The 72,089-nt window shown below is 41.0% G+C and overlaps 1 protein-coding gene across 1 annotated transcript; it reads left to right on the top strand.

The window, feature by feature from the left end:
* The first annotated feature begins 33,397 nt into the window (after positions 1–33,397).
* PLEK (pleckstrin) lies at positions 33,398–60,327 on the top strand. Its single transcript, XM_036874033.1, has 9 exons — positions 33,398–33,541; positions 43,210–43,365; positions 43,614–43,795; positions 45,635–45,726; positions 49,586–49,770; positions 51,197–51,301; positions 56,262–56,345; positions 57,191–57,260; positions 58,602–60,327. Exons 1-9 carry the CDS (start codon positions 33,500–33,502, stop codon positions 58,736–58,738), a joined length of 1,053 nt encoding a protein of 350 aa, XP_036729928.1. The 5' UTR covers positions 33,398–33,499; the 3' UTR covers positions 58,739–60,327.
* Positions 60,328–72,089: the final 11,762 nt, after the last annotated feature.

Below are 72,089 nucleotides of genomic sequence, written 5' to 3'. Positions count from 1 at the left end.
AAAGTTGGGATGGGTGTGGGGATGGTATAACCAGGAAATGTACACCAATGTTTCAAAAGTAACAGTTGCTATTTTTCTTCATTTTTTGTGTCTATATTTCCTACAATGAATAATGAACATGTATTGCTTTTATGATACAATATGAAAGGATACTCAAACTACTTTTACAATTAGGATCAGAGACAGAGATGGGGCTGGGTACCTGGGATGCACTGGTTACTACAAGTGATTTTAGTTTAGATCTGACTTTTTTGGGAGTTAAGGAAAAAAGTTGAGACAGGAAACACATGGGTTATTTAGTCTGATAAAAAGAAGCACACATATTTTTCTAAGAAGACAAGGTTTTCCCTGGCACTGAACTTGAGGATGAATTTTGTATGTGTGGGTTCTTATTTAAGGTACACTGAGTAATATAATAGATATCTTAAGATGTGTTTTTGCAAAAGACAGAATGTTCTTCAAATGAATTTTTTATATTAGCATGCTGTAAAAACTATGAGACTTATATTACATCTTAATATGGTGGAAACATTTCTGCCAGAGACCAAAATAATAAGATCGAAGTAAGTTTCATTCTCCAGATATTACCCAATACAAGTAATAGGCCTTGGCTCCCACTCTCACCTACCTCAGAGCCAAATTCAGAATTTCTTCGCTTCTTCCAAAGTAGATCCAAATTCACATTGTTATAAAAAGTGGACATATTTGTGGTTGGTTTGTGATTCACATCCCTCACCAAACAGCAAGAACTTAATCAAACTCATCCAGTGGAGTTTGTTCCTCTTTCCAGATACTCCTTTGTCTCCTTTCTCTTCCCCAAATTACTACAAATACTGTGTTCCAGGTTTAGCTTTTGTCCTCAGCTAAGGACAATCCAGCTCTTGTCTGTCTCGTTCAATAAAACAAAAGCCTAGTTTGGTTAGTGGAATAATTTCCATTTATTGTTCTCAAGCAAGACCCTAATGCCTTACCAACCTACCAAGAAATGAGATCTGAAAGTCTTCTGCTTTTGACATGATGGTGGACCAGATATCTCCTCTTACAAAAAAACCAGAACTTACATAAAGCACAATTTTTATTATATTGCTTGTATCACAGCAAACAGAGAACTTTCCAAAGGAAAAAACAAAACCTCAGTGAATCTCGTGCCTCTGAGAAGACAGAGTTGAACAGGAGGGAAATGAAATTACAATATCAGCCCTGCAATCCAGAAACTAAGCTGTTAGGTCAGTGGCAAGATGGAGGAGGGAGAGGAAGGGAGGGATGAGCCCAGGACTCCTAGCGCTCCAAATATGGGTTAAAAGTGGTTGCAGGTTCACAGCAATCCCAAGCTCCTGGAAGACGTGAATAAAAATCGTATCTGGAGGAAGCACCCTCAACTTGGGCCACAGATTTTAAACAGATGAATATCAACCAAATGTCAGCTTACAATCAAAGATCACCAAAGCCATATAGATAAAAGAAAAGAATGAGATTCCATACAAACAATAAACAACAAATTTATACTACCAAGAACTCCAGATATTAGAATATCAGACAGCAGCTATAAAATAGCTATGGATGAAATGTCTAAAGAAACAAAAGATGAAATCACGATGATGTGGTAGGTCAAAAGAGACTCTAAAATAGACTCAGGTGGCCATGAAAAAGAGGTTTAAAGTCAATGAGACCAAGTAGCAGCAATCCCTTTCCAAAAAATATTTGGGGATAGAATCAAATATTCACCAGCAGTAGAATGGATAGATTTTGGACAATAGAATACCATACTTCAATAAAAACTAGAGCTATATGCAATAATATAAATGCATCTCTCAATGCCAAACAAAAGAAACAAGATCCTCAAGAATACAAATAATAGGATTCCATATAGTTCTAAAACAAGCAAAATTAAGCTACAGTAATCAAAATCGTGTGGTACTGGCATAAAGACAGACATACAGAGGATGGAATAGAATAGAGAGCCCAGAAATAAACCCTTGCATATATGCTCAAATGATTTTCAGTGGGGCAAAGTATAGTCTTTTCAACAAACGGTGTTGGGAAAACTGAATATCCACATGCAGTAGAATGAAGTTGAACTCTTAACTAACGCCATAACAAATTAACTAAAAATGAATCAAAGCCTTAAATGTAAGACCTAAAACTGTAGAACTCTTAGGACAAAACATAGGGGAAAATCTCTGTGACATTGGATTTGGCAAGGATTTCTTGAATATAATACCAACAGCTCAGGAAATAAAAGTAAAAATAGATTAATTTGACTACATCAAAATTAAAAACTTCTCTGTGTCAAAGGACACAATCAACAAAGTGAAAAGGCAACCCATAGAATTGGAGTAAATATTTGTAAATCATATATCTGATAAAGGTTAATATTTCAGAATATATAAAGAATTTCTACAACTCAACAACAAAAACTCAAATAACTATTTAAAAATGGGCAAATGACGTGAATAGACATTTCTTTAAAGAAGATATAAAAATGGCCAATAAGGTGCAGCCACTGTGGAAAACAGTATGGAAGTTCCTCAGAAAACTGAAAATAGAACTACCGTATGATCCAGCAATCCCACTCTTGGGCATAAACACAGACAAAACTATAATTCAAAAAGATACATGCACTCCTATGTTCATAGCAGCACTATTCACAATAGCCAAGCCATGGAAACAACCTGAATGTCCATCAACAGATGAATGGATAAAGATGTGGTACATATATACAATGGAATACTACTCAGCCATAAAAAAGAATGAAATAATGCCATTCGCAGCAACATGGATGCAACTAGAGATTATCATACTAAGTGAAGGAAGTCAGAAGAGAAAGACAAATACCATATGATATCACTTATATGTGAAATCTAAAATATGACACAAATAAACCTATCTAGGAAACAGAAACAGAATCACAGACATAGAGAACAGACTGGTGGTTATCAAGGGGGAGGGGGTTGGGGGAGGGATGGAGTGGGAGGTTGAGGTTAGCAGATGCAAGCTTTTATATATAGAATGAATAAACAACAAGGTTCTACTGTATAGCCCAGAGAACTATATTAAATATCCTAAGATAAACCATAATGGAAAAGAATATGTATATAAAAAATGACTATATATATATATATATATATATATATGTATGTATAACTGAATCACTTTGCTGTACAGCAGTACAACATTGTAAATCAACTATTGTAAAACAGTACAACATTGTAAATCAACTATACTTCAAAAAAAAATAAAAAAGCTTCTCAATAAGATTAAATTGAATCATATCCCGAGACTGCAAGGCAAAGTAACTTTTTAAGTCTATTGCCACATGTACTGACTTTTTAATGTGAATGTTAGTGCTATCAGTCCTTGTATAAGCAAAATAAAGAATTCAACTCATACTGAAATTGAAAAATAAAATGACCAACAAGCATATGAAAAGATGCTCAACATCACTAATCATTAGGGAAATGCAAATCAAAAACACAACATCGGGGCTTCCCTGGTGGCGCAGTGGTTAAGAATCCGCCTGCCAATGCAGGGGGCACGGGTTCGAGCCGTGGGCTTGGAAGATCCCACATGCCGCGGAGCAACTAAAGCCCGTGTGCCACAACTACTGAGCCTGCGCTCTAGAGCCTGTGAGCCACAACTACTGAAGCCCACGTGCCTAGAGCCCGTGCTCTGCAACAAGAGAAGCCACCACAATGAGAAGCCTGCGGACCACAGCAAAGAGAAAGCCCGCACGCAGCAACGAAGACCCAATGCAGCAAAAAATAAATAAAATAAATATATTAAAAACAAACAAAAAAACACAACATCACCTCACACCCAATATGAGGGCTGCTATAAAAAAAAAAAAAAGAAAAAGAAAAAAACAAAAAAATAACAAGTTTTGACAAGGATGTGGAGAAATTGGAACCCTGTGCACTGTTTGTGGGAATGTACAATGGTGCAGCTGCTATGGAAAACAGTATGGTGTTTCCTCAAAAACTTAAAATAGAATTACCATATAGCCCTGTAATACCACTTATGGATATATATCCAAAGGAATTGAAAGCAGGGTATTGAAGAGATGATTGTACAGCTATGTTCACTGTAGCATTATTCACGATAACCAAAGGCAAAAGCAATCCAAATACCCTGTTGACAGATAATTAGATAAACAAAATGTGATATATATGTACAATGGAATGGGGGGGAATGGGAGTTGTCATTTAACAGGTACAAAGTTTCAGTTTTGCAAGATGAAAAATTCAGGAGCTCTGTTGCACAACAGTATACACTTAGAAATGGTTAAGATGGAAAATTTTATGTTCCATGTATTTTACCACAATTAAAAATTTTAGAAGACAAGCAAAATTACTATACTGGTTAGAGATACACTTCTATGTGTGCACTTACATGTGCATATAAATTACAAAGGAAAACACAATTATTATCAAACAGTCAAGATAATGGTGATCTCCAGGAAGAGGGAGAAGTATATGCTACGGAAGGGCATATGTGGTTTCTAGGCTGCTGAGAATATCCTATTTCTTGACTTGGGTGATGGTTACACACACATTCACTTCGTAATTTTTCTTTACACTGTTTCTATGTTTTATTCACTACTGTGTATATATACACATATATATGTATATAAGTATACACACTTTTTAAAGAAAAACATTAAAACTTTTATATATATGAATAAAACATAGAAACAGTGTAAAGAAAAATTACAAAGTGAATGTCTGTGTATATATGTATATGCAGGTATATGTGTATATGCATGTACATATGTATATGCATATGTATATATACATATCTATGTATACATATGAGTTTATTTCTTTTTCCTTCTGTAACAAATTACAACAAAGTTAGTGGCTTAAAACAACATAAATTTATCTTACAGTTTGGAGCTCAAAATGTTTCTTCTGATGGCTCTGGGTGATCCCTTTCCCTGCCTTTTCTAGCTTCCAGAGACCTCTTGCACTCTTGGCTCGTGGCTCCATCATCTATCTTCCAAACCAGCAGCCTAGCATCTTCCAACGTCTCTCTCTGCTTCTATCATCACATCGCCTTTTCCTGATTCTGACCCTCATGCCTCCCTTTTACAAGGACCCTTGTGATTACACTGGGCCCAACTGAATAATCAGGATAATCTCCCATTTCAAGATCCTTAATTTCATCACACTTGCAGGGTTTCTCTTGCCGTGTAAGGTAATAGTATCATATTCACACATTCCAGGGATTAGGATGTGGACATCTTTGGGAAGCCATTGTTCAGCTTACGGCAAAGTGTTTAATTTTTTTTGGTCAATTTTTGTATTTTTTATTAAGCTTTGAGATTTCTTCATCTGTTTTAGTCTTAATACAGAAGTGATCTGCAAATGTTTTCTCCCGATATATGCCTTGTCTTGTCATTTTCTTAGTGGTGCCTTTTGAGGACCACAGTTGTTAATTTTGAAGAATTCCAATTTGTTTTTCTTATGGATCATGATTTGCTGTCATATCTAAGAAATCTTTGCCTAATCTAAGATCTCAACAAATTTTTTTCCTATTTTTCTTCTGCAAGTTTTTTAGTTTTTTAAAAAAATTAATTTATTTAATTTATTTTTGGCTGCGTTGGGTCTTTGTTGCGGTGCGCGGGCTTCTCATTGCGGTGGCTTTTTCTGTTGCAGAGCACGGGCTCTAGGTGCATGGGCTTCAGTAGTTGTGGCTCGCGGGCTCTAGAGCACAGGCTCAGTAGTTGTGGCGCACTGGCTTAGTTGCTCCGTGGCATGTGGGATCTTCCTGGACCAGGGCTCGAACCCGTGTCCCTGCATTGGCAGGCGGATTCTTAACCACTGTGCCACCAGGGAAGCCCAGCAAGTTTTTTTAGTTTTAAGCTTTACATTTAGAGATACTATCTATTTTGAGTTAATTTTTATATAAGGTGTGAGGCATAGGTCTTAAAAATTTTAAGGTTTCACCACATGATATCATTTATATGTGGAATCTAAAATATGACACAAATCACCTTATCTACGAAACAGGAACAGACTCACAGACATAGAGAACAGACTTGTGGTTGCCAAGGGGTAAGGTAAGGGTGGGGGAGGGATGGATTGGGAGTTTGGGGTTAGCAGATGCAAACTATTATATATATAGAATGGATAAACGACAAGGTCCTACTGTATAGCACAGGGAACCATATTCAATATTCTGTGCTAAGTCATAATGGAAAAGAATACTAAAAAGAATATATATGTATAACTGAATCACTTTGCTATAAGCAGTAATTAACGCAACATTGTAAATCAACTATACTTCAATAAAATAAATTTTAAAAATAAAAATTTTCAAGATTTAAATCTTGAATGAATGACGCAAAGACTAAAATATACTCGGCAACGAGAGGCCGCGATAGTGAGAGGCCCGCGCACCGCGATGAAGAGTGGCCCCCGCACCGCGATGAAGAGTGGTCCCCGCTTGCCACAACTAGAGAAAGTCCTGGCACAGAAACGAAGACCCAACAAAGCCATACATACATACATAAAAAGAATGTAAGCAGAGAAGAATAGCATTAAAAAAATAAATAAATAAATAAATAAATAAAATTTAAAAAAAAAAAAAAAAAAAAAAAAAAGACTAAAATATAGTGAGAATGTATCAGCTGCAGGGGTGGTTAGTATTGGATGTTCTATACTAGCAGCCTCTTGGCCATAGTAGTCCTTCCAGAACACCTAGGTTTCTGTCTTCAAGTATGACAAGACAAGTATACTGAAGATAAAAATTATATTTGTGTTCAACAAAACATAAAAAATCCCTAAACGATGTCCCAAAATAACAACAACAAACAAAAACACCTTCCTTAGAAACCAGTTTGTGATGATAAATATTCTTTTCTTTACCATATTTTAAAATGTTTAAATAAAGGATATATTACAGACACTGAACAAGAATAAGACTAACTTACATTGTACTCTTCGTTTGAGGAGTTATCTAAGGAGACCTGAACTGAACAGTATAATTTTTTTTTTATCCCAGTGATAGTTAAATCGATGTCTTAGAATATTGCTTGTTTGGCTGATCCCTTAACGCATCTCTTTGTTTATGTGTCTCTTCTCAGGTTTCCATGATGGAAAGAGATTTCCCCCTTATTATTATATTCTAATATTTTGTTCTTATTTGGTTGAAATTTGGGAAAGGAGGGAAATGAAATATGAGTTCTCAAAACACTCTGGACCTTTAAATGCTTAAAAATTATTTTTATGTCTACGTCTGCCTTTTTGATGTTGTCCACTGTGTTTGCTTTATACAAATAATATAAAGCAAATACAGATAATTTCTAAATGAGCGCTCTCAAATGCTAAATGCTACAGGATCAGGGATGGGAGAACATGCGTCCTGGCACTAGGTAGGTCTGGGCTTCAATCCCAGCTTTGGTGCTTATCAGACTTTAGAGAGTTTCTTAGTCTTGCTGAGCCTCAGGTTTCCCTTCTGCAAAATGGAGATAATTATACCTTCCTTGGATGCACACACTAGGTGCTTTATAAACCTAGTTATTTGGAGGAGGCCATGGGGCTTGAGAGGAGGCAGAATTCGGGGCTGGATCTTGAGGGATGGATGGGATGCTTTCTCTGACTTTTGCTTTTCACCAGCTTCTTTGTCTCTGTGACAAAGTAGCATCCCTCCTCCACTGCCTGCCTTTGCTGTTACCATGGTGATCCAGGTTCTAATTAGCCAGAGTTTGTGACAGGACAGATTGGTTTTGCGATTTGTGAAATCTCACTCTCTAAAATAAGGACCAGGCAGTCACGGCAGCAGTAACAACATGGTGTTGGGTAGAGCTTCTGCAACCTCCCAGTCACACAGTAAGTGGAGAAGTTATTGTCAGCCTGGGTTGGTGCTGTCTTCCTCTTTTTTTTTTAATATATATTTTTTAATTTTTTTGGCTGCGTTGGGTCTTCGTTGCTGCGCGTGGGCTTTTCTCTAGCTGCGGCGAGCGGGGGCTACTTTTTGTTGTGGTGCACGGGCTTCTCACTGCGGTGGCTTCCCTTGTTGCAGAGCACAGGCTCTAGGCGCACAGGCTTCAGTAGTTGTGGTGCGTGGGCTCAGTAGTTGTGGTGCTCGGGCTTAGTTGCTCTGCAGCATGTGGGACCTTCCCGGACCAGGGATTGAACCCGTGTCCCCTGCATTGGCAGGCGGATTCTTATCCACTGCACCACCAGGGAAGTCCCGGTCCTGTCTTCTAATTTTTTTTTTTTAATTTTTATTGGAGTACAGTTGATGTACAATGTTGTGTTAGTGTCAGGTATACAGCAAAGTGAATCAGTTATACATTTACATATATCCACTCTTTTTTAGATTCTTTTCCCATATAGGCCATTACAGAGTATTGAGTAGAGTTCCCTGTGCTATACAGTAGGTCTTTATTAGTTATCTATTTTATATGTAGCAGTGTGTATACGTCAATCCCAATCTCCCAATTTATCCCTCCCCCACCCTTATCCCCTGGTAACCATAAGTTTGTTCTCTACATCTATAACTCTATTTCTGTTTTGTAGATAAGTTCATTTGTACCCTTTTTAGGAGGGGCTGTCTTCTGAACTGATAAGATATAGCAGTTGAAGATTGCCATTATCTTTTGTTTCGCTTTCCTTCAGTTTCTTTTTTACATCACATGGCTTCGTGTTCCGCCCTTTGTACCATCAAAGGCATGCTCTTAGCTCATTGGTTCTTACTCAGCTGACATAGTAGAAGTCACGTAGGGGGCCTTAAACTTAGAGGTTTCTTAGAATTGGTTTCAGAAAACTTTTTATTATGGAAAATTTCAAACATTAAAAAGTAGACACTACTCATCACCCAACCTCAGTAATTATCAATTCTTGGCCAATGTTTACCTCTTTGCAATTTCACCCTCACCCATATTTTTGAAGCAAATCCCAGAAACTATATCACTTAGTCCATAAATAATTCAATAGAATCCCTAAAAGATAAGAATCAGTGTGTGCGTGTGTGTGTGTGTGTGTGTGTGTAAAACAGGACCACAATACCATTTACAATGACCTTGGAGATACCCTTCATCACTCTTGGAGAAATTATGAAGAATAAAATGATTGACTTGTGCTTCTTCTCATGAAGGTTTAACTGCAACAAGAATTTCTTTACTGTAATAAAAAACTAGAAAATTAAACAAAATATATGTGACAACTATTGCTAGACAGTGGGTGGCAGGCAGCATAGGACTGTGAAATACACAAGGGGAGCCCTATGGTAGTCCCAGCTTGCTGTCTGCGACCACTTCCAGGCTGTGGTGCAGGAAGGAGAATGGAAACAGAGCCTAGTGGACACACTGGATTGAGGAGCAGAGATCAGAATTACTGGCTAGAATTTGCAGGGCAGAATATCAGTGAGGGGGGGATTGGCAGGGGGACGGGGGGTGGGGAGAGAGGGAGAGAATGAGGATACTCTAGATGTCTGCAGGGCCGTCGTTGAGAATCTTTGACTAACTGATCGTGCAGGGCGAAATTCCATGAGATGAGGAAAGAACCACCAGAAAGCACTAGGTTGAATAATTCCTGGAACTCACACAAGGCTGGGAATGGTTTGCGTTGCTAGCGACCAGAGTGGAAAAGACCTTGTAATATTTGCAGCTCCTTTGTTGTACATTACCTTTGACTTGGTGAAAATAAGCAGTTAATGGGCCAAAGTCTATTAAAAAAAAAACTTGTGTAGATAAGTATTGTCTGAATTAGAGCCCTGATACAGAGCCCACCCTATGATAAGCGGTTAGCAGGAACTGTCTTCTATTAAATCACATGGTCATTCTGAGTGATATAAAGATAGGCAATGCTGTAACCCTATCTTTTAAGTTTATTTCTCAATGATTTTTAACAATTTTTGGATCAGCTGTAAGCTTCTCCTCATCTGTCCCATTTGTTATGTAGGAAATAGAAAAAAAATGTGTCTTTCTCTGCTTCAATACATATACTTTTAGCTGTTATCTAACTATAATCAGAAAGCTTAATACAAGCACCTTAAAAGCTGTTATTTTTTATCAGCATCCCTCCCCTCAAAATTATTGATTGGTATTCAACAACTTCATAGGGAAGACCAATATGATTAATTATTTTCGGTATATTACTTTTCAATCTTCTGTCTTAGTGGGATCACTATGATTCTGTGTTGTTTAATATCCGCCTATCTGCCTATCTACTGCATCCCACTCCCAGCTTTGTTCAGGGCCTTTTTTTTTCTTAGTGTGGCATGTTCATGTCCCTAAGAACATCTAGAACACTATACTTCGGGAAGCAGATAATAGAGCTATCCTAGTAATGTCTGTTTTTATACTCTTCTAGTTCAAAATCACTATTGCCTATGATATACAACCTTGATTAATCATTCACATATTTATATATATGGTAGAGTGGACCACCAACTGTTTTCCAAGAAGAATCTCTGTCCTGGCGTAAAAAAAACCCTGCAACCACCAAATGCAGAAGGGGTATATTCATCTGTAAGGTGTGAATTATTTGTGCATTTGACTGGAGTTAGCCTGTGAAGATGGAAGCAATATTAATCCTTTTACACAAAGGATAATATGCAGTGTCATAGTTGTGTACCCTGCTCTTTTCCACTTAGCAATATACTCATTCATCCATTCATTTATCATTTAAATAGTATTTATAGAGTTCTTAATATGTGCCAGGTCCTGTTCTAGATGCTGGGCATGCAGCCTGCCTTTTGGTGCTTTGTCTTGCCACCAAGAGTAGCTCCAGGTTCAGACTGGCAATCCAATTGGCAGGACTCAATGGGACCGAGTCTAGCAGTAAGGTTACTCTGTCGATGGAAAGAGGTCATGGAAAGCAGCACACAAACTTGTTTGGGCTCATCAGTGATCCAGCAGGGAGTGCAAACATAGTTTCCATGAACAAGGTCAGGATGTGTGAGTCATCTTGAAAAAGAGACTTTTCTGCCCTAGTTCCCCTCCTGTCTCTCTATATGATTCCAGTTATGTCAGCCCAAGGCTTGAGTGCCCATTTGCTGCTCTCTCAGTAAACAAGACAGATGACAAAAATGTAGTATGTAGTGGTCCACATTTATGCAAGGAAGCAGAGCTGTGAGAAAGCAAACCCAGGATCAGCTCCCCAAGCAAGTCTGCTGCTCACCCTTTACTTACACACATGCACTCGAGGGGGAGACAGACAGAACAAATTAGTATATCGGTAGGTGCTATGACGACCAAGAAGGAGAAAGAAATAGAAGATGATGCAAGGTGCTGCTTTATACTTTGAGGAGGGGAGTCCTTGTATACTTGTTATTTGCACACAGGTAAGTATATCCATAGGATTTTTGCTCAAAAGCAGATTTGATTCTGGGTCAAAGAATATGTGCTTTTTGGAATTTTGATATAACCAAATTTCCTTCTGTAGAGTTTGCTCTGCTTTATACTCCTACCAGCCATGTGCCTATTTCCCTACATCTTCATCAACACAGGATACCATCTAACTTTTGACTCTGAGCCATCTGATATGTAAAGAATTGCATCTCATCTTTTTTTGGGTTCACACATTTTTCATAAGTTTAAGAATCATTTGAACTTCCTTTCCCATGACCTGTTCATGTTCTCTAACCATTTTCATTGTCTTTACCTTATTTCTTTGTGTGAATTTTTAGTACATCAAGGAAATAAGTCTTTTGCCTGGGATATGTAATAAAATATTTTTTTCGATTTGACACATTTTTTTGCTTTGTCTGTGATGCTTTTTTTTTTTTTTAAAGGTAAATCTTTATTTATTTATTTATTTATTTATTTTTGGCTGTGCTGGGTCTTCGGTTCGTGCGAGGGCTTTCTCTAGTTGCGGCAAGCGGGGGCCACTCTTTCATCGCGGTGCGGGGACCGCTCTTCATCGCGGTGCGCGGGCCTTTCACTATCGCGGCCCCTCCCGTTGCGGGGCACAGGCTCCAGACGCGCAGGCTCAGCAGTTGTGGCTCACGGGCCCAGCCGCTCCGCAGCATGTGGGATCTTCCCAGACCAGGGCTCGAACCCGTGTCCCCTGCATTAGCAGGCAGATTCTCAACCACTGCGCCACCAGGGAAGCCCTGTGATGCTTTTTTTATACATAGTTTTTTTTTTTAACTTTTATGTAATTTAATCTATCAACCTCTTATGGCATCACCACTCTGGGATTATAAAAATAATTTTATCTCATGTTTTCTGATAGGAATTTCCAGATATCATTTTTAATATTTACATTTTTGATCCATCTGGAATGTATTTTGACATAAGGTGTGAAATGTAGAATATATATATATCTGTAGAACATATATATCTGCTTTTTCTATGTGTCTATCATCACTTTGATTTATTGAATAACAACTTGATATTATTTCAGAGCATATACATCTGCTCTTAATTGGCCACCTAGAATATACACACTTTAGGCCTTTGCCAAAGATTATAACCTCAAATTTTTACTGCTAAACTTTTATCTTAAGCACTTTGATGAAAGATGATTTACATGGAAGATTGTTTAAAGGATATTCCTCTGAGATTTTATATACGTGTGTGTGTTTTCAAGTTTTATTTCTGGATTAAGACAGAGAGTTTTATATATAACTCCTATTTTTTTTTTTTTTAAGAAATTCACGTTCTTTTCTTTATTTCTTTATTTATTTATTTATGACTGTGTTGAGTCTTCGTTTCTGTGCGAGGGCTTTCTCTAGTTGCGGCAAGTGGGGACCACTCTTCATCGCGGTGCGCGGGCCTCTCACCATCGCGGCCTCCCCCGTTGCGGAGCACAGGCTCCAGACGCGCAGGCTCAGTAATTGTGGCTCACGGGCCCAGTTGCTCCGTGGCATGTGGGATCTTCCCAGACCAGGGCTCGAACCCGTGTCCCCTGCATTGGCAGGCAGATTCTCAACCACTGCGCCACCGACGAAGCCCCACTCCTATTGTTTTAACACTTTTTTGAAGGTGAGCATTTATTTCCTTACCTCAGATTTGTTGAGAGATTTTAAGAAATTGCTATACAAAATCCAAGATTGCATTTATCGTAGGGATATTTTATTCAGTGACTTCTGTATAAAAAACACAGTAAGCATTTTTTTTTTTTTAAATGAAGAGTCAATGAAGCTTGGTTCCTTATTTTGAAATGGTGACTCTTTTTGGGGTGGGGTTGATGTGAATTTCATGATTGATTTCTCTTGGCTGCCAAGCGCCTGAGCTTAAAGGGAGGGTATGCCAGGTATTGTGTGGAGCTTGTAGGCTCTGGAATGAGACAGATCTGGATCAAATCCCAACCAACTGTCCTTATGAGCTGAGCTGCCTTGGGCAAGCCATTTATTTATTTATTTGTTTACTTATTTATTTATTATCCGAGCATTCTCATTTATTTTTATGAATAATGTTTGTCCTTTAAATAATTTTTTAATTGAAGTATAGTTGATTTACAATGTTTCAGGTGTACAGCAAAGTGATTCAGTTACACATATATATAGATTTTTTTCCATTATAGGTTATTACTGGATACTGAATATAGTTCCCTGTGCTATACAGTAGGTCCTTGTTATTTATCTATTTTATATATAATACTGTGTATCTGTTAATCCTGAATTCCTAATTTATAGCTCTTCCTCCTTTCCCCTTTGGTAACTGTAAGTTTGTTTTCTGTGTCTGAGTCTGTTTTGTAAATAAATTCATTTGTATCATTTTTTAGATTCCACATATAAGTGATATCATATTATATTTGTCTTCCTCTGTCTGACTGACTTCACTTAATATGATAATCTCTAGGTCCTCAGGCAAGTCACGTAACTCCTCTGTGCTCACTGCCTCACCCGCAAGCCAGGTACAATAACAGTTGCCTCCTTAGATTGGGAGGATTAGATGAGGTTAAAATAAATGAAGGGTTAGCACAATGCCAAAACATAGTAAGCATTCAATAAATCTTAGCTTATTATTATTATTATTATTATTATTGATTCATGTTGATCAAAGTGTTAAGAAGTATGCCATTTTAAAAATGGTTTATAGCATTTGGAAGATTAACATAAGTCTTAGGTGCATTGACATCTGTCCTTCCCAGGAGGAGCTGAATTATTTCTCTTTTGCTATTGTCCTTAACATCCTAGAAACCAGGGGCTTGAAAAAGATCAAACTGTCAAAAAACAAACAAACAAAGCAAATGTGAGTGAATCCTGTTCATTTCATAGAATCATAGACTCTAGGTGTCAGAAAGGAATTTAGATGTTATTTGGTCCAGTTTCCCTTCCCAGAGTTATTTACTAAATATTTAAATAAACCCCAATTTTAACTTTCTTCCCCTATAAGTGAGACTAAGGTGTCTTTTAAAAGAAATGGGAAGTCAGTTTGAATCGGAACGAAATGTATATTTATTATTTCTAATTTGCAAATATTTTCAGAACCAAATCAGGATCTGATATTTCACTTGGTTTAATTCTTTTGGGAAACAATTTCCTCCATCTTTCATGGGAGGTTAGCTGCTAGAGGGCGGGAGATCTCACAGCGCTCCTGGCACCCACTCAGATCTGGTACCCACTGTGGTCCTGCACAGTCAGGCAGTAATCAGCAACCACTGCCGCTGCTGCAGAGAGGACGTTGTGCTGACCCGGGAATAACAGCTCTGACTTGATGATGTCAGTAACTTTTAAAATAGCTTATTTAAAAATCTCTTCCGTGACCTCAGCTACACTTAAGGCCACTTAGCTCATCTAGACATGGGCAGGAAATGTAAGAAGGATAGGTGACAACTGGAACTCCAAGCAGCTGTATCTTCAGAAGCCCATTTTAGGAAAGAACTTGTCTGAACAAGCTGAAGATTGAAGATACACTTGGTATCAAGTGACCGTGATGTAGATATAGAACTTGTGTATCCCCAGCCCTGCAAGTCTGGGGAAAATCTAGCTATACAACAACAGTTGTACATGGTATTTCTCAAGCTCTGCACATACCTTCTGTGATGGGAGCTCTGGCTCCTTTCTCTGGTCCCCTGTGTATTTTGGAAATTGTGCAGGAAATGATTCACGGGGACTCATGGACAGCTCTATCAGTTACCGTGTGTTTCCCCCGTTGGCCCTTCTTAGCATTCTCTCCTGCAGCTCAGGCTGCCACTGCAGCAGGCGATGCCTCCCTAGGTCTGCTGCATCCAGGCTGGGGATTCGTAATGCCAAAGATGCTGATGTCTGTACTGAGAGAACGTCCCCCACTTGCAGAGTCACTTGCAGAGGGCGCCACTGCCGTCCCTGAAAAGCTGTGCTTAGTCTTCTGGAGCCTTCAGTGTAGCTGAAGCAACACCAAACCAGATGGCATTTTGGCATTTGTTATGCTATTCATCTGTTCATTGGACACCAAAGCTATACCCCCAAATCTCCAGCCATCTATACCTGTTACTATTAAAATTTTTATAGACCATTATTAAACATGCTCTTATTAAAAATTCGACAGTTGATTCCACAGCACCTGGATCATCACAGAACTCAACAACTTTTCAGCCTAATAAAAATTCCAAGTTTGGGGCTTCCCTGGTGGCGCAGTGGTTAAGAATCCTCTTGCCAATTCAGGGGACACGGGTTCAAGCCCTGGTCCGGGAAGATCGCACATACCGGGGAGCAACTAAGCCCGTGCGCCACAACTACTGAGCCCACATGCCTAGAGCCCATGCTCTGCAACAAGAGAAGCCACCGCAATGAGAAGTTCACGCACCACAATGAAGAGTAGCGCCCTGCTCGCTGCAACTAAAGAAAGCCCACACAGCAACGAAGACCCAACGCAGACATAAATAAATAAATAAATAAATAAATAAGTTCCCTTTAAAAAAAAAAATTCCAAGTTTGTTCTGCAAAAATTAGCACATAAAGTTTTGAACTGGTTCACGTCCTGTTTTTTTTCCCACTTATTTCTATTGAATGCCTTTATTTCAGTCTATACATGCTTTGTAATTCATTTAACCAACATTTTATTCTTGCATATTTAGATTTCCCCCTAACTTCTCATTACAGTGGTCCCTTGGTACCCGTGGGGAATTGGTTCCAGGAACCCTGCTCAGATACCAAAAATTGGCAGACACTCAAATCCCTTGTATAAAATGGCATAGTATTTGCACATAACCTATGCACATCTTTCTCTATACTTTATTTTTTTTAAAATAAATTTATTTATTTATTTTTGGCTGCGTTAGGTCTTCGTTGCTGCGCGCGGGCTTTCTTTTTAGTTGCAGTGAGCGGGGGCTACTCTTAGTTGCGGTGCGCAGGCCTCTCATTAGGGTGGCTTCTCTTGTTGCGGAGCACGGGCTCTAGGTGCGTGGGCTCCAGTAGTTGTGGCACATGGGCTCAGCAGTTGTGCCTCGTGGGCTCTAGAGCGAAGGCTCAGTAGTTGTGCAGCACGGGCTTAGTTGCCCCGCGGCATGTGGGATCTTCCTGGACCAGGTCTCCAACCCTTGTCCCCTGCATTGGCAGGCGGATTCTTAACCACTGCGCCACCAGGGAAGCCCTTCATGTATACTTTAAATCATCTCTAGATTACTTATAATGCCTAATACAATGTAAATACTATGTAAATAGTTGCTGGTGCTTAGCAAATTCAAGTTTTACTTTTTGGAACTTTCTGGAATTTTTTTCTGAGTATTTTCTATCTGTGGTTGGTTGAATCCTTGGATTTGGAACCTGTGGGTATGGAGGACCATATTATAAACCACACTGCACAGAACATCCTCATGGCAATATTTCCCCCTCACAACTATAATTATTTCCTTAAGGGGGAAAATTCCTGATTGCTGAATCAAAGGAGTTGTATTTTTTTAAGGCTTTTGCTACACACGATCTAGTTGCCCTCTGCAATGGTGGGACTGATTTACACTCCTACCATGCTCTTGACAACTCTGAGTAAATCATTAAAATAAATACTTCATTTATATGTAATTACTGCAAGAATACATGCACACTGTAACAAGTTCAAATGATAAAGAAGTGATTCAGGTGGAAGGTGAAAGCCTTCTGACTTCCCCGACTTCCTAAAACATTTGGGGTTATGTTAACAGTTTTTTTTGTTTGTTTGTTTGGTTGGTTTTTTAGTTTTTAGTTTTTTGCAGTGAAAGCATGGGGTCCTAACCACTGGACCACCTGGGAATTCCCAAGGTTAACAGTTTTGTGTGTTTCCTTCCACTTCCCTGAGCAGTGCACCTAGAAGAAGGCAGTTCTGAGACTTTGGCATTTACCTGCTCTGATGTGATGAAAACGACCCTGTTAAAATATAAAATCACTGCTTTTAATGGAAAACACTTAAAACATCAATTCACCCTCTTTCATTTCCATATTTATTTCATTCCTTTCTGTACTGTTTAAAATGTTTACTGGTTTGTACTATTTCGATAATCCAAAAAAATCCATGAGTATATTTACAAATATGTTAGAATTGGGATGACCTCTAAGGGATGTCGCCTGTTGCCCAAAACCATAAAAAAGAAATTTGTTATATTTATTATAATGTATGCATATTACAGAGTGCTGAGAAAACTGTTAGAAATTTAGTTGAGGGGTTTTCTGTTGCTGTCTAGAGTTAAGGACAAAGGATCATACTGTAGCCTGTTTCCCTAACCTGCAAAAAGCAGGAGTTCCCTCCCTCAGATTAGGAGTGGATAAAATGGCACATGGGCTAAACCGAGCTTGCCACCTACTTTTTTTTTTTTTTTTAATTTTATTTATTTATTTACTTATTTATGGCTGTGTTGGGTCTTCGTTTCTGTGCGAGGGCCTTCTCTAGTTGTGGCAAGCGGGGGCCACTCTTCATCGCGGTGCGCGGGCCTCTCACCATCGCGGCCTCTCCTGTTGCGGAGCACAGGCTCCAGACGCGCAGGCTCAGTAATCGTGGCTCACGGGCCCAGTTGCTCCGCGGCATGTGGGATCTTCCCAGACCAGGGCTCGAACCTGTGTCCCCTGCATTGGCAGGCAGATTCTCAACCACTGCGCCACCAGGGAAGCCCGCCACCTACTTTTAAATGGCCTGCAAGCTAAGACATTTTTAATAGAAAAATCAAAAGAAGATTAATATTTAGTGATACATGAACATGATATGAAACTCAATTTCAGAGTTCACAGAAAATTTTACTGGCACATAGCTACACTCATTCATTCATTCATATATTGTCAATGGTGACTTTTGTGCATTTAAATTTTGAGAGGTACCAACCACATTGTTCCCCAAAGAGATTTTTACTAATTTATATTTTCACTAACAGTATACGGAAGTGCACACATGCTCTCACCATTATAAAAAAAAATTTAAGTCTGATGGGCAAAAAATGGCACATCCTAATTGTTTGAAGTTGCATTTTATTTTTTAATTGAAGTATAGTTCATTTACAGTATTGTGTTAGTTTCAGGTGTACAGCAAAGTGATTCGGTTATACATATATATGTATATATCTATATTCTTCTTTTATTTTTCTGATTCTTTTCAATTATAGTTTCAAAAGATATTGCATATAGTTCCCTGCGCTATACAGTAAAAACCTTGTTGTTTCTTAAGTTGCATTTTTAAAATTACTACTGAAGTGGGAATTTTTTCATCTTTATTGGTCATTTATACTTATTTTGTGAAACGCTTTTTCATATCTTTTGACCCTTTTTTTCCTCTTGGGTTTTTTTCTACTAGATTGGTAGGAGTCCTTCCTGTATAATGAAGAGTAACTTTTTGTATTTCATACTTATTTCAAATATTTTTCCAGGCTGTCATTTATGCTTTCACTTAAAAAAAAAAAAAACCCTAGTATTTACTAAGCACTTACTATTCAATACATACCAGATACTCACCTAAGAGCTGTATATACATTACCTCATTTACTTCCCATAGCAAGTTTATGAGGTGGAGACTATTATTTTATTTATTTATGTTTTAGAAATTTATTTTATTGAAGTATAGTTGACTTACAATGTTGTGTTAATTTCTGCTGTACAGCAAAGCAATCCATTTATACATACATATACATTCTTTTTCATATTCTTTTCCATTATGGTTTACCACAGGATATTGACTATAGTTCCCTGTGCTATATAGCAGGACTTTGTTGTTTGTCCACTCTATATATAATAGTTGGCATCTTCTAACTGAGGCAGGGACTATTATTACCCTAGTGTTAAAAACAAGGAAACAGAGTCTTAGACCACATGGCTAGGAAATAGTCGAGCTGGGATTAGAGCCCAGACAGCTGGGTCTGGTGCCATAATCTTCGCCACTCTTCCATATGGCCTTCTTTGCAGGCATCACCCAACATCTCCTGTCATCTTCACAATAGTCCTAGAGGTGGGTCCCGTCGCTATCTGCATTTTACAGATGAGGAAATGGAGGCTCAGAGAGGTCAGGCCATTTGCCCAAGGTGAGAGGTAGAGCTGGAAATTGAATGTGAATCTGTCTCCAAAGTCTGTGTTCTTACAGTTTCCCAGCATCTCCCACTTTGAGGACCTCTTCCAAATGGAGGAGCTCTCAGCAGGGTTGGCTGAGCTCAGAAGGGCTTGGGAAGACCTTGCTAGGAACTGCAGGAGTCACAGGGCTTTGTGTTCAGGCCTCCTGAGCTCCTTTAAGCCCCGCCCAGTTTTCTGACCTTGCTTATTTAGAAAACTCCCTTCCTCCGTCTTAAACTTGCCCGTGCCTCACAGTGGGATATGGCATTTATGCGCTGGTCAGTCTCTAATGGGACCCTTGAGTCTGTAGGACACTTGTATCTCACAATGTCCCTTTCTCCTTGTTCTGGACCACATCCTGCCTCCTACCTACTCTTGTTTTTGGAAACAAAAATTAATGTGAGTGCGGGTGGGTGGTGCTTGAATACACCATCTGTGTGAAAGGAGATTTCAGGGTCTGTGTTATGGGCAGCCTTCAAGAACATTCACCTTATGGTGGGAGCTGGAGCAGGCATGTTAGGCCATGGGATGGAAATAATGTGTCAAGGAGGTAGAACAACCAGATCAAAGGGGTCTGGATCCCAACCCCCCAGAGCTGTATTGCGACACTGGATTGCTTAGGTTCAGCTTGTCGTATGAGAGAGGAATAAATGTATCTTGTTTAAGCCTCTGTTTTATTTGCTTTATTTTTAAAGTAGCTACCTTTATGCTAAGGCAGCTAATGAACATATGAAAATAATTTCAATTGTATTGGTGGTCAGAGAAAATACAAATTAAACCCACAAGATACTGTTTAATATCCACCAGACTGGCAAAAATTTAAAAGTCTGATACTACTGATTGTAGACAAAAATGCGGAAAAACCAGAAATTTGTAAACTTTGTTAATTTGGTAAAACTACGTGAAACAATTTGGTGTTGCTGTGTAAAATATGATCCAGTCGTCCCAGTTCTTGGTGTATCCCCAACGTAAATGAGTGCACTTAGGTACCTAGGAGACAAGTACCCAGCGTACATTGGATCATTGTTTGTAAAAATAACAAACTGGAACTAACTCAAATGTCTACTAACAGGGGAAGTATAAATAAGTTCAAGTCTATTTGCATAATAGAATGCTATATAAAGGTGTAAATTAATGAATACATATATATCTATGTGCATTATTAGGAATATAATGTGGAACAATAAAGTAAGTTACAGGAGAATCAATATGACATTTCTGGTTTTTATGCAATATATTCTTTTACCTCTCTAATTATAATTTATTAATTATAATAAATCTTTTTTCTTTACCTCGTTGCACTATTTCTGTTTTCACACAGTTGTTTGGTTGTCTTGTATATTTTCATCTCTGGTTTCAACTTAACATTTTTCTTCCTGTATCTGGTTATCTTTTGATGCCTTTCAGATTCAAAAATAAGGCACTAGAAATCTGCTTGTGCTTGGGTGGAACTTGTTGACTTACGTAGTGCCCAGGGGCTGAGTGGGCAGAGACCTTGCTGTTTGGCTGGGGATATCCTCAGTGTCCATAGGTGATGGTCATTTCCCCAGGGAGGAATCCCCCAATTATCTTCTTGATGGAGATCTGCCTGCCTGCCAACACGCTTGGCCCAAGCAGAGGCACTGCGCCTGGGATCTTGCTGGTTGGTAATCAAACTTCATCTCTCTGTTTTCAGCATGTGCTTTATCTCCATTCTCAGCTGTGATGGTGATCTCAGAGAATACTTTCTTGTCTTTCTTGTTCAATAATTCTCAGATGAGTAGTTCTAATAGTGTGATTCCCAGATCACTGAGACTTTCCGTTGTCAGCCAGGTTAAAATTGTTTTCATAGTAATACTAAACGTTATTTGCCTTTTTTACCATGTCGACATTTGCAGTGATGATGCGAAAGCAATGAGTGTAATTGCCTAGCACAATCAAGGCAGTGGCACCAAACTGTAGTTGCGTGTTTTTTGCTGTGACACAGCCGCAGATTAAAAACACCAAAAACCAAAAACCAGTTTTACTTAGGAAGGTCCTTCATGAAGCAGTAAAATTTATTAATGTTATTAAATCTTTACCCTTGAGTACATGTGTCTTTAATATTCTGTTTAACAAAATAAGTGTGCATAAAACACTTCTATCTTTTAGCAAAGTATGATGACATCTGAAAGAAGGGGACTTGTGTGATTCTTGGGGCTGTGAGCTGAACTAGCCCCTTTGTTTTTGCAGAAACGCAATTTTTCCTTGAAAGAATGACTGACTAGCTGGTTATTCAGACTTGGGTATTTGGCAGACATTCTCTTGAAAATGAATAAAGCGAGCCTGTCAATTTAGAGACAATGGTGTTCGTTGCCAATGATATAATTCAAACGCCCAAATGAAAATTAGAAATTTGGAGAATCTGTATCTGCTACCATGATCTTGACAGCTTTCTAATATTTTAAAACTATTTTGATGAGATTGGTGATGATAGTTTTTAAAATGTGATTTTATTTATTTATTTAAACTTTTTATTAGAGTACAGTTGATTTACAATGTGTTAGTTTCAGGTGTACAGCAAAGTGAATCAGTTATATTAAATGTGATTTTCAACATTATGGTAAAATAAACTGTCAACATTTGGAAGGGTGAACCAATACTTTTCAAATGATCAATGAGTCATGCTACAGAACTGTCCAGGGGCTAAAAATATCCATTCAAAGTGCCAGGTAAACTAATAATTTTAATAGAACAGAGTACCAAAAATCCATTCATATGGATTCAAATTCTACATTGGAACTAACCTTTAAGAAATGTCTCGAGTTTTGGTGTAGTTTGTAAGAAGAATATCTAAAATTACCTAGAAGGGCTACTAAAATATACTCCTCTTCAAAAGAATATAAAAAAGAACGTGTGTATATATATATATCTGAATCACTTTGCTGTACAGCAGAAATTAACACAACGCGGTAAATCAACTTTACTCCAATAAAAAAATACTCCTTTTCTCAACTACATATCTGTGCGATGTTATATTTTCTTCATTGACTTCAACCGAGACAGCACGTCACAAGAGTTCAGACACAGAAACAGCGCTGAGAATCCAGTTGTGCTTTATTAAGCAGGACATTAAAGAGCTTTGGAAAAATGTAAACTAAAGTCACTCATCACTTATTTGTTTTATTTTAAAATTATCTTTATTTTATTTCATCACAATATGTTATTTGTGTTAACATGCAGTGGGGTTATTGTTATTTTAAAGTGAATTAGTGAATACTTTAAAAATTTCTCATTTTTTCACTTGTTTTAAGGATAATTTTATTTATTTATTTATTTATTATTACATTTAAAAAATTGAAGTATAGTTGATTTACAAGGCTTCAGGTGTACGGCAAGGTGATTCAGTTATATGTATATAACTTTTAAAGATTCTTTTCCGTTATAAGTTATTACAAGATACTGAATATGATCCCCTGTGCTATACAGTTGATCCTTGTTGTTTATTTTATATATAGTAGCGTGTATCTGTTGGTCCCAAATTCCTGACTTATCCCTTTAAACTGAAGCTCTTTGAGGTCTTCAATAATTTTTAAGAGTATAAAGGGGTCCTGAGACCAAAGTGTTTGAGAACTATTGCTCTGCAGAGTAAACCTTTTCTCTTCTACTGGAGCAGAAGTGGGCCAGTCTTTGGGGTGTGCTGGCTGGGTAGGGATGCAACCTTTCCATAAACAGACTTTCAAATATATTTTTTGTCACAGCCCTTGTCTGGGCTTCAAGAAATAAGCTTCTCACTGATGTCCTTTCCTGTAAATAGTTAGGGTTATTTTCATTACTTTTTTACTTGGGTCCTATACTTCGTCAAGTCATTTATTTTTTTCTTTTTCTGAAAAAATATATGAGTATATCTTTTCCAAGTCCTTAAACATATGAAATATCTTACTGAGTCTTTGAACATACATGACAGATTTGTTGTGAGTCTAAGACAATTTTTGTAGCTAGTTTTCTGATTCATCAATTCGTTTTTCTGCAGCTCCCATTTGCAGTTCTTTTGAACTGTTGAACTTGTAACCACATGTTAAACCAGATCTTGGAGTTTAGCCAGAAAGGAGCTAACTGGTGTTAAATACCTTTACATTCTGAGTGAAACTATAGACCAGGGCGTTGGCATACATTTTCTGTCAGAGGCAATAGAGTAAATAATTTAGGCTTTGTGGGTCACATGATCTCTGTCACAACTGCCCAACTCTACCTTTTAATGTAAAAGTGGCTGTAAACAAGACAGAGATGAATAAGTGGCTCCGTTGCAGTAAAACCCATTTATGACCCTGAAATGTGATTTTCATGTGTCACAAAATCTTCCTTTTTTTTTTTTTTTTTTAAACCATTTAAAAATGGAAAAACCATTCTCAACTGATAGGCCCTACAAAAAACAAGTAGTGAGGGGGCTATGGCCTACAGGCTGTAGTCTGCTGACCCCTGTGCTAGACTATTCACAGAGCACTTGCAAAAGAGGCAAACAAGCTCTACTCCCATCAGCGATCGCCCGGCTCCTGCCTGAGTATTGAGATTGGAAAGGTTGGGGAGATTTCCTTGGAGAGTCGTCAGTGTGCTGTACTCCCATCCCACTTCCCCATCCCCCCTTTGGAAAGGGAGGACATGCTCCCTTCACCTTGGACCAAGTGGAGAGGATTCAGGGGTACTCTCAGAGTGCTCCAAACCGGAAGTGTTTAAAGAAGGGAGCCCATGGGTGGAGTACTTCTCACTAGGAGGCAGAGATGAAAGAAATGCACTGGAGCAAAGCTTCAGTCTCTCTCTGCCTGGAGGCTCAAGAGCTTGGATTCTGGGGCCAGATGCAGACCCCTTGAGGGGAAGCCTGCCTGGGGTAGCTTAAGAAGGATCCTTTCCACAGAGACCAACAGGAAGGATGAAGGGACCCTTTAAGGACAGCTTATCTGGTGAAACTCACTCCAGAGGCTGCAGGGTAATGGCAGGGAACATCCAGGGGGGAGACCTTGTCCACATCGAGGGGATTGTTGCCACCATCAGCAATGGCGGAACCAGGATGTACATCTTGGGAGAGAAGGAGCCGGCCACAGTGCATCTGCCAAGTGCCAGTGCCAGCTGGTAGCTGTGCCGGTCAGGCAAGACCCAGTCCAGGGCTGACACAAGTGGGCTCAGCGCAACTGAATGAGCCGGGCTGCTCGTCGTGAGTGAGCCCACTGGAAAGGAATCTGCGCTGTAGGGTATCTTTCATGCCCTTTAGGTTATCATGAGAAGCAGAGTTTTTCAAATAGTTTTAATGATGTACAAAAGTGAGCAGAAGACCTAAATAGACATTTCTCCAAAGAAGATATACAGATTGCCAACAAACACATGAAAGAATGCTCAACATCATTAATCATTAGAGAAATGCAAATCAAAACTACAATGAGATATCATCTCACACGGGTCAGAATGGCCATCATCAAAAAATCTAGAAACAATAAATGCTGGAGAGAGTGTGGAGAAAAGGGAACCCTCTTGCACTGTTGGTGGGAATGTAAATTGATACAGCCACTATGGAGAACAGTATGGAGGTTCCTTAAAAAACTAAAAATAGAACTACCATACGACCCAGCAATCCCACTACTAGGCATATACCCTGAGAAAACCATAATTCAAAAAGAGTCATGTACCACAATGTTCATTGCAGCTCTATTTACAATAGCCAGGACATGGAAGCAACCTAAGTGTCCATCATTGGATGAATGGATAAAGAAGATGTGGCACATATATACAATGGAATATTACTCAGCCATAAAAAGAAATGAAATGGAGGTATTTGTAGTGAGGTGGATGGAGTTAGAGTCTGTCATACAGAGTGAAGTAAGTCAGAAAGAGAAAAACAAATACAGTATGCTAACACATATATATGGAATCTAAGGAAAAAAAAAAAGTCATGAAGAACCTAGGGGCAGGACAGGAATAAAGACGCAGATGTAGAGAATGGACTTGAGGACACGGGGAGGGGGAAGGGTAAGCTGGGACGAAGTGAGAGAGTGGCATGGACATATATATACTACCAAATGTAAGATAGATAGCTAGTGGGAAGCAGCTGCATAGCACAGGGAGATCAGCTCGGTGCTTTGTGACCACCTAGAGGGGTGGGATAGGGAGGGTGGGAGGGAGAGAGATGCAAGAGGGAAGAGATATGGGGACATATGTATATGTATAACTGATTCACTTTGTTATAAAGCAGAAACTAACACAACATTGTAAAGCAATTATACTCCAATGAAGATGTTAAAAAAAAAAATGAGGAATCAAGGCACAGTGCCTAATAGTCTCTCCTCTCCCCCTAAGCCCAGGAGCTAAGGCAGCTGTCCCAGATGTTTGACCCAGGGACAGGCCTGATGATGTATCTTTCGTCATATCTACCTCCCCCTTAGATCCCGGAGAATCCAGAAAACCTGACCTAGCAAATAAGATTGGAGAAGGATAGGGCGAAGAAGCTGCTCAGAAACTTCCCTCTTCACTCTAGGGTTCAAATCGGGGCTGAGGAAACTCTGTAAGTTAAACAAAAATGTTTGGAGTGTTTAATATTAGACTGGACTATAGTTAATATGATTGTTAGGCTGATTTGGGTTGTTTGTTTTGAAAGCTAAGAGTTCTTGGGAAATACGTGGAAAGTGCCCAAGATTTCACCCAAGGGGCCGAGAAGGAACTAACTGATTGTCAGGGTGTGGAGCACTGAGAAAAAGAATAGGTGCTTTGTGATTGTACCCTACTGGGTCTAGCTCCTTCAGGAACATGTTACAGTTGGCACTATCAAATCTTCTCAAATGTGCTGATTATTTTGTTTGCTTGTTGTTCTTTAAGAGAGAGCTCTGTATCTTTCACTGTCAGAGTTGAAATGAACTCTATCCCTGTTCATATCTTTCAAGCCCATTTCAAGGAAGTAGAAAAAAATGTTAGATTTACTAGTGTTTTGTTTTAAAAGACCAGAAGCCTAATTGCTTGGGGGTAGAGGCAAGGAAATGGAAGTGAGGGGCTTCTCCAAGGTCCTGTTTGAGTTGCCGCTTGGCAGTTGTTTGGGGAACTCCTTTGGGCTGCAGCTAGCCTGTGAAGGTCTATTGTTCATGGCAAGAGGCACCCCCTCTGAGCCGAGGAACCTCAGGATCACAGTCCTTAATTGGAGGAGGGTACTATTGCATACAAGATAAAAGCATCCCTCCCCCAGGGCAGCAATGCTGGAGGTCTTGTCAGACACCTTGAATCTCAGCCTCCGATTGCCGCTGTGGCAAACTGCACGCGTGTTCTGAGCCTGCAGCTCCCGCTCGCCCACCCTTTCATCCAACAATTGCCCCTATCTACAGGCAGCAGTAGCATTGCCCCTTCTCCTCCTTCAGATCCACTCTCTGTACAAGGAGTGGGCTGACAGTAAGTGCCCAGCAGCGCTGTTCCACGGTGCTTGGTTTCCTGCACTTCTCCGAATGTGCTGGCAGACTTGGTTGGCATCGACCTTCAGCAGTCCACACTTCCTTCCAATAGCTAGTCCTCTCAGCTTGGCTGTATTCGTGGGATTCTTCTGGGGACCCATCCTCTTAGTTTTTGGTTGTCATTGTTGGTGTAAGACCTTTATTTAATAATATCTCTAAAAATCTGAAATTTGAGTGCTTTCCATCTTTAGACAGCTAGATTTACACACTGCCTTAAAATCTTGAGATAACAAAGGTGCACTCTTTTAAAAAGCAGTGTTCTCTACCTCCATAATCTTTAGAGGGAGAGGAAGAACTGACAAAACGAAATTTCCATTGCAAAACAGTCCTGAATGAATTTAAAGCCTTTCTGAACAAATAGGATGTAAACATAACAATATGGAAAATTTTCCATCAGAATCTCCATCTGAATGGGATAAAAATTAAGAAGATGAAGATAAATCAGAAATGCTTTCTTTTTATCACAGTATTGATTACATTTTAGAATAGTTTTAGATTTACAGAAAAATTTAGATAGTATAGAGAGTTCCTATATGCCCTCTACCCAGTTTCCTCTATTATTAACATTTACATTAATATGGCATATTTGTCACTATTAATTAACTGATACTGATACGTTATTATTAACTAAAGTTGATGCTTTCTTTAGACTTGGTTTTCCCTTAATGTCTTTTCTCTATCCTGGATCCCATCCCACGTTACATTGAGTTCTCATGTCTCCGTAGGCTCCTCTTAGCTGTGATAATTTCTCAGAACTTCCTTGTTTTTTGATGACCTTGACAGTTTTGAGGAATACTGGTCAAGTATTTTGCAGAATGTTCCTCAATTGAGGTTTGCCTAATATTTCTCTCATGATCAGATATCAAGAGTGTATTCTTGGGCTTCCCTGGTGGCGCAGTGGTTGAGAATCTGCCTGCCAATGCAGAGGACACGGGTTCGAGCCCTGGTCTGGGAGGATCCCACATCCCACAGAGCGACTAGGCCCGTGAGCCACAACTACTGAGCCTGCGCGTCTGGAGCCTATGCTCCGCAACAAGAGAGGCCGCGATAGTGAGAGGCCCGCGCACCGCGATGAAGAGTGGCCCCCACTTGCCGCAACTAGAGAAGGCCCTCGCACAGAAACGAAGACCCAACACAGCCATAAATAAATTAAAAAAAAAAAAAAAAAAGAGTTCACATGCCGCAACTAAGACCTGGCACAGCCAAAGAAATACATAAATAAAAATATTAAAAAAAAAAAAAAGAGTGCATTCTTTCAACCTGACTTATCACCATTGATGTTGACCTTGATCACCAGGCTGAGGTTGTGTTTGTTAGTTTTCTCCACCATAAACTTACTCTTTTTTTTCCTCTTTCCATGCTGTACTCTTTGAAAGGAAGTTATTATAAGTGGCCCATGATTAAGGAGTGGGGATTTATGCTCCATCTCCTTGAGGGTGGAGTATTTACACAAATTAGTTGGAATTCTTGGAATAGATTTGCCTTTTCTCCCTCATTTATTTATCTGTTCAATCATTTATTTATCTATTTTATTCTTTGGGCTATAGTCCAATAGTGCTTTATCTATTTTGTTGTTTGAATTGTTCCAGCTTTGGCCATTGGGATCTCTTTCCGCTGGCTCCTGTGTCCCTTTGACATAAGCCATCATTGTGGTTTTATTTATTTATTTAAAAAACTTTTAGCACTTCCTTGCTTTCTGACACTACAAGATGCTCCAGGCTCATCTTGTAGATTTCCTGTCCCAGTCCTAGAATCATCTATTTCTCCAAGGAGCCCTAGTTCCTTTCATTGGAGACAGTGTATCAAGATCTGGGCACTAGTGTCTTGGTCAGTTTAGGCTGCTTTAACAAACTACTGCAGACTGAGTGTCTGATAAACAACAGAGATTTATTTCTCACAGTTCTGGAGGCTAGACATCCAAGATCAGGGTGTCACTGCAGTTGGGTTATGATGAGGGCCTTCTCCCGTGTTGCAGGCTGCTGTCTCCTCATTTTATCCCCACATGGCAGAAGATCAGAGAGAGAGAAAGCAAGCTCTCTTGTGTCTTTTTATTAGGGCACTAATCCCATTCATGAGGGCTCTACCTTCATGGAGTAATTACCTCCCAAAGGCCCCATCTCCTAATACCATCACATTGGGGATTAGAATTTTGACATTTTGGAGGCATACAAACACTTAGTCCATAGCACTATGAATGTTGCTACCAGGGTGTTGTTGCTTCTAGGCTCTCAGTTGACAGAGCAAGGAAATATATGTGTGGAAACGCCTTCATTGAAGCAAATGGGTATATGCATATATATACTTTTGTATTTCTTTTATCATTTCCACATGAATGTTGTGTCTGTTGGAAAGAATTGCTTAATATGTGCTCTCAGCTATGCATTTTGAGCTGGAGGCCCGTTGGGCAGCAACTAGATATTCTCTAACGGGTTTAAAGAAATTAACAACTTAAGGCTTTCCTTTCATTGGGAGATAATTCTCCATGGATCTCTTGTGCTTCTTTACAATTGGCAAGGAGAGGCACTATCTTTTCACGGATGTTTATTTGTACAGTGAACAATAACCTTGGGAGATGGAGATAGGGTCTCTCTGCAGAGCAAGGGCAGATTTGTTTACTGTCCAGTATAATAAGGATAATGTCTCCTTCTGAGGCAAAGTTTGGGCAGGTTTGCTTGCAGTCCATGGTCAAAGATTTGGGTTCAATAAGCTCCTGTATGTGCGGTACCCATCTAGGCTGCTTCATCTTTTCTCACAGCAACTGGGGACAAGAGGAACAACACAAACATGAAGCCTATTCTGCCTACTGTGTTGTGAGTAACAAAGTCCTTTGTCAAATTGTAAGGTCCGGAAGTCTGGTGTCTTCTAGCAGCTTCCACAAAACTGTGCAGACTAACTTGTAAGCTTGCACGTAGGTAAACTTCAGACTCTTCTCTGGTTCTGACACCTTCATTTAGGTTGAGTACTAACAGTATTCCCATATTTCTCAGCTAGATGTAAGCCTTTTTTGGAGTTACCAATGCTGAAGAATAAGTTTATAAAATTTTAAATTAAAAACATTTAAAACGTTTCAAAATAAAATCATGGCTCACATATAAGAAAAGGAAAATCTTATTTAGCTCATGAATTAAAGTGGGAACCAGCCAGCTGTCACAACTGGTTCAAAGGAGAAGTCAAAGACAAATTGATATGGAGTAAAGGAATGGTAAAATCAATTTACAAATGGACAAAATCTGGGTTTTTCCATGGGGAGTAGGGTGGGGTTGAACCTCCACCAGACAGAATTTATTTGCATGTTCATAGACAAGAATTATTTGCATTGCTATCAGGTATCCACAATGTATAGAGCTGTAAAATAATTCAAATACATGGAAAGCACAAACTCCATAGAATCAGATAACCTGGAAAGGTGTGCTGTAAATGATGCCTAGTTTTCCACTGGAGACATGCAGTAATCTTTTTTGCTTATTCCAAAGTCTTAAATATTCTTTACACCAATAAAATGTACTGTAAGAATTGTTTCCAAGGTATTGATCCAATGTGAAAGAATTAAAGGGAGGACAGAAAGAGATTTTTAAAAGTAAGCCTAGACACATACACATAAAAAAGATATTGGAAGAAGTTCTAATTATCTGATCTGGGAATAGAATCCACCAGAGCAGAAGATCATTTGTTCAGACTCCGTGCAGTAAGAGAAGGAAGTCCTAATATGTCATTGATTCAGACAGTTCCCTCTACTGACCACTAGGGGTCGCTAAGCAGGCATTTGACCCCTGACCGGAGAGGCAGGGGTGGCAGCATCTAATCCAGCCACGGTAATACTCACCTGATTAACACATTTGGGAAGCTCATTGGTGGCAAGACATTTTTACCTAGTCCAGGGCCTGGCACATAGTAAGCATTCAATACATATTTCTTGAAAAGAATTATTCAGAACTTAGGGGGTGCTTTTACACTGTAGGCATTTAAGAGATATGATATTTCAGAGTAAGGATTCCTTAAGACTTCTGGTCATATTAGGACAAAAGGAGAAAACATTATAAATTAGAAGTCACTAGGTTAATTAAACAAAAAGAGATACATTTAGCCATGAAATTAGACTTGGTAAATCTGTGAACATTTTCCATTGCCTGTACAAACACCAACGTAGCAAAATACTTGTTTCAATGCAGACCTGGCAGTCCTCCTTTTCTTTGTTTCTGTTTTGCTCAGGTGCCATCAAATGTTGATTCTTCCACTCCTATCCCGCAAAACTTTCTAATTTCCTACTAATTTTGGTGCAATGAGAAACTGGTGGCAAGTCATCTATAATTTTAAGGAATCGATTAGGATAAGATGAAAAGTGAAAAATAGAGGGGCAATGACTATGGGTTAGATCCACAGCTGGAAGGAAGGAGGAGAGCGAATCAGGATGCTCTTAGAAAACCCCAAGAACAGATCTTCTCCCTGCCCTTGACTTTCCTGGCTCCTCACACGCATTCTGTGGACATCTGTTGTTTTTGTCTGCCTAGGAGCCCTTCCCTCTTCTACTGTTACTAGTGCCTTGATTTTACCCCGGGGGGATGAGCCCCTCCCCGACTGGGCACGGCCCTGATGGGGCTGTTGGTTCACGTGCTTCCCCCATCAGATGGCTGAGGGGTAAACACTAAGCCAAGCTAGGCCAACCAAAGGCCCGGTCACTGGAAACTCTTGTAGAGCCTGAAAACCACTGGACTTCTTTCAACCTGGTGTCTCAAAGAGACCATCCATTACTTCTTGCTTTGTAGAATCCCACAGCTGTTCTGTTTTCCATCCTTTCAAAGACCTGAGTCTTTATTTTTTCCTTCAAGTCCGTGAGTCACCCCACATTTATCTAGTAAATTCCTATTTGCCTATATAAGCCGGAGTTGGTTTCTTTGTGACTGCAGCCAAAGAATGCTGACTGATGTAATGGGAAAAGGGAACGAGTCAGAAACCTAGTCCTATGTTACTTCTATAATCTCAGTTGAACTTATCATTGAAAAGGACTAGCCGTAAGGAAATGGAGACTCCTTGAAAATGAGGCATTACTAACATTTATGGACACATTATGTTCTAGACACTTTTCTAAACATTTACAAGTATTCTTATTTAAGAATACTTACCTAAGAATGACCCCATGGAATAAATGTTATTTTTTCCCATTTTACAGATGAGAAAACTGAGGCACAGATGATTAAATAACCTGCCCATTTTCACACGGCCAGGTTAACATTCTCAAAGTTTATTCTGTAGAATACAAGTTTTTCAGACGTGTATTAGTTTCCTAGGGCTGCTATAACAAAGCACCACAAACAGGGTGACTTAAAACAATAGAAATGTATTGTCTCACAGTTCTGAAGGCTAGAAGTCTGAAATCAACTGGCAGGGCCATGTTCTCTATGACTGCTTTAGAGGAGAATCCCAGCCTGCCTCTTCTAGCTTTTGGTATTTGCCAGCAATCCTTGGCATTCCTTGGCATGTAGAGGTATTCCTCCCATCTATGCCTCTGTTTCTCTCTGTGTGTCTCACTCCTCTTCTCCTAAGGACACTAGTCATATTGGATTAAGGGCCCACCTACTCCAGTATGACCTCATCCTAAGTGATTACATCTGCAATACATTATTCCCAAATAAGGTCACATTCTAAGGTACTGGGGGTTAGGACTTATTTTGAGGGGGCGGTCATTTTTAGATATTCATGTTAAATATGTTTTTGAGGGTTTTTTTTTTTTCCAATTTAACTCATCACAAGAATGTTGATAGCAATTGCTCAAAAAAAGAATTATGTGGTCAAATAAATTTGAAAAACACAGGATTCACCACCATTACAGTAGGATTCTCAGCTGTAGTACTTTGGGAGGGTCTTTAATTTGTTAAGCTGAAAGGGAGCCAGCAAACGGGGACTGTAATGGACAATTTCTCAAACATGTTTGGGGATGGACTTCCTTCTACTGTGGGATTAGTGGTCTGTGTGGCACAGATCACAGGCCCGACGCGAGGTAGCAGCACCCTGTTAAGGGCCCTCCCTACTCTTCTGGTTTTGCCTCTTACCTGCTGTGTGTCCTTAAGACAACTGCTTTCTTCTCTGAGCATGAGTTTCCTTATGTCTAAGATAGAGGCAACAATATCCTTTCCCCTGTGGGTTTCTTATAAGAACTCTGCTAAATGAGGTAGGCTGAAACACACCTAGGAGAACACCTGGGACAGAAGTAGACATTCACTTAATAGTAGTTGCCTTTGTTATGCTAACTAGACAGTTCTGAATTTCTTGGCATTTTTATTCAGCCTTTCTAGACTCTCGGATATAATTCCTAAGCCAGGAAAATTTCCACCAGTAGGGTTTTCTTGTTCATTTTCCTTTTCCTTTCACCATTTTTTTTCTCTTTAGGAGAATTATTTCTTTTATGATAATAAAAATTGACCTTAGGTAAATATTTGACCCAACTGTACTTTTGATAAATCTCCAACGTTAGCAAAGAATGGGTTGTTTCACTCTGCAGTTCCTTATTCGGATCTTCCACCCCGGTGAGGGGAAGAGGATGTGATCACGCGACAGCCAGCAGAGGGGAAACTGTGAAAGGGGCCTCGCTCTAGAAAAGCAGCCCACAACGGCCCCAGCTCTCAGAGGAGGGCGAGCTTCTGAGGCGACTTGTCTGCGGGGGTACTCGGCCATCTCTTTGTCCGTCCGACATGGAACCAAAGCGGATCAGGGAGGGCTACCTTGTGAAGAGGGTAAGCAAAGTGCCACCTGCAAGGGTGTCCCTGGAGATAGGGCGGGGGAGGATTGGAGTCCAGCTTTGCACTCTCTAACCTGCTGAACCTATTGGGCTGAAATGGGAGAGCATCGCAGCCTGTAGAAGGTTGGAGTGGTGAGGAGAAGCCAGTACGTGTTCCGTTGCCTTCTGGTTCTTAAAAAGTGAATTAATCCAGCTCAGGCGTCAGCACAGCTTGATTTTGTGGGGCTGAGAATTCCAGACGACAGGGTCTGGAAATGCTTCAGGATTTAAAGCATCCTTTTCAAGAGTCACGCATGTGTGTTATGCTAGAAGACTGAAACTCTTCTTCTATAGAGGTTACTAGGAGAAACTATTCATTTGTTATTTAAATTCTTCTTCCCCTCTTTTTTTTTTTTTTTGGAAAGGAGGAAGAAGAAAATGATTAAAGATGAGCGGATATAATGATACAGTAATGGTAGCTTATTCATCCTTTTTTATTGGACTGAAATCTCTTCACTCACAGTTCTTAGTGAATTTGGATAACGTGCTGTTAAGGTGGTAGGTAGATGCACCATTTGAAAGATTAGAAAACAGAGACGCGAGTTTACTGAAAAACGCTTGGTTTCGCTGGTGTGGCATCAGGAAATTGAATTTCGTTAGCACTGCTGGTTTTTCTCCTGGTGGTGGGTGGACGCTGTGTCACTGTGATACTCCCCAAGAGGGTGAGTTCACACGTAGGGCTTGTTGGCATCCTGTGGGCAACACCTCTATGAACAGGTAACTCACACTGACCCAAGTGAGTTCAGGGTGTTAGAAGTGAACGGAATTCAGTACATTCCTTTAAAGGCCCAGCTTTTAATTGAATGAGAGCATAATGGGACTCTGTTTTAGGCCATTCATGGTTTAACATTTTAGCCTGAAAGTTCTACCAAGAGGAGGTTAAACTGCTCACATTGCTGCCTGATTCTGTTTTGATTTAAATCTGGAAGGGGCCTTAGACCGTCTGACCTCATTCCCTCATTTCCACAAGAGTAAGCTGAGACCCAGAAGCTGGGTGACTGCTCCAAGTCACGTGGCTGTGACAGATTTGGGACCAGAAAGTCACTCCCTGACTCCTGGCACTGAGCTCTGTCTAGTACACCGGGATTTTCATTGAGTAAATTCAATCTAAGTTAGGGTTTGCAATGTGTCTATGGTCGTGAGAGTTACGAGTAGATGCCAGAGAATAAATGAGCCCTCAGCTGGTATTCTTTCTAGCTAGCCATAGTTTGAAACATCCTTTGGAAAAGACACATGTATATACACAGAGGTGTATGTAGATTCTTTGCAATAGGCACTAATATTCTCTTGAGAGCCAACAATAATTAATGTTGACATTTCTTTCCTGGTCACTTAGGCTAGTATCCTGAGAAGAGCAGGTAAATGGAAACATTTTCTGCAAAGGTTTTTTGTTTGTTTGTTTTTTTAAAAAAAACAATTTAAGCATTTTGTAATTAAAATTGCTGTTATATTGTATACTTACATTTTAAAGTCTATAAATTACAAAGGATTAAAAGACTCAATCTCTAATAAGTGAGTCTGCCCCACTAGAATATGACGATGAAAGAGTTAGGGTTGTCAAGCACATGGACTTAAATTAATAAATTTTTAAATCAGTGAGAGTAATTCTCTCAGATCATAGCCTGTAAAAGTCAGTCTAGAAAAAGTACCTAGAAAAAAACATGGTGAAATTTCATATTGAGTTTTCCAGTTTATATCTCCCATAATTTTCATGTCTACAATTTACATCTTCCATAATTTTTGCATTTCTGTCTGGGGCCTTTCGAACACTCTCTGTTATAATGTGTTAGGATTCTCTAATTTGTTATTTTAAAGAAATGCTTGGTTCAGAGATTCCCTTTGTCAGCTGCAGAACTGAAGTCAGAATTTCCCAGTAAGGTGTTAAACTTCTAAACTTCTTTAGACGTCATTTTTTTCTTTTCTTTCAGATACTTCATATACATGGGTTAAAAAGTATATGTCAGGAAACTAGCACACAGTAGATGGTACCTAAGTCACAATGATTATTAATATCAGTATTGCTATATACTTCAGTAGATAGGCAGTCCTCTCCTAGATGCTATTGGTCATATGCCCTGCTTCCTGGGTTGGTTGCCAAGTTAATAGTGAAGAAAGGAGCATGGAGATCTTTCTCTGACAAGGCTGGGAGACGCCTTGACTATAGTCATTGATGTTAAAGCACGACAGGCGATAATATATGTCTCCCTCTGTTCACCTTTCTTTCTTATGCAGTTTAAGATATCTGGGTGGTAATAGAGAATATATTTCTCCTTATTCTTGTTTTATGAAATAATTTTATTGGCTATAAAGATGTTTTGGGTGGAAAAAATATGACATTAGAATATGCTAGTACAAGGATTTTGTCAAGTCAGTAATCTTGGGGTCGGTAGTCAATGGTATCGACTCTGTAATGTTTCTGCTTTTCTTCTGTGCAAGATAACTGCCCACATTTCACAGTTCAGGTTTCCTCCTTTGCCTCCCCCCTGATATCTTTAAATAGAGTTGATGGACAGATCTTTAAAGAGTTTTTTTATGAAGAGCAGGAGGGGAAATACATGATTCTGTCATTTTGCAGCTTTTTCATTCTAAAGAAGACCCAGATTTTCTTGCCTCAAAGTCTTGCCACTTTGACTTCAAAAAAAAAGGAGCGCTTAGAGCCTGCCATGTAGCAGCTAGCCACTGTACAAACTCCATCTCATTCAATCCTATCCACCCTATGTAACAGTACCCTTATCCCCATCTTACAGATGGAAAACTGAGGCTCAGAGAGAGTAAGTGGCTTGCCGGTAAGAGGACAACCTGGGATTCAAACCCAGGCTTGCCCAGCCACAAAGCCCACCATCTCGTTGATCCCAGGCAGCCTTCTGAAAAGCAGGCTTCCCAAGCCAGCAAAAGGGAGGTGAGATGAACTTTGCAGAGCCAGACTGGGGCCTGGACAAACTGTACTGTGGGCAAGAGTGTGTGTAGTGACCTCAACCTCGCTTTTTCTCTGATTAGGGGGTTACTTCCAGCTAATAAACATATTTTGGGGGTCCTTGAAAATATACTACTGATTTGGATATGTTTATGATCATAGCTTAAAAAAAAGAGAGACGAGCAGTTTACGTGCAACCAATAACCTAGACTCCACCAAGTCACGTCACAAACCAGCCTCATTCCTAGAGGTTTATGCAGCCAACTGTCGTTTCTATGACAACAGCCAGCCTGTGGAGTGGCAGGACTGACCCAAGGAGTGTATTAGGAATTTAGGTGGCCTGTGAGACTGGGGGAAAGCACAGGAATCGGGGTGGTGAGAAAGAGAAGGACAAGAGGCTTGGTCAGGAAAGAAAAGGGCTGCAAAAAAAGCTGATGTACTGATAGAAGGAGGAAAGCCTGGGGCAAAACAGAGAGCAGGACTCAGGGGTCTCTGCCCAGCAATTCTTTCGAACGGCTACCTTGTCTTCCAGACACCATGAAATAATCCCTCTTGATTTGCACACATTGATCCACTGTCATCAGAGTAGCCAACATATGTAGAGCTCACCCTGCAGCAGGGACAGATCTAAGTATTTAATGCATTAATGCAATATATATATATGTATAGTGGGTACAACTATTACCCTTACTTTACAGAGGAGGAAAGTAAGGTACAGAGAGGCAAAGGGCCTTGCCTAAGGTCACACAGCTATTAAGTGGCAGAGAAGAACTGGAACCCAGCAGTGTGGTCCCAGTGTCACAGAGAGCTGTGCCTAACCGTGTTATACGTGACCCTCATGGGCTCAGATTGCAGTGATTTTCTTTTCCAAAGCACTGTTGTTGTGATGCGTGGTGCCCAGGAGAACCTTAGGCCAGAATGACTTCATAGTATTGCCTCCAAAACGGTGTCATCTTATCTGCCAATATGATTACCATTTTTTGAGCACCTGCTACAAGCTATGCATAGTGATCAGCCCTTTCAGTGTATTATCTTATTTAATCTTTATAACAATGGGAAATTGGTGCTATTATTATTTTCATTTTATAAGTGAGGAGACTAAGTTTTGGAAAAATGAAGTAACTTGCCTAAGGTCACACAGCTTAGAAGAGGCAAAGTTGAAATTTGAACCCAAATCCCTAAGACTCCAGAAATCACGCTGTTAGACACTTTGTGTCATTTTTCTATTGTTAACCTAATATGTTCTTATTGAGAAATTGTCCAACTTGGAAGAGATTTTTTTATGTAAAAAATATTCTACTGAACAGATTCGTTTCCTTGCCTTCAAAGTATTTAAACTGGCACAAAATGACCATTGATCTGGGATGTTATACAAGTGATGTCATAGATCAGGTTGGACAACTAGATGATGCAATTTACGATGTAGCAGAAATAAGGGCTTCATAGAAGCAACACCAACTTAAAATAACATGTCCCGTGAGTGTGGGAGAACAGATGATACTAACTCACACTTCTGCTTTAGTTCAATCCGTAGTTTTGACCATCATATAGTTTTCCTTTGATTTCTAGCTATATGTCAACATAGGAAAAGAGAAGTTTGAAGAAAAGGAGAAGTGAAAGGAGGTGTCTTCACTTGGTGGGAGATGTCTGGGAGGGGCTCGGCACCACAATCAAGCTGTCCCCTCCCTCGGCAATGAGTCATGGCTTCTTTCTGTGAAGCCACACATGCGCAGGAAGGCCTGTCTCAGTTTGTGCATTCATCACGCCGACCTGGAGTTGCAGGTCAAGGTCACTCTCTCCCCTGTTAGATTGTGAACATCTTGAGAGCAAAGATGGCGTCTTGTTCATGTTTATAGCCCAACACCCAGGCCAGTGTCTGAAGCATGGGACCTGCTTTATCTATCATTATTTGTAGAGAAACCAAAAAATCAGGGGTTCATATTATGGTAACTTAAAAAAAAATGTCTAATGGGGTCATTTTTAGATATTCATGTTAAATATGTTTTTGAGGGTTTTTTTTTTTGCAGTTTTGTTTTGTTTTTGCTTGCAGATGAAGCCCAAGTGTTCAGATGAAGGCAAGGGCATCTGGAATTAGAAGACTAAAGGCACGATAGTAATAACACGTTTTTAGAACAGATGTGTAGAATCTGAGGATTGAAAGGAATGTAACGCATTTTGATAAGCATTTAATTGAACTTCTCATCTGTGGCCTGCATTTCTTTTACTACTCTGTTCATAAGCGTGCTAGAAGACCTCTTGTGCCAGGGAACTCACTAATTTAACTTTCTCCCTTAAGTTACGCAGCAAAGTGTTTTTTTCTGAAATTTTCACCTACTGAGACTTCAAAACAATCGAAATGTTTCACACCCTTGAAGACAGTCCTTATCTACTCTGCCTGTCCCTTTTTGGGCTAAAACCTACCAGTTCCAACAATTTCCCCAAGAGAGATGCCATCCTGTCACTCTCTTTGGAACAGGCTTCACTTTATCTGTAGCTTTGAGGTTTCCCGAGCTCAAGTTCATTCTCCAGGTGCAACCATAAGTACAGAATTACAGGGACTAGATAGTATTTATTGGGTGCTCACTATGTTCTGGATATTGCCCTAAGCAATTTACGTGGATTATTTTATTTAATCTCCCAATCATCCTAAGAAATAGGTGGTAGCATTATCCTCATTTGCCAGATGTAGAAAATGAGGTTTAAAAACTTCCTTAAGGTCACATTGCTAGAATGTGGCAGAGCTGGGATTTGAGCTTGGGTCACCCAGCTCCATGGTCACCTACTGGTAATGCTCATTTAAAGTTAGAACGTTACTTTCCTATGCTTCTATTTATATAGCCTACAAATGACTTTAGTTTTTTTGATAGCCCACATCAAACTGCTGACCAGTAGAGCTCCATTTTTTTTCCCCACACGCCCATTTTCCCAAATCTTCACCAATACATTTTATAAATCTTTAAAAAAAAAAGGATTGAAGAATAAGTTTATATTTTGTTTAATTTGCATTTGTTTAAATGCTGTTGAAGCAGTACATTTTTATGTTTATTGGACCCAAGCATTTCTTCTTTTGAGAATTGGCTGTTTCTACTGTTTGCCCATTTAAAAAAAAATTGAGAGGGTTTGTATATTTCTTATTGATTTCTAAAGGGTTAAAAAATATATTAAGGATATTAACCTTTAATTATATGATACTATATTATAAATATTCATACCTTTTAATTTGCTTTTCAGTTGTTCAGGGTTTTTTGTTGTTGTTGTTTGTTCATTTGTGTGTTTTTTTTTTTTAAAGGATACATTGGAAAGATAGAAATTGCTACCTTACAAAGTTCTTTTTTTTTTTTTAAATTATTATTTATTTATTTATTTATTTATTTTATTTTTGGCTGTGTTGGGTCTTCGTTTCTGTGCGAGGGCTTTCTCCAGCTGCGGCAAGCGGGGGCCACTCTTCATCGCGGTGCGTGGGCCTCACTATTGTGGCCTTTCGTTGCGGAGCACAGGCTCTAGAGCACAGGCTCAGTAGTTGTGGCTCACGGGCCTAGCTGCTCTGCGGCATGTGGGATCTTCCCAGACCAGGGCTCGAACCCGTGTCCCCTGCATTAGCAGGCAGATTCTCAACCACTGCGCCACCAGGGAAGCCCTCATTTGTTTTTTTACTGTACAGAAATACAGTTTTTTTAAGTGGTCAAATATCTTGAGCTTTAAGATTTCTTCTTTTGGTATCATGCAATGTCAGACTCTTATGCACTAAACTAACCACTTCCATGATGATGTACAGTGACTCACTTGGAAACTTTAAATTTGACTCAACATTTAAAGCCTACCCATTCTGACATGTAATTGTATAGGTTTTGGCCTATAATGGAAGAAAGCAGGCATATGCCACATATATATTTACTTACATATATAAACCTTTATATATTTATAGTATCATAAAACATATCTATTATATAGGATCATACTATGATGTGATTTACAATTTAGATATGTTTTATGATTTTATGTACACACATATACACATATATGAGGTTATATATATATATAGCTGGCTAAGTGGCCTAAAAATTGATTTAGATTCCAGAATAACTCAGTGAGAACCAAAATGAAGATGGCATCTAAGGGGAAGTGGAAAGAACATAAAATTAGGAATCAGGAGGCCTGGATTCTAATCTCAGTCCCACATTAGCTGGTCAGCTGTACTAGGCCCAGTCACTTAAAGTGGCCTCAGCTTTCTTACGTGTATGATGAAGGTGTTGATAGATGATCCTAAATGCCTTTCTAGCATGGGCAGTCCGTGATCACACTTCTGGGTTTGCTCTTGGGTGAGCACCAAGAAGGTTAAGGACAGAGAAGGGTAAATATAGCGGTCATGGAGAGGAGGTGCTGTCAGGTTATCCAGGGAGAAGCCAGCAGGTGCAGAGGAGAGAGATGACCCAGAATTCCATCATCCTAACCTAACTAACCACTACCAAGCCTGGAAGAAAGTCCCACTTTATAAGCTGTCCGATTTCCCTTGTTTTACCAAGTATCAGCCTCCTCAATGGGCATAATGCCCCTGAATCCCAAATGACACTTCCTCCACGCAGTGAGCCGTCAGACCCTGAGGCTACATTTGAATTAGTAAAGCACAAACTCATTTTGAATAGTTGGCTCCGGAGTAGTTTTATTTTAATGGTCTACAGAAGGAATGTAGTGCTGGCTGACGTCTCCTAATTTTATCCCGGTTCCAAGGTCAAAAGCCCTGAGTGACTCTGGCAGTTATAAATCTTTGATAGGTCTGAAGTGGAATATAAAATTTGAGACTTGAAAGGCATTTCAGCAGTCATCTGGTCCAACTTCTTACTCCTAGCTCTGTGAATAGATCTTTTATTAATTTCATTTATTTAACATTTTTTAGACTTGTCTATATATTTCCCTAAAGGCCCATCCCAAATTTTAGTATGTAGTAGTATCATGTGTTGTTCATTTATTTATTAATTTTTCCCAATTATTTTGAACACTTTCAAACCCACAGAGAAGTGGAGAAAATAGTATGACTACCTATATACTCTTTCCCTAGATTTATGAATTGTTAACACATGGCTACATTTGTCTTATCTCTGTATTTCTGTATAAATATACACACATATTTTTATGCTGAGATATTTGAGAATAAGTCAGTTTATCATGCTCCCTCATGCCTAAATATGTCAAAATATGTCTTCTAAGAATTAGAACGTTCTCCACAGTTTTCCAAGTTGGATGTACCATTTTGCACTCCTGCCAGCCATGTATGGGAGTTCCAGTTACCAGCCTTGCCAAGTCTTGCTCTTCTCAAGCTTTCAAAATTTTAGATGCTCTAGTGGGTGTGCAGAGGTATTTCATTGTGGTTTTAATCTGCATTTTCCTGATGGATAATGATGTTAAACACTTTTTCAGAGATTTTTTTAAATGTAATGCCTCTTCCAGTTTTTTGCCCATTAAAAAAAATAGATTATTTGTATTTTTTCTTATTGATTTGCAGGAACTCTTTATATTCTGAGTTTCTCTCTGATAGATGTAAAACAGAAGGACACTTGATTGAAATTATTTCATGTGTTGGCGTAGTGTCTGACCTTGCCCATTTTTTCAAAAAGGGAAATAATTCAGTGTTAGCATGAATAATTATTCTGCATGTTCAGAAAAGAGATAGTGTGTATTAATTTAAAACTTTTTTTTTCAGTAACTAAAACAAAGGAAACACTTGGACAAGCAAAATGATAGTCCCACAAGTATTTATCTTCTTTGCATAAATAGTCTTCCTTTTGGGAAACTGGACCTTTATATAGAGGCTCTTGGTATTTTAAGATAAGCAGCAGGATCTTCTGGGAACTGGATGATAATCCCATTTTGTGGTAGTCATGACAGGGTGACATCGTGGGTTCAAAGATAAGAGGCAAAGAACCCTGTTCTCTTCCTTTTCCAAAACCCTCCCAAAATATAGACACAAAAGAGAGACTTCCTTGATGTAGTCAGAATGCTTATCTGTTGATAAAGGGACAGTTGGCATTAACCCAAACTGAAAACTTTTAAAGTAAGGATATTCCTAAAGGCCACACTGACATGACCGCATCATGCTGGCATTAGAGACAGTTCTGCAGGTGATTTTCATACCTCTTAGCCATGCCTGTACACAAGGCTGTGCTCTGAGTTTCTTCTTGATGTTCATATCCAGATAAAATCTGATTAGACCAAAGGATGGAAGTAACTGCAGCTAGCATGCCACCATTTATGGCACATGCTATTGATGGTGGCACTTTTCCAGTGAGTCCAGCTTCAGGCATCCTCTACTCTTCAGTCTGAGTTGGCACTTGAGGTAGAATCTATTTGCCATCCCTAAGTTGAATGGAACACAATGGGCAGGGGTGGGAGAAAATAAGCCACAGATAGTCAACCTGAAATGTACAAGAAGGAGAGTTGAGATTCACACCCTATTCCCTTGGCAACGGCCCAGGAGAGGCTTATGGTCTAATTATAGGTGTGTATATATTTTATCTTAAATTTTTTTTTTAAAAGTTTCAGCAGAATGGTATTCCCCTTCTCCCCTGAAGGCTGCTTTCCTAGCAGCCTGGTCACACAAATGTGGGTCGCCTGTGTCCGCACTGGCCAAAGCTAGGCTATTTATCAAGCCCTTTGCCACCTATAGAAGAGTCTTAGAACACATCAGTACCCAGCTCTTTCTGCTGTCATTACAGGGGAGCATGTTCAACACCTGGAAACCCATGTGGGTTGTATTGTTAGAAGATGGAATTGAATTCTATAAGAAGAAAAGTGATAACAGCCCCAAAGGAATGATTCCTCTGAAAGGAAGCACTCTGACTAGCCCTTGCCAGGACTTTGGCAAAAGGATGGTGAGTTGATGTCATTAACCACAATGAATACCTTGTCAGGCGCTGACCTTTGAGCCCATGCATAGCCTGCAATGTGAATGGAGCTTCCTGGGCCAGTCCCTCTCCCCACCACCCACCCTCTACCCTGGGCATTTGGGTCTTTCTTGGTCAAGCACTTCCAGAACAGGGTTGGCTCAACTGCTGTGCTTCATAAGAGACCTCAGCCCCTTGAAAGGAGTCACTCCTAATGGGATGTGTTTTGATTTCAGTTTGTGTTTAAGATCACTACGACCAAACAGCAGGACCACTTCTTCCAGGCAGCCTTCCTGGAAGAGAGAGATGCCTGGGTTCGGGACATCAAAAAGGCCATTAAATGCATTGAAGGAGGCCAGAAGTTTGCCAGGAAATCTACCAGGAGGTCCATCCGACTGCCAGAAACCACTGACTTAGGGTGATTTTCTTTTTTTTTTTTATTATTTTTTATTTTTTTTAACATCTTTATTGGAGTATAATTGCTTTACAATGGTGTGTTAGTTTCTGCTTTATAACAAAGTGAATCAGCTATACATATACATATATCCCCATATCTCCTCCCTCTTGCATCTCCCTCCCTCCCACCCTCCCTATCCCATCCCTCTAGGTGGTCACAAAGCACCGAGCTGATCTCCCTGTGCTATGCGGCTGCTTCCCACTAGCTATCTATTTTACGTTTGGTAGTGTATATGTGTCCATGCCACTCTCTCACTTCGTTCCATAGGGTGATTTTCTATGTTTGCTTCCCTTCACTCTTCCCTCCTCCCACCCTGCTTCTTGAAATCTCACAACAGATCCTGCTCCAAGGCCTGCTTTGGTCACCTCTGAAGGCTGTATCCACCCTTCCAGGTCCTTAGTACTGGCACTTGGTGTACTAAGATGTTTACCTGGGTCTGAAGGAGTGATTGTGGCTTCTCTAAGGTCTAGCAGCTGAGGAGAGGAGGCAGTGGAATTTAAATTCCCTCATTTTGGGTAATCTTGGCAGAGAGCGAGATGGGGGATGGAGAGAGAGAAAGAGAGAGAGAGAGAGAGAGAGATGCATAATTGTATTTATGAAGTAGCCATAATAAGTTACTCTTAAACAAAGCTTCAGGATCTATAGGTAGGTAGGAAAAGGCAGGGGCTGTGTGTCCTAGTAGGTAAGGTTTCAAGTTCAAGTTCACACATTCAGCAAGGGTGAACACCTCTCCTAGCAGGAAGCCATTTGTGCCTTGGTCTAGTTTAATGACCTCTGATGTTGACTGGCCTGGAATTGCAGGTGATGGTTGTTGCCTAAAGGTTGATATCACATGAGTCCCTTTCTCTAGGAGTCTCTTTACTTTTTGCTGGTTTTTGCTTTTATGCGGAACATATCCTGTAACAGGAGCCCTGCCAGGAAGAATTCCATATTGGCTACTTAAAGCATCCAACCAGGATTCTGTTTACAAAATGGGTGGGGGGAGTCCTTAGGAGGGGACTGAAAAAAGCCCTCTGCATGCCTAATGCAGGACGTGGCAGGTCACAGGAGTCTGATGAAATTTGTGCATTGAGCTTAGAGAGGATGAGCACTTTCTCTCACCAAGAAAGCTTTTTGGTAAAGACCCAAGAGGAGTTGCCTAGTCTAGCTGTAGCTGCTGGGTGGGGTGGTCAAGTGATCACATTTCTAGCCACAGCTGTCAGAACTAAGTGCGAATGATGCTTGTGCTATGTGGAGCCATGAGATGCATGAAAGTGTCCTTGGGTTTTGTTGCTTGCAATTTCTCTGATAAGGCTATCTTTAGTTTATTACTTCAAGGACAAAAAATGAGAATGTCTCACTGTTTTGCTTTATCTCCTAATTTTCAGGATAAAGGGATAAGCTTAGTCAAGACATTCACTTTCAGGGAGGCAAATGTCTATACCAGATGGTCTCTTGAAGGACACAAAGAAATGAGACATGAGGATTGAGCCCCAAGAACCTTTCATCTTTGGCATCTAACTGGGGGCAACTCTCCATCTCAGACACTAAAAATTAAACCAGCAGAGTTTAGTGAATTTAAGAGACGTTAAGCACCTTCCCAGTACATTTGGCTGAATGTTGCTCAGGCCACAAAGTTATGCAATTATGAACTCTGCCCTCTAATGATCTACTTATGATCTACTGGAGACATTAGGCTCAGGGTTCACCTGGGGAGGGGGAAGCTTGTACTCAGGGGCAGCCCCTTCGAGGCGGCGAATCCCAGAGAGGACTGGCCATTCTGAAATGTTCCTGCTCATCCATGTGTTTTCATCTGTGCAGTGCCTTGTATTTGTCCATGAAAGACACTGAAAAAGGAGTAAAAGAACTGAACCTAGAGAAGGACAAGAAGATTTTCAATCACTGCTTCACAGGTAAAAGGCCTTGTGAGTCTGAAGTGGGGCTTCTGGGGCAGGCGGTATGGAGGCCTAGCTCAGCCTCACGTGTGGGTGACGGATGTAGAGCATGGGGGCGGGCAGTGGGGTCATGGAATGCAGACTGGTGGACATGATCATTGAACTTCCCCAGCGTGGAAGGAGAAAGAAGGGTAAAACAAAACTTTGTCTTTCAAGATAAAAATCTCAGACGTTCCAGCTATATCAATCAAAGGGTCATATTTTGTTTTCCAATAAATGGCAGGATGTTGAAATAGACACAGAGTTGAATAAGGTGATAAACAGGAATCAGGATACCCAATGTAAGATTTAGGTGGCAATATTCGGGATGTCTGAGGCTGCACAGGGTGAGGCATTATGTATTATGGGTTTAGGGAGGTGGTGTAGTGGTTTAAAACATGTTCTTTGGAGCCAGACTTCCTTGGTTCAAATTCTAGCTCTTCAACGTACTAGCTGTAAAACCTTAGGCCAACAATTTAACCTCTCTGTGCTTCACTTTCCTCGTCTATCAAATAGAGATAACCGTAGTGCACCTACATTAAGGCTTGCTGTAACTATAATGTGTTTAGAACACACACTAAGTACTATATGGTGCAAGCTCTCAATGCAGTTATTATGACTAAGAAGTCACATGTCTGCACAATCAATTCTGTGCGTTCAGAAAAGAGAAAGAACTCAGGGGTAGTTGGGATGAATAGAAGGTGGGGCCTAAATTCTACTCTGAAAGATGGGTAGAATTTCTTTAAGTATTTGTGGGAAGGAATTCTGATGAGGATAGTTAGGCTGAGCAGATGGTGAGGACAAAGCTATGGGGCTGAGATTTCCAGAATATTCATCAGGGAAAGAAAATGACCAGCCTGGTAGGACTGATGGTTCCTTAGGGAAAAAAAAATGAGAAGTACAGTTTGGGACTAGGTTGTCAGATGTCAGACATGGCTGACTTATGGTGACAATAGAGGTCAGGAGAGGAAAACACTGAGAAGATATAACAGATGGAATCTGAAGGGCTGTCCAATCAACAGATAATTCACAAAAACAGTAGAGGTCAAGGTTAGGAAGGTGGAGGATAAAGGGTGCGATCTGGGGTAATGGGGGGGGTGGGGGGTGGGGGGGTGGGGGGGGTGGGGGGGGGTGGGGGTGGGTGGGTAGTATCCCAGGGGAATTCAGCCTCAGAGAGTCAAGGCAGTAGTCCATTAGCATCAGAAAAGCCAGCGTTGAGATTTGGAATCAAGATACCGAGAATAAGGCAGGGCCCTAACTCAAGTAGGACTGAGGTCACCAAGACAAAGCCTCTGGAAAAAGAAACCAAGGGGAGGTTCTGATATAGATCTGGGCACAAGATCCAGGTCAGACTTATTTCCTGTGAAATGTCTTACTGAGTCCCAGAGTACTGGGCTTGAACTACTTAAGCTCTCTCCATTGAAGGTCAGACCGGGTTCTAGAAATTCAGGTGGCTTGAGCCTTCATGTGGGACTCGGGTGGTCTCAGCAGAGAGACAAGTCTGGGGCAGAGACTGGGACTCAGGCACTGATGACATGTGATGGAGGACCTGGAATGTCAGGTGATGGGGAGACTAGACTGAAATTATCTTTCGAGCTTCAGCAGGCCTAGCTGAACACCTATGGAATCTAGGCTTAGAACACTTAAGTGAAGGCCCATTGCAGGTGTAACGCGGGCCTAAGGTCACTTAAACCCGCTGAGTCTTAATTTTCTCATTCTTAAAAGAGGTCTGTAATTACCGCCCTACCTCTTTTACAGGGTCACTACAAGGACTAAAGTCAGAAATGCAGTATTAATTAGTTTATCCTTCTAGAGAAAGAAAAGTGGGCAAAGCATTTTGTATATGAAATTCATGGAAGGTACACTAGTCAACTGCTTTCACTCTTGTTTCAAGGATGGCATACCCTACTGCTCTTGCTTTGATGACCTGGGACCTGTTATGTTGGTCCTTTGTTGGCTACATTTGTACAGAATACATATGTGCGTGTGTGTGTGTGTGTGTGTGCGTGTGTGTGTGTGTGTCTATATGTATATATATATGTGTATAAAATGTTTGAAAGAAATTTGTTTTTTTTATATTTACTTTTTTTCACACACACACACTGTATTTTATTTTTACAAGAGATAAATAGACTGACACCAAGCATTGTACATGGATGACCACAACAAAAGCAGCGATGATTGCAATTACCAAACACGAAACACACTCATACTATGTCATAATATTGACATTCAGTCCAGTAATCCTCCACTGTAACAGCTCCTTTACTTTGCAGTGAAAATTGATTTCTATATTCTTTGCCTCTCAGTCCTTGTGGGATTTTTTTTTTCAATTCAAACAGAAAGTCACAAAAATTATAATCATCCTCATCAGTTCTGTTTTATTTATTTACTTATTTTTATTGAAATATAGTTGATTTACAATATTGTGTTAGTTTCAGGTGTACAGCGCAGTGATTCAGTTAGACATACATATATGTATATTCTTATTCAGATTCTTTTCCCTTATAGGTCATTACAAAATATTGGGTATGGTGCCCTGTGCTATGTGGTAGGACCTTGTTGTTTGTACAGAATATTTTTCATATAAAGTTTCATTGTCACCTGCTAATAATCCAGTTGATGGCGCCTCGCAATCCTCTCTTGAGGCAGAAGGCTGTTTGAATGGCTTCTCAAGGTCTCCGCTAGACCCTTGTCTAAGGTGTGACATTCGGTGCAAGGGACATCATCAAATTCGAATTTAGGACATACACGTACTGTCATGGTGTTTTCTGCTTAAAAACTTGCAATAGCTCTTCACTGCCAAATATCCTAATGTGCCATCAAAGCTCTCCCCACTCACACTGGGCCTTCCTCTCTCTCTCTTGTCTTTGTTTGCCTTCTTTCCACCAACTCCTCCCCCCCACCCACCAGCGAGGCTGCTTCATGCCTGTGTGAATCTGTTCCCACTGCAGCTCCCTCAGCCCCTGCTGGTTCTCTCGGCCCCCGCCTGAGTAGAGGCTTCGCAAGCAGCCACTCAGTGTCACTTCCTCTGTGGAACTTTTCCTGATGGCGCACACTCAGTAGTCCTTCCCCCACCCACCCCTCCACGCCTTCCTGCAGATTTGACCCGACAGCTCCCTGTATCCATCCACAGCAAAGCACTTGTCACAACACTTATCACCCAGATCTCCCTTTTAGATTCCCTGAGGAAGCCTCCCCAGCACCCATCACAGAACTTAGCTCCTAGCAGAAGTTCGAGGTCATTAATGGAATAAATGAGTGGGTTAGTAAAAACTATTTCTTTATGCATGCATTGCTCCTTAAGGAGCATGTAGATTTTTTTATTTTTAAGGGAACTCCTTTATTTATTTATTTATTTATTTATTTATTTATGGCTGTGTTGGGTCTTCGTTTCTGTGCGAGGGCTTTCTCCAGCTGCGGCAAGTGGGGGCCACTCTTCATCGCGGTGCGCGGGCCTCTCACTATCGCGGCCTCTCTTGTTGCGGAGCACAGACTCCAGACGCGCAGGCTCTGTAGTTGTGGCTCACGGGCCTAGTTGCTCCGCGGCATGTGGGATCTTCCCAGACCAGGGCTCGAACCTGTGTCCCCTGCATTGGCAGGCAGATTCTCAACCACTGCGCCACCAGGGAAGCCCTCTAGATGTTTTTAAAAACATTTTACATAGTTCCTTTTGTTTCTAGGTAGCTGTCCCACGGATTTCATTTTTCCTTCTTGGAGTAATAGGGAAGATGAGACAAGTCCGACCCTTGGGTCATCCGGAGCTCTCCAGGGGCAACTGTCAGTGGCTTGTTCTTTGGTAAAGAGAGCTAACATTCCCTCTGATGGTCCCATCCAGGTAACTGTGTCATCGACTGGCTGGTTTCCAATAAATCTGTTCGGAATCGCCAGGAGGGCCTCGTGATAGCCTCCTCCTTGCTCAACGAAGGGTACCTGCAGCCTGCTGGAGACCTCTCCAAAAACGCGGTGGATGGAACTGCTGAGAACCCTTTCCTCGACAACCCCGACGCCTTCTACTACTTTGTGAGTGAGAGAGCTCCCCATCTACTCCTCCTGGCTTGGGGGCTGCTCTGGGCGGGGTCTGGGTTGGTTTCAGTTCATATCCGCCTTGAAAGAAAGAGCCCAACCCTACAGCATTGATGCATGTCCCTGACTTGACAGCTGTCCCCCTCCACAGTGCCTGTCACATCCAGTGAGATTGTTTAAAGGAAAATATTGTTCACTTGAATAGTTTTCTTTATTTACTTTTAAAAATTTGCTCTATCTATTCTTATTCCAAGCAAGAATTCTTTTATAAAAACTTATTAGGCCCAAGTACGTGACAGGCACCCACCTAGACAAAGGAGATACAGTAGTGGAAAGAAAAATAACAGGCAAAAATTATGGCCCTCTGGGAGCTTCCTTTCTAGAGGGAGATGTGTAAAATCACAATGGGCCAGTTTTATATTTCCAAATAAACATGAAAATATGTGACTCAATACAAAATGTGTTCATCCAGGTTCCTTCCCCCTGCACCATGAGTATCCCCGGTGGCATGCTTACCACAGATTGGGAAACACTATATTGTACAATATGGACTTAATCTTGGGTTACATGAGAAATCTGGCAAAGTGGATTTCTAGGGGGATTTTGGCAATTTTGTTTCTATTTGGGGTCAGAGCACAAAAGTAAGGAAGCTGCTTCTAAAAATGAAGTGAATGTCACAGAGAGTTTCATTTCACGTTGGGTAAGTTCCCCTGTCAGAATTTTTTTTTTTTTCTTCACAATTTTGATCTGGTTGTTTATAGCCATTTAAATGTGGGACTCTAAAAATACCCAGCACAGTGGCTCCTCTTCCTCTGTGTGATTCATTGCTCTCTTATAGCTGAGCAAGGCCCAGTTCCCTCCTGACCTCAGAGGATGTGGCTTGGTCTTCTCAAAGTGGAGGAGCTGAGTGGCGGAGGGCATTATGGAGATTGTGTTGTGTGCACCGTGTCTTGTAAACTAGCCAACTCTGCTTTCAGGGATTTGGCCAGAAGGTCCCAAGAGAAGAAAGGCTTTGAAAAAAGAAGTGCTGAGCTAGACTTCCAATATAGCTTGGGGAACCCAAGAAAATGAAAGGATATTGATAAAATCACACTTGAGCGGAGACAAGAGAGCATCTAGCAACAAGAAATAAACATCTCGATGGGACTTCCCTGGCAGTCCAGTGGTTAAGACTCCAAGCTTCCACTGCAGGGGGCGCGGGTTCAATCCCTGATCAGGGAACTAAGATCCCACATGCCACGCTGCAAGGCCAAAAAAAAGAAACCAAAAAAAAAAACCCCCAGAAACTTTAAAGTTCAGGTTGGAATAAACCAATAAACCACAGGGGGAAGGAGTGGCTGGAGGGGAGAGGGAGATGGAGATGGTATAAGTAGCAATATGCCTAAGACTGGGAAAATAAACTTGCTTTTTGGTTCCCCAATAGCCAGACAGTGGGTTCTTCTGTGAAGAGAATTCCAGTGATGATGATGTGATTCTGAAAGAAGAATTCAGAGGGGTCGTTATCAAGCAGGGATGTCTACTGAAGCAGGTGAGTGGTCACTACTATTCCATCCTAACCTTTCTCCCTTACCAAGTCCTTTGTATTCTAAATCACCAAATGGTATTTTGTTTGTTTGGTCAATAGTCAATTAGAAAATGACACCCACCTAGTGAAAGATAGACAGATACTTAAGTAGATGATCAAAGTGGCATTAGGTCAGGAGGACTGAGGCAGGCAGGGCAGAGGCACCTTAAAATAGGGAAATTTGGGACGTCCCTGGCAGTCCAGTGGTTAAGACTCCACGCTTCCACGGCAGGGGGTGTGGGTTTGATCCCTGGTTGGGGAGCTAAGATCCCACATGCTGTGCGGTGCAGCCAAAAAATTAAAAATAAATAAATAACTAAATAAAATAGGGAAATTCTTCTTCTATCAATGTTTCAAGAAAATGCTGACCATTTCATTAGCTGGAGGATATCAGCTGGCTAAGAGATGCCTTCAAAAGACAGGGATGTTTCATAGTGAAAGTACTTCCATTGGCCTATCCCTCCTCCCTGCAAAGCAACCAGGAAATAGGAACAGGCCATACCCGGAAGAGGGACATCATAAACCACTGAGAGCAAGGAAGTATCATTTCAGACTGTGGGTAGGTCATGGTGAGACCAAATCCAGACCAGCTCTGCAAGAGCAGCAGCAGACAAAGGTCACATCTGCTCAGAGGGCAGACACTCAGTAATTACCAGGTGTCCACCAGTCCTGGCCACTGTCAGTCTGGAAGGCAGGGGCTGGGGTGAGCTGAAGAGCTCTGGTTAGTTACCAGGCGCCAAGGCACGGGATGCCAAGAGGTAAGAGAACACGAGGGCTGGGGCTGAGTGAGGAAGTCAGGGCCAGCACCTCTACAGGAAAATATGTGAATATTCAGGGTGAAACAACTGAGGCTAGCATATGTTGTCGAGAAGCCAAAGCTGCTTTTTAAGGCCCAGGTCTTGCCCTCGTGGCTGTGCTGTGAGCTGTCTTAAAGGCACTGCTCAGTACGTAACAGAGAGAATCTGGTTGCCATAAAGAGATATCCATGCGTTGTCTACAGGTCCCGTGGGACTGAGAGATTTGACTTATAATAGGACCCTGGACTTCCAGGGTGAAGAGAGAAGAACCAAAGTTGAGCGTATATTTATACTTAAAAAGGAAAACGTTGATATGGATTTTGAGTTTCACTAGGGGAAGTAGGGCATTAGTGTGGAAAACTTACCTTCACATCAGGTTTTGAGAGAACGAGGTCCTAAGGAATAATACAGCCACGGTTTAGAAAGAATTCTAGACTATTCTACTAACTTTTATGACAGGGTGCTCAATGAGTAGATTAAAGGACGAGCATAGGAGCAGGGCCAGCCTTATACAGGGAAGGATCTGGCAGTTGCCCATAGGCAGAGCTTGTCCATCACCTGCTTTCTCATTTGTTCTGACAAACGTTCCTACGTTATCTGGCTCTTTGATTACAGGTGCTGAAAGGTGGCTGTTAAGGCAGGAATCACTTGGGGGGGAATTTCATTGTTTCCTTTTTGTTGATGTCTTCTATAGTTCTATATTGTTATCAGCCATGAAGGACTTTTCTTGAGTTACTTGATCTGACAAGCCTTAATTTAGAGTGGAGCCCTGAGGAAACTGAGCATGAAGGTTGAAAAGGGGTAGACAAAGTCCCGGCTGGACTGGAGTCGTGTCCAGGCAAAGGGCCCAGTGGAGATGCCGGATGGTCAAAAGTCGGCTGAGGGTAATGGTGTGAGCGTGTGTTGAAAGTAATGGTACTGGAAGTAGGCTTACTTCCCTGTTTTCCCTCGCCTTCTTTACATGGACTTTGGTAGGTGCAAGTTAGCCTTTCGATCGCCCAGTTGGTGCACATTTGAATCCTCCAGGGATCTGTTAAAATTGCACCCCAGGCCAATTAAATCAGAGTCTCTGCATGTTACAGGTCCCCAAGAGATTCTGATGTGTGGCCAATGTTAAGAACCACCTTTTTCTTAAAAGAAGTGAATTTATCCTATTATCAGAGTACCACTGTTTAAATAGTCAGAAGCCTCCTTTTAACATGAAGAAAACAGAAATCTTTGTGCATTCAGGAATTGTGTTATTTTTCAATATTCTCCCCTCTAATTTTGGGGGGATGTAGAGGGAAGAAAAACCTCTTCTACTTGAATTGACAGCCCCCTTTAATGTTTCCAATCTCTTGTCTTGGTGGTTTACAATCCTGGTTCATAGCAGAATCACCTGAGAAATTTTTGAAACTCTTCTCTTTAAGTACCACAAAACTAAACTACCCTGTGTCTACTGTTAGGAGTTAGCCAGGGTTACCTGTGTAGAAGGCTTATCTCGAAAAAGGACACCCGTGCCCCATACCTCACAGGTGGGAAGTAGCTTCATCCAGCTGGTGGTCAGTGCCCTCCCCCCCATTTCCCCCCTCCTTCTCTCATCCCAGAGGAAATAATTCTACTTGGGGGCAGAGCAAGTTTGAGGATGAATGATTTTGGATTACATTCAATATAATCCTTTTCATATAATTCATTCTGTGACGACAGCGAATAAAATATCTAGTTTCTCAACCACGTGTAGATTCTTTGATGAGGAGATTCTTTGTGTTATATGTGTTTTTCTTGTATCTGCTACAAAGTTCAGCATCTTTCTTGGTCTGTAATAGACAACAAATATTTTTAGAGTGAATTAAATCGAATATAAGCACAGCCGTTCCTCAGTATCCACAGGGGATTGGTTCCAGGACTGCCACGGATACCAAAATCTGCGGATGCTCAAGTCCCTTGTATAAAATGGCACAGCGCATAGATGATGCTGACAGAGCAGCAACAATTCTTGGAAACCCCAGGCATGTATGCATTCCTTAAAATACCCCAGGAAATACTCAGTCAATGAAAGATAACTCTTCAGTGCATCATATTGTGATGCCAGTGAGGGCTTAAAGACAATGTGGTGGTTGGCCAGGGTTGGCTGATTTCACATCCTCCTGTACCTTCCTCTTCCACTGACTTGTGAGTACTTGGTATTCACCCAGTAATTGCGTAAGAGAATGTGACTTGTGTATTCGTGGATCTGGAGGAACCGGCGTAGGGCAGAAGCCTCAGTGTCCTCAGCCTATGGGCCACATCAGCTAAGGCAAGGAGTAGGCACTCATAACAAGAATTCTAGAAACTGACGCTTTACAAAAGCCATTCTGTATGTGATACTGCAGATAGAAATATTCTCTGTTCTCCCATATGACTCTACAGCGTTCCTGGCTCCATTCTTCAGGCAAGTAAAAGGTTCTTTGGAGCTGAGCTCCTTGACCAGACGCCCTGCCAAATAACTTAGACCCATTCTTGAAAGCTCTCTTTACACTCTTCTGACCTGGCATTATGAAGGAGACACAGTTTGCTAAAATCACAGACGTTTCATTGCTTTCTATACAAGTGCAGTGAAAAATTTTGGAAAATTTGTATATGTGCCTCTTAGCATGTGGTGTTTCAGAAATAGCATACAATATTCTTCATATTGGCAAGATAGAAACTATAAATTTTCTAATCTAATTTTTTTAGCTTCTGGAGTTGTCATTTGAATTTACTGTGGGAAATCATAGAATCAGGTTTAACATAACATTTTAAACAACTACTATCAGCTAATTGAAATAACTGGGTAATTCAAGGCAATTACAAACAGATATGAAGGGGCTCCCGTGTGCCAGGCACGGTGCTGGCCATAGGAGAAACAAAGATAAACAGACACAAATCCTGCCTCAGAACCCACAGTCTGGACAATGTCAATGTTTAATTCTCTGGGGGACGGCCAAGTCCTTTTCTTCTTCATCATGTCTGTCACAACCACTATTGCTTCCAATTTCCATTGCTGCTACCCATTGTTAGTCCCTAATAATTTTATGCCAGGGTTGTTGCAATCATTTCTTGATGATCTTCTTATTACCATATTATATTTCCCCTGGCTTATCTTTAACCTAGCCAGCTGGGCCATCCTGTATGTTGTCACCATATTAATCTTCCTAAAATGTCACTGTAATCTTTTCGCTTCCAACTCAAAAGCCATCAATGACAATACACCCCGTGTTTCATTTTTTACTGTCTCCTTCCACTTTTCCAAACTTGCCTCTGCTGTTCCTCATGAACCCTGCCTTCTAGCCTGACTGGTCTTACTCATCAGGGTCTGAATATGCCTTGGACATTCCCACCGCTGCTTTTTTTGTTGTCATTGGTCTTCCCACCCACGTCTTTCTCACCTATATAAATCCCGTGTGTCCCACATGGATAAATGTAGGTTTTTATGAGGCTTTCTTTGACATCCCAAACCCACAATTACATACCCTTCATTTAAATCCTTTGAAACCAGGACCTACTGTATAGCACAGGGAACTATACTCAATATCTTGTAATAACCTATAATGGAAAAGAATCTAAAAAAGAATATATATACGTGTGTGTATATAACTGAATCAATTTGCTGTACACCTGAAACTAACACAACATTGTAAATCAACTGTATTTCAGTAAAAATTTTAAAAACCCAAAAAACCAAAAAAACCCAAATTAAGTTTCCAAATAATAAACAATAAATATTTTAAAAATCCTTTGAAACTCATTACCTATACATGTTATTTGATTTGGACATTTGCTATTTTATATTTCCACATAGGTTATAAACTCTTTGAAGAACAGGGCCATGTCTTAAATCTCTTGATAGCCCCCCATTACCTAACACAGTACGTTGTACATAGTACTGTCTTATATAATGCTAAAGCTGTAAGACAATCTTAGAAATAACTTAATACATGATTTAATAACATCTATCTACTGCTATCTCTCTGACAAAGGTCTGGGTTGTGGCCTGGTTTCTCCTGGAGTTAGGATTTCATCTTTATTTTTTTCTTATTTCAACTCAGCAAGACATCACGTAGGTACTAGATGTACTGAGTGATGCGAAGAACTCATCCTTTCTTTTTCTGTGTTGATCCTGGATACAGGGGCATAGGCGGAAGAACTGGAAAGTGAGGAAGTTCATTCTGAGAGAAGACCCTGCGTATCTGCACTACTATGACCCTGCTGGGGTGAGAGGCTGTGCTCGATAAACCCATCCCACTAGAAGCCTCTGCTGCTTCTATTCACTGTGCTTCCCAGGCCCCTTTCTGCTCTGTTGAAGCCCTTTTCCTCTTCACGATCCCTCTTCTTTTTCCTCACCCTCCTCTGCCTTTTCCTACCCCTTCTGATTGCAAAGATCTGAGATCTTAGGCTTTGAGGCCATCAGAATCATAGGGATGGAAGAAAATATCACTATATGGTCATTTATTTTGGTCAACTCAACATAATTTTCTTTGTTTGCCCCAATCTGATATTTTCAGAGGAACTCAACCAATCCAACTCTGTGCTCTTGGCTTAATATGCAAAAAAGTGATAATTCCTCTTCTAGGTCTACTTCAGTGAGAACATTGTTTGAGTCCAGCCATTTGGGCTGTTGATTATTCAGAAGAGGGCTTTTTCCTCAATAAAATGAGCCATGTCTACCTGGGTTGGGTCTTCAGCCTCTGCTTGCAGGGCAGGGCTCTTCAAGTCCCTCCTGTGAAGGTTATACTACTATGTCTGTTGTCTGGGGCCAAAGGGCTCTGGAAACATGTGGTCCTTCTGTCATGGGACGTGATGATTCAACCTCACTGCCTCCTCTGCCTGCCACTTTCCTCCGGATGTGAAGCTCAGATTGACTTGTGTCTCCGCATCCAGCTCCCACACCTCCCTGCTGTGTGAAGTGAGGGATGGGGGACCCAGAAGGGGGTCTCTTTCATCTCTTTCTGCTCTTATCTACACCGCAGTGAGTCTGTGTGGCTTTTGCACCAACAGGATAAAGTATACCCATACATTTTACTTTGGAAACATAATGAAGGACTCCTCTCTCCTTTAGGGGGAAGATCCCTTGGGAACGATTCGCCTGAGAGGCTGCGTGGTGACCTCAGTGGAGAGCAACCCAGATGGTAAGAATGAATTTTTGTGGGAGAGAGGTGTGTCTATCCAGGCTCCCTTCCCACACCTGGGCACCCTGAGTCAACAGCAATCACTCCCTCACTCCCTCACTCCGGCATGAATGAATTTACTGTCTGAAAACTTTACAGAGACCCAAAGCTATTCTCTCCCAACTGCTGCCCTGGCTCTCTGGGCTTCGGGGACTTGGAGTGGTTTTGTGAATGCCTTGAATAAATCCTAGTGCAATGCTGAGAAAAATCCACCACCTCAGAACCGGCTTAGGTGGAGACACTTGTTACCTCCTGATGCCTGAGACTGAGCCATGACATTCCTTAAAGGGGACCTTTTACAGACTAGGAAATATCCCACAACAAAAGGAACATTTGTGCCGTGAGGCGGTATGGGGAGGAGGAAGTGCTCCTGGGTTATGGTTAGGTCTAGGCTAGTTAGTGAGTGGCACAACTTTGGGTGAGTTGCCTAACTAATCTGGGCTCTCCCGTCTCCTCCGAGAATGATGGAGTCGCACCAGATGACCCTTGGGTCCTGATCACAAGTCTATGATTTGGTGATGAAATGACCGTGTCTCCTCAGGTGTAGGGATGAGTGGTGTCAGTGGGCAGTTGCGGTTCAGACATCCAGACCCTGGTTTCTCCTTGTCATTTTGGGTCTATGAGGTTATAGAGGCTGACAGGAAAACACTGCAGCTGCAAAAGCCGAGATTTTTACTATGCCTCGATCTGCTCACTCCCCTCTCCCCGTAGAGTCTTCCTGAGTGTTGGGGTGGAGAGCATGCTGCTTTTTGATCTGAGATGGACATGTTTTAGGTCTTGTCACAGTACTGGAAAGTTTGCTGCCTTCCGATCTTTCAGCAAAGAGTCTCACTTAGCCCTTGATAAAAACCAGTTCAGGCTATACTGATGGCACTGGTGGTGAATCTGGGTTTTTTTTGGTGTTTTAAAAAAGTATACTGAGGTCAGCTCTTGGTTTATATTGTGAGTGGAGGAAAGATACTCACTGGACACTATTACAGGGTTACTTGTTAAACACTATTTGTGTGCAAAAGTGAGAAATTTAGTTTACTTATAAACTATAAAATGTTTCCCCTTGAGTGTTTTACTTCTTAAACACACATACACACACAGACACAAAATCATGCTACATACCTGTATATATGAGCACTATATATATAATCATATAATGAATATGTACGATCATACAGTGATGGTAAATTTGAAAATCACATCCTTAATTTTCTTGGAACGCTTGAAAAATGGGGATTTCATTGCTTGCAGGAGGGTGAACTAAGTGGCCTTTCTGGTGCCCATGCCCACTGTCACTTTCTCTCTCACCAGGCAAGAAGAGTGAAGAAGAGAACCTCTTTGAGATCATCACGGCTGACGAAGTTCACTATTTCTTGCAAGCGGCCACCCCCAAGGAGCGTACCGAGTGGATCAAAGCCATCCAGGCGGCCTTCCGGACGGGGAAGTGAGGACACACCGGCGACCTGCACCACCCCGCTTCCCGAGGGAACCTCATGGATAAGCTCGGTCCAGGACCTGGCCACTTCTGCGACAGATCGAGAAAGGGCCCAGGGGTGGGACATTGTCATCTTCGGGGGTCCTGAATGTAACTAACCACGTGCTGCGTGATGTTTGCCTACACCGACCGCATTGCTCACTGAGGCCTCTCTGCCACTCTCTGTGTCCCCCAGGCAGATATGACAAGCTGTGTGGCCTGGGGACATTGCTTACCCTCTCCAGGCCTCAGGTTCCTCCTCTGGAAAATGACGTTGAACTAGGAGAGCCCTGAGGTCCCCCCTAGCTTCAAAAGCCCCGCGATTCTAATACGCATGGCAGTGCAGCTGGAGTCCCTCTGTGACCAAGTCTTGGCCTTCAGAACCTGAAACAACTCTTCCCTTTAAAACTGTTGCCCATCTGTACTAAGAGCACTAGATACAAACCTCTTTTTTCCCCTTTTGCTGCCTTCCCTTGCTCTTGGCCACAAGATCATATATCACGGTCAAGGAGAACCCTCTTCCTTCCTTGCCCTACCCAGAAACTTCCTGGGAGCCAGCGCTGCAGTGTTGGCTTTTAGCTTGAAGCCTTGTGACGACAGCCTGGAAAGTTATGTCTTCTGAGAAAAAGACCCGAGGAAACCAGGAGTAGCCCAGGGTCCTCTCCACGTCCTGAAGCTGCTCAAAGCAGGCATGTTCCACTCGCACTGGAGACTGATCTGCCTCGGGGCTATCTTTGTCCCTTTCCAGAGCATTTCTCTACCATTTTTTCTAATTAGGAGCAGGAACTCCAAATCTGCAAGATTCTGTTTCATTAGAGTGTTTACAGAAAAAAGTGGCCAGAGGGATTTTCTCTATGGGGTCTCTCCATGGGTGAGGGGGCTGGACAGCTGCCCGCCTGAAGTGTCCCCCCAGCTCCAGAGGGTGTAGGGGCTGGATCACAGGCCAGCTGATTGGATGATGAGTTTATACAAAGACAGCTCTGAAAGGACTTACATCTAGACAGCGCGTGGAGGTGGCCGTCACATTGTGCCGCGCCTTCAGTTCTTGAGTTAAAGATACTGTGGTTGTGCCTTAAAGCATATGCTTTAAGGACAAGCTGTCCGGTCTCCTGCTTGGCCTCTGAGGGGCCTCATGGACCCATCATCAGCCAGAGGGATCTGACCTAGATTCAAATTGGGTAACTGTTTCCAATTTTTGACCCCGTCCATCAACTAGTGATTCTAAACCAAAATTGAGATGGAAATCTGGTATGTTGTGCAGGTGTATTTTCCAACTTCAGATTTTTAATTTTAAGGCCCTAGTGAGGAAAAGAGAGTAGAAAATTCTTCCTGATTTTATCAACTCCTCTCTTTCCCTCCCCCAATTCTACACGATATCCTTGAAGCTATTCCTACCTCCAGATTGTTTTCTCAATGGCTGAGAGATGAAAGACTACCTTTTCTCTGATTCTTTAGTAAACTGTATTAGAACATGCATAGTAGTTTTTCTATATTCAGTGTTAAAAGTATTTATTAATATGGAATCAGTTTTGAGTTTTGAAATAAATGTTACCATGTTTAGCATCTTCTTGGTACCATGACTCTGATGTTTTGCCTGACATTAGTGACTCTCCTTTTTTACCACCTACTTTCCCTTACTGAGGATAACACCATCTGTCATCTCTCAAGTCATCCCAATGTGTTTGCAATTTTTTTAAAAACAAAGTCAGTATATTCTAGGGAGCAAGACTATAGGGAAAATAAAATATGGGGAAAATAAAGATAAGGCTTAGGTAAAAGGAAGCTATACGGACAGTATAGCTTCCTATTCCCTAAGCCTTTATCAGTAATTTTTAATTTATGAGACCTTGATTATAATGTTTAGGCAAGCAAAAGAGTCTATAAATGGCCATTATTTTTAAGAATGCAGAAAATGATTTACATTAGAGGAAAAGAAGTTTCCCACTGAAAAGTTGCTAAGTATGGTTGTGCAGGGTGTGCACTGCTTAATTCCAGGGAGCATTAGTCACACTGTAGTCTAGGTGCTTGTCACCTCTTGGGATTTGCATTGCACAATCTGCACATTTGTATATTGTGGTCTGCAGAGAATTCAAAGCATCATTATGGCTTCCTAACAGGGGCAATTGGAACGAAGGTGTCACTTGCCAAAGTAAATACTTAGAGTATAGGTATAGATATTATGTCTGAACCTCTTTGGCTTAGAAATCATACTCAGGCCCCTTCAGCACAGAAATTAGCAAACCCACATGGGGCTGAGCCCCAGAGAGACAGAGATTGCCCTCAGTGATATGGGTCAAGGAAAGTACTACCTGTCAATTCCATTTGAAGATCATTAGAAGCTGGATAAAGGACCGCTCAGCATTTACCCAGGATTCCAATTTAGAGTGGGGAGAAAAATAAATTGGAAGAGAATCATTTATGGGAGAATTAGGAAAGAACATATAAAGGGGGAAAATGGCTTCTTGCATCATGTGACTGATAGCAAGTCAGAAAAATAAAGCCTTAAATCTGATAAATCTAACACCCTTTTGGGAAAAAAAAAATAGAAGGAGGCCTTGTAAGGTGAGAATCTTCCACTCAGGTGGAGAACACAGTACTAATTTAAGGAAAGACGTTAAGTGTCTCATAGACACACATACAGTGGCTAAAATCCTACCAAAGGGAGATGGCTTTCGAAAGCAGAACGAGGAACTTGCTTAGATGAAAATAACAACCAGTGTCCCAGTGCTTGTTTGTAGACCTTCGAGAAAGCTAAACCGGCATCCACATCATTTCGTGTGGATTTCAAGTGAAGCCTCCTATGGACAAACCCTCCCCCACCCCCTGCTGCCACCCAATGTCACCCTTAGGGTAAAAAGAAAACCACAAAAGGAATCATTTAAGATTTCATGTTGTGTTCTGCTATGAATGAGGAGTTTCAGAACTGCATAGGGTGCTGCCCCCATGTTTACTGCAGCATTATTTACAGTAACCAAGATATGGAAGCAACCTAAGTGCCCATCGATGGATGAATAAAGATATGGTTTGTGTATAGGTACGTATATGTATGTATGTATATATATACATATATATATATGTATATATATAGTGAAATACTACTCAGACATAAAAAGGAATGAAATCTTGTCATTTGCGACAACATGGATAGACACTGAAGATATTTATGCTGATTGAAATCAGTCAGAGAAAGACAAGTACCATCTGATCTCACTCATATGTGGAAGCAAAAAATAATGAACAAGCAAAATAAAACAAAAACAAACTCTTACATACAGAGCTGTGATTAGCGGTTACCAGAGGGGAAGGGGGTTATGAGATGGGCAAAATGGGTGAAGAGGGTCAACTGTGTGGTGACGGATGGTAAGTAGACTCATGGTGATCACTCTGTAGGGTATACAGAAACGAAAATCCAGTTGTTGTGGGCTGAAAAAATCCAGAGAATATAAATTACTACTTGTGAAGAGACTGATACTTTGCTTTTATTTTAATATATCGTAGGAAAACATTAAAGAGTAGATGCATGGCCATTTTCCTTTGATGTTCTCCAGAGTTTTACTTTACACTGTCATGCTGTACACCTGAAACTTATAAAAGAAAACAAAACTGCACAGGGTGAATTAGCAGATACCACAGAGGAAAGGGTGGAGGAAAAAGGAAGTTAGAAGAAGCTCGGTTACAAGAATAAACTCCACTTGAAATGATGGCCCTCAGTGATTCTGGCTCAGCTTCAGGGCAAAGGGAAGGTAAATTCAGATTTCACTGGAGGAGAGAAATGAAGATGGGAGAAGAGTGCTTATGGCGCCACATTTGCTACTGGACTTTGTTTGACCGGCACTAAGTTTCAGGAGAAGGATGCACACGGGTGTTTCTGGGGCAATCAGGTGATACAGTGGGAAGTACAGTCATCCTGGAGCCTGGGACCTGGGTTTGAAAGCCCTGTCTGTGGCTTACTGTGTTTGTAACACGTCCAACTATTGGCTTCTTTATCCCTAAAATGAGAATCATAATGTCCCCCTAATAGGACTGTTGTTAGGACTCAGTGAAAGAATACCTGTCAGTCCCCTGGCATGTGTGGGCACTCAGCAAATCCTAGTTTCCTTCCTCCTGACCTTTCTGCCATAGAAGCTGTTCGTGGTAACCCAGGTTTTCGAGGCTCTGTAGCAACGGCTTTCAACTTTCAAATAATGTCAGAACAGCCTGTGGAATTCTTTCTCTGAGCCTCAGTGTCAGGGATTCTGATTTCCTAAGTGTGCAGTGGGATCTATAAGTTTGCACTTCTACTTTTTAACAAAAACAAGACGTGTAATTTTAATCAACATTGAAGTTAAAAATGACCAATAAAGTCCTTCAATCCCCACTGCTTCTAGTGTAGACATTGAAGCAATAGCCTAGCTTTAAAGACTTTTCAAGAACTGGCCTCCACCTACCTTTCCTAACTGATTGATCCTTTGCCCCCTAATCCACACCTGCCCTCTCTCTGGTCCTTGGGAGACCAGCACCCCCAAGGGCACCCTGCTACCTGTCTCTTTGGCTCTCTCATTCTTATTCCTCTTTCAAGATCCAGCTTGATGCCATGCCTTAGCTCCCCACCCCTCTCCCTTGTCCTTCTCTCCAAGTCCATGGTAGACCTTTCACCTCTGAACTTCTCCATCATCTTTTGCATCAAGCATTTAGGAACAGTTGCATACCATGTTGCTTGAAGTTACCAACCATGCTTCCTGATTTAGGGTTTGTGTTCTTTGGGGTAAGAAATGTACCCGTGCCTTACAACTCTTTCAATCCCTCCTAACACCTAGTTGAGTGGTTTGCGTAGCAGGCGCACTATAAATAGCTGTTGGTTAAGTAACGTGAATGAAGTAATCACTAGTCACAGTCAGGAGGCTCCTGATACACCGCCTTGAGCTTAGGGAGATCACTGCAGCTGTAACAGCAAGCAATTCCTGTCTGCTACCACCATTCTAAGGACTTTGCAGACATGAACTCAGTTAATGCTCATAATAACTCTAGGACATTTATCCCATATTATTCCCATTTTACGGATGAGAAAATTGTGGCCCAGAGAGGTGAAGGGACTTGTCCAAGGACACACAGCTAGGAATTGTCAGAGTTGAAGTTCTAGCCAGCTCTGGTTGACCCCAGAGTTCATGCTTTTAACCCCTACTTTAAACTTCCCCTTCCTAAGAGCTGAAGTTTAATTAGTGCTGACTATGAGTGCTAGGAACTTGGCTACGTACCACACAAGTTTTTCCACTTAATTTGTACAACAATCAATTTTTTAAAAAAAACTGAGAGGTATATTTGAGTCCAGGCTCTGATTTTAACTTGCATCATTTCACTATAGTTAGTAGCAGTTTATGGTAGAATGACCCCACTTAGAATTAACCCAACCATGTTGTGATTCCATATCTGCCTTTGTCTAGATGAATGCTATTTTGCATCATCTTTTCCAAATTAATCTGCTAAGCTCTTGATAAATATTAGCTTCCTTATACTTAATCTACAGGTAATGGAGGGCATTATTTTGATTGGAAAGAAGAGCGGCAGGGAAAGAAAGAAGCAGCATGCTATAGAAATGATGCCTTTGGCAGAGAGTGGAGGAACCATTGGAAATGGGGTAGACATTTGTTGGGCTGCGTCCCCAATTTGCAAATGAAGGAAATGAGGTTAATCATATTGCTCAAGGGCCCCAAGTTGGTCGCCCAATGAGATTCAAACATAGGTCAGCCTGGCTTCTGAATCCTGGTGCTTAAGTGCTCTGCTCTGTCGTGGATATATCTGGCTCTTACCACCTTTTGACTCTCTCTCTTCTTGCCATGGGAACACCCGGCTTACTACACCCACCACGCATGCTCTGTCAGCTGCAGCAACATTTCCTGCTAGGCCAGGGCCAACCTCTAGGCTTTTCTTTATCTAAAGGGAAACCTCTGTGGTTAGATACAGCTATGCAAATAGCTCTGCCCTCTTGATATTGGTTTTGAGGCTTCTGAGGATTTTATCCTCTAATGTTACATGTGGCAAAACATTTTCCTGAGTTGGTTACTGTGTACGTGTCTATATATGTGTGTATATACACACACATATATACTTGTGCGCTTATTTGTGTATTTAAACTTTTTTAACCTAACTCTACTGATATCACAGGGTGTATCATAGGAAAAACTGCTATGTGGTCAAAAGCCATGTTTTGTCAATAATAAGAAAACAAAACATAATAAAAGGGGGGACATTTTACTGAAGGCATGTGGTTGGCAGATAAGCACATGGAAAGGTACTCAACATCATTAGTCATGAGGGAAATGCAAATTAAAACTGCAATGAGATGCCAAGGCATGCCTAGTAGAATGTCCAGAATTACAAAGACTGACCACTCCGGGTGTTGGCAAAAGTGCAGAGGAGCTGAAACTCTCGTATGCTGCTGGTGGGAAAGTAAAATAGTTGCAACCACTTTGGAGAACAGTTTGAGAGTTTCTAAAAAACTTAAACATACGTCAGCCATTCCACTCCTGGATATATTTCAAGAGAAATGAAAGCATATGACTATGTAAAACCTATACGTGAATGTTCATAGCAGCTTTACCTGTAATAACCAAAAACTGGAAACAACCCAAATACACAATAAAAGGTTAATAAAGAGACAAATTATGTATATTTATACAAGGGAATATTACTCAGCAATAAAAAGAAATGAATATTCAACATGGATGAATCTCAAAATAAGTGTGGTGAGTGAAAAAAAGCCAGACAAAAAAGAGTACCTACTGTATTGATATAAAGTTCTACAAAATGCAAATGAATCTACAGTGACAGAGAACAGTGGTGGCCTGGGGATGGGGAGGAGGGCAGAGACGAGTGGAGGTGGATAAGAATTTCAAAGGGAAAAGGACATTTTTGAGAGCGATGGATGTGTCCATTTATCTTGATTGTGGTGATGGTTTCTCAGGCACATACATAGGTCAAAACTTACCAAGCTGTATGCTTTAAATGTATGCAGCTTCTTGTATGTCAGTTTTATCTCAATAAAGCCATGCTTTGCACATAAGAGGCTTTATATTTGGGGTTTGGCAGACACAAGTGTCCTGCTCATGACTTTTTTAGCTGGACCTCCCCTGCTCTCAGCACTCCTGAGGGGCTAGTCCAGAAGTCAGTGGAATTTAAAACACCTTCCCTTGTTTCCTCCCCTAGTGGGACGAGGAGCAGCTGAGAGTACAATCTGGAAACCCAGAATGCTTTGGGAGTGTTCTGGCTAATGCAGATTTCTTGCTCTTTGCATATTAAGTGGGCAGCTTCCTAATATCAAGTGTTTAACTTGATAACCTTCCTAAAGCTGTAAGGTCAGGCTCCAGCCTTCCTAAGAAGTGCAGTGAAGCTGCCTGAGATTCTCTTTGCTGATTCAGGAGCTTGCCTTACTGGAGGTGGGCCTCCTGGGCTTCAGCTACCATTGCCGGGGGGGGGGGGGGGGGGGGGGGGGGGGGGGGGGGGGGGGGGGGGAAGGAGAAGGGAATGGGCAAATGTGGAAGGAAGTGGTTGCATCTGGACGGAGTCAGGGCACCACTAGGAAGCTTCCTCTGAAACACCCCATGCCCCCTCTCCGCCCCCAATCTCTCACATTGACCTGCTGTCTTGTGACTTGCCTGTTTATTTTAAACTGTAATATAGAAGAAAGTTCCTGTTATTTTGGAGTTCTGATCGGTTGGGTCTTGTCCAGTCAAATGTTTCCTATAATTCCCATAATCAAATTTCCCTTTGAATGGCAGCTCAGAGGAAATAGATTGTCTGATGTGTGCAAATCTGTGAAGCTGAACACACATCCAAGAAAGGCCAGAATGACAGAAAAAATGATGAGGTAGCTGATGAGCTCACATTAAAATTGAAATGTGGTTGGCTTCATGTTCAGACAAGGAAGACTGTAATTCCTTCTAACCGGGCACTCTTAACAGAAGATCAACCCACTGAAGTCGAATAATTTTAAATGACTGTGAATTTTTCTACCCCTACTACAGAAGGGAGTTTTATCTCCTAGTCAGTAGGCAGATCAAATGCCAGACCTCCTTCACCAGTTCCTAACTAACCTCTTTGAGCCTTGCATATGCATCTGTAATATAGGGAGGCTGGCACCAACATTGCACCATTGACCTGAGGATTAAATGAGATCATGGAAGTAAGATGACTTATGCGGGCATGGATGGTCAACATACAATAGTTTAGCAAGATGTTAAAATAGGATTCTTTTTTTCTCTATTTGGCTGATGCCCTTAAAAAGTCCAGGTACTCCCACATCAAAACAACATGGGACTTGCAAAGGAAGGGTAAAAGCCAGATGTACGACACTTTGCTCTTCTCCCATCTGGAAGATCTAAACGAGAAGAATTTGGAGAGATCAGTTGGAAATCAGGGAGATTGTTTCTTTGGGGAAAGCATTTGCAATGCAATGGAATTTTCCTTTTCACTCCATGGGGGTGGCGTGAGGGTATTTCCCTTCACCCCAAGTAGACCGTGAAAGGCTTCAAGAAGTCTCTGACCTTGACCTGTATCCAGTGGAATCCATGTAGCCCAGAGGCTAGTGGCAGATCACGCCTGGAAACAGCCTAAGTCCAGAGGCTGTGACTGGTGTGCCCTGGTGGCAGAGGCAAGGAACACAGGCTATCCTGGAATCAGCCTCTACCCCTGGATTGTTGGGGCAAAGCCTGTTTGAATGAGTGCGTCCCAGTGTGGGCCACAGGCAAGAGAGGGCCACATGGGGCTTTAAAAAATTCTGCCAGAGAGGACTCCCTGAACAGGAGGGATATGACCTCAACAAATGGAACGGACCATCAGATTCTCAGGGGCTGAAGGAGAAAATGCAGGCAGCCAGCCATGGGAACACACATGGCCAGCCTCATGAGAAGTGCATCTTAATGCTGCTTAGGGTAGATGGGGGGCAGTGTCTTTGGGAACCCACCAAAACCTCCCTGAAGAGGCAGCTTTGGACTTGCACAAGTTGAGAGGAGAGTAACACCAGATAAGGTTGGTAACAGGAAAGTAGAACATTTCCTGTCCCTTGCCTTCCTCGCCACCCCTCTCCCAACCCTTTTTACTTCTGGAGGAGCTGGAAGAAGCGGAACTTGCCATACTGTCACCCTTTCTCCTGCAGAGTTCTCAAGCCCCCCAGGCCTGATCTGTCTGAAAGGCAGACTCCTTACCTCTAAATGAGTTTTAGAGTATTGTACGGAAGGCTACATTTTAATTACCCACTTGAGATGGTTTTGTGACTTCAAGTGAATGGAGGATTTTTCATTACCCCAGAGACTGAAAATATGATGGAACCGGCCTGAGAGTCCATCCAGGGTGGGGAAAGTTCTAGCCCCAGAGAACTGATTTGTGTTTTTTACAGTTTTTTTCCCTGTAATTGATTTCTAATCTCATAGCGTGGGGGTCGGAAAAGATACTTGATACGATTTCAATTTTCTTAAATTTACCAAGGCTTGATTTGTGACCCAAGATGTGATCTATCCTGGAGAATGTTCCGTGTGCACTTGAGAAGAAAGTGTATTCTGCTGCTTTTGGGTAGAATGTCCTATAAATATCAATTAAGTCTATCTGGTTTAATGTGTCATTTAAGGCTTGTGTTTCCTTATTAATTTTCTGTCTGGATGATCTGTCCATTGGTGTAAGTGGAGTGTTAAAGTCCCCCACTATTATTGTGTTACTGTCAATTTCCCCTTTTATGGCTGTTAGCATTTGCCTTATGTATTGAGGTGCTCCTATGTTGGGTGCATAAATATTTACAATTGTTATATCTTCTTCTTGGATTGATCCCTTTATCATTATGTAGTGTCCTTCCTTGTCCCTTGTAACAGCCTTTATTTTAAAGTCTATTTTGTCTGATATGAGTATTGCTACTCTAGGTTTCTTTTGATTTCCATTTGCATGGAGTATCTTTTTCCATCCCCTCACTTTCAGTCTGTATGTGTCTCTAGGTCTGGAGTGGGTCTCTTGTAGACAGCATATATACGGGTCCCTTCAGCCAGTCTGTGTCATTTGGTTGGAGCATTTAATCCATTTACATTTAAGGTGACTATGGATATGTATGTTCCTATTACCATTTTCTTAATTGTTTAGGGTTTGTTTTTGTAGGTCTTTTTCTCTTGTGTTTCCCACCTAGAGAAGTTCCTTTAGCATTTGTTGTAAATAGAGAACTGATTTGAATGGGTTATGGGAGAGAAAAAATACAGACTTATTCTGATTGCTTCTTACGAGACCAGCTTTCCAACATAATGGTTACAGTAGCTATGGTTATGACAGGAAGATATTATTCCTGAAGGCATATGTGACAGTCCTGAAGGCTGTTCACTGCATAGTCCCAGCTCTCTCTCTTCCAGGAACCTGGTAGGATTGCCATTTCCCAGCCCTTCGGGGTTGGGTATTGTCGTGTGACTTGCTCTGGGTTGAGCATTTCATTGTGGTGTAAGACCCTGCGGAGTTCTCTTTTCTCTATCAATGTCCAGATCCACCCTGTAGCCACTGTGTAGTGACATGGAGCCCCTGAGCACTCGAAAGTGGCCAGTCCAAACTGAGATGTAAGTGTAAAAGACATATCAGATTTCAAGGACTTAGTAGCCCCAAAATTCTTGTAAATATCTCACTAATAATTTTTACATTTGTTACTTGTTGAAAAGATACTATTTTGAATATAGTGGGTTGAATGAAAATATCCTTAAAGTAATTTCATCTGTTTCTTTTTACTAGTTAAAATATGGCTATGAGAAAATTTTAAATATACATGTGACTTGCATTATGTTTTTTAAAAATTTATTTTATTGACGTATAGTTGATTTACAGTGTTGTGTTAATTTCTGCTGTACAGCAAAGTGCATAATGTTTTTACTGGATAGTGTGTTTACTCCATCAGTCTGGAGGATTCCTAAAGTGAGGATGTCAAAAACATGGAGAAGGTCCTACAGTCAACCCATAAAGAATGTGCAATATAAGCAGGAAATAAAAGTTTGCTCTTTTAAGCCATTGGGGTTTGGGGTTGTTTGTTATGGCAGCATTAATAACCTAGCTGTTCTGATTGAGTCAACATGGAAGAGAAAAGGCAGCAGAAGTGAATTTCCTGACTCTCCTATCCTCTCAAATTTCCATGAAAGTCTTTTTTTTCTTCTTTGGACTCCACATCTCCATGATCAACGACCAGAAATGTCAGAATCTTTTAGGATTTTCCTTGTCTTCTGAAGTGGACTCTGGTCTAGCAGTCATTTAGAAGAGAATGGCAAATCCAATAACATTGTGTGGATTTTTCTTTTTTGGCAGTGTCTTGACGCACAGGAAGATAACCTTCCACTTGTCTCGTCTTTGGGTTAGTAAATGAGGTCAACATAAGGCCAGAAGACTCAGTGTCCCAGTTTGGTCATCTGTTTCCTGCCACAGTGAGTGATCCAGTTGGATAAACAGCCCGCTCTTTCTGTTATGTCTCCCTTCCTATTCCTCTTGCTCTCTAGGCCTCTCTGTGAAGTGTTTGCATTAGCATTTTGCAAGCTCATTCTGACCGCAGTGTGGAGGGTATTTGGAGTTGAGCATTCCTGAGAGAACAGTGGCAGTCAAGCCTGTTATCGTAATCCAGGTGAGAGGTACCTGAATCACAGCCTCACATGAAGGTGAAGCAGGTGAGAGTCCATTTCAGTCAACAGTTGGACAAATATTTACAAAAGGTCCATCGTATGTCTGGAGTTGTGCTGGCATGAGAAGTAGCCTAGCCTTACTCTCTGCTCTCAGAGAGCCCCTAAGCTGATGATTTCAATACCCTGTGATCGCTGAGTGCTATTATGGGTGGATAAAGAAGGGGAAATGGGTTGTTTAGGGAAAACTTCCTGGAGGTGGTGATAACTGAGTGAAGTTTTGAAGGATGGATAAGATTTAGTAGGCAAAGAGTGTAGGAGACAGATTTGGCAGATACTTAGGAGGAAGAACCAACAGGAGGGTAAGAAATCTAAGATGATTTCTAGTTTCTGACTTAGAGACCTGGGAGATGATCATTTCATTGAAGAGTGTAAGAAATACAAAAAAACCCAGCCTAGTTAGTGGAAAGGATAATTTTTCTATTTAGATAGAAAAATACTGAATTTAAAGTCCTAGTTAGAATCTAGGAATGACTGCCCAGTGGCAGTTAGGGATTTACAGGACTGGAGCAAAGAAGAAAGGTCAAAGTAGAATTTGAGGTTTTGGAGTCATGAGCTTGTCTGTGTACATTTGAAGCTGTAATAACGAATGAGAATGTCCAGGGAGAACAAGAGCCCATGTATTCATTCACTCACACATTCAATGTTTACCGTGTGCCCACTTCGTGGTAACTGAAGAAATGTGAGTTCAGCCTGGGTCAGTACTTTAATGACAAACAGGACTATAGACTCTTCTTTCAAGACTCTTGGTGGTGCAGAGAAATAGATGAATAGCTGATAATTAGAAGTGGGATAGAAAACCAAGAGGACACCCTTTAAGGATGAGAGAGACTTTATGGAGTTGAAAAATTAGTTGAATTTCGCCTACACTTGAAAAAAAATTTTTTGCCAGTGAGAGAAATATAGCTTAAAAATTTCAGTTGATTGTACACGTAGTTGTTAAAATTGTTAAATCTGCAGAGATTTCAATCTTTATTAATGATTATAATTAATAAGTCACATCTATGTATTACCTGATTTTTCTGTTTTGCAAATGGACATAGAAGACTTCTGCTTCAAAAGAAACTTGCTAGACAAACTTTAATTGACCACCTCCTTATGCAGGGGCAGAAGAGTCAAGACCCAGTCATGCCCTCTGCGCCATAGCATCTGTTTATAAAGCTTAATATGCGTGAACTGTATAAATGATCGTTGTGACGAGATTACACTTGCATTTAATACCATAAAAAGTAAGAAAGTGGAATGGTTGAGAAAAGTCTAGAAAACTGGCTTGAAGCTCTGTTTATACTGAATGAATAGCTAAAGAATTTGAGTTTTCCCTTTTTCTTTGGAGGCAATGGGGAGCCATTTGTTCAAGGGGGCCTAGATTGGAGGTAGCTTGACGGCAGGTGACTCAGGGGCTAGGAAATCAGTTAGTGGACTCTTGTCCCTTATCTGTATGGCAGGTATTAGAGTGTAGGCAGTAGAAATAAGGATGAACACAACCATTTCAAAGGAAGGATCCACAGATGGTAGTGACTGAATAAGATGGTGAGAGTTGAGAGGTACTCAGAGAGGACTGTAGTATTTCGATCCTCTGAGAAGAGCAGTTCTTTAGCAGAAAAAAGAAAATCATAGCATGAGGGACATGAGTTTGTTGTAAGGAGAGAGAGTGGAGATGTAAGGGTCTGC

Source organism: Balaenoptera musculus, chromosome 13 (genome assembly GCF_009873245.2).
Source record: "Balaenoptera musculus isolate JJ_BM4_2016_0621 chromosome 13, mBalMus1.pri.v3, whole genome shotgun sequence".
NCBI lineage: Eukaryota > Metazoa > Chordata > Mammalia > Artiodactyla > Balaenopteridae > Balaenoptera > Balaenoptera musculus.
The sequence above is the reverse complement of the archived record's forward strand: the minus strand, read 5'-3'. Positions and strand labels throughout refer to the sequence as shown.

What these genes read in the sequence shown, in the direction of transcription:
- PLEK (XM_036874033.1), top strand. Translation starts at nt 33,500, where the DNA reads ATGGAACCAAAGCGGATCAGGGAGGGCTACCTTGTGAAGAGG. An exon ending in CCAGAAACCACTGACTTAGG is followed by an intron (nt 43,796 to 45,634) that starts GTGATTTTCTTT and finishes TCATCTGTGCAG; the next exon opens with TGCCTTGTATTTGTCCATGA. An exon ending in TTTCAATCACTGCTTCACAG is followed by an intron (nt 45,727 to 49,585) that starts GTAAAAGGCCTT and finishes GGTCCCATCCAG; the next exon opens with GTAACTGTGTCATCGACTGG.